We start from the raw sequence: 72,089 nt of genomic DNA on the forward strand, positions 1-72,089 counted from the left end.
CTCCCAAGCCATAAGACTCCTGAACAGTTAACCAAATGGCTACCAGGACTATTTGTATTAACCCCTGTATTATTAATATTTATTCATACATTCACATTCCTTCACATATGCTCCTGCTAGTCTCTGTTTATTATCTATGCATAGTCCCTTTACCCCTACCAAAATGTACATATTACCTTGACTAACCTGTATCCCTGCACATTGACTCGGTACCGGTACCCCTTGTATATAACCTCATTATTGTTATTTTATTGTGTTAGTTTTTTACTTTTAGTTTACTTAGCAAATGTTTTCATAATTACTTTTTTTTTTACAATAAGGGCCTGTAGGTAAGAATTTTACGGTAAGGTCTACACATGTAGTTTTCAGCACATGTGACAAATAAAATTTGATTTGATTTCTTATCAATTCCCCAAAAATGATCTGCTCATACTTATCAGACATTTCCATGACTTTCTGAACAAACTTATCCATTTCACTGAGCTTATTGGTATCCTTGACAATGAGATTATGTCAAGAACTAAGAGATCACCCCTGTCAATGCTGCTTATGAATTTTGAATAAATTAAAAGTATTACAGAGTAAATGTCCCACAATTCACATAGAAGCACTTAACATATTGTGGTACAAAAAGAACAAGTGGATGAATGTAGACTTTATTACTGTCATTTATTTGTCAAGTTCTATTCTCAAGGTTTAAATGCATCTATTGTCTGTTGATAACTTCCAGCTGTTTCCTTGACCAACACGCAATGGATTTCAGTGTGTCAGACTTTGTTGGTTCACTTCGGTGCTGATTCGCTTCACTTTAATGCTGATTAATTTGATGGATTTCCATGGATTCTTTGGCGATGAAGAACATTTCCATAGCAAGAAATAGGCCAGAGAGAACCCCTGACAATGCACCTGCCACTCGCCCAGTTCTAGATGCCTGGGCAGCCCCTTTACCAATTGTTGCAAACCAAATAATACGGACTAGTTCTGATGCAAAATTGGTTGCACATCTTCCTGCTTTAAATGCAGCATCTTTCTGAAATGTGGGTAGAGACTTGAAACTCAAATTGATATTATCTAGGTTTTCCACAGTTGGTTCCATCTTCACCTGGATTTCTTTCACAATTCTGTCAATGGTCAGTCAATCTGTGGACGTACTTGCCATGTCAGTAATGTCAGACACAGCACCAGTGACTCCACCAGCGACAGTCACCCCAACACCCAGTGACGATCAGGGAGGCACCCAGAGTGAAGGGAGCCAGGATGGTATCCACTATAGCGGTGATTCCTCCAACTGCTCCAATAACACTACCAGACAGACTACCTATGGTGGTTTCCCGGTGCATAGCTTCAAAATGATCAGCTATCTCACAAAGCTCAGTCACGTTTGCTTGCAGATCATTTATTCTCTAATCAAGAAGGTGGCGCGATGGGTAACGATGCTTCATGGGTGTCAGTTGTTGATGTGTGCAGAGGGTCCCTGGTTCAAGCCCAGGTTGGGGTGAGGAGAGGGACAGAAGCTATACTGTTACACAGACAGGCTGACAAACATGCAGCCCATAAGAGACACTGGATTCAAAACAGGTTTTCATTGAGAAATTATACTTCTAATCATTATTAGTACAACTTCACTTCCTCAGTATTTGATCTTCAATCACTAATTGTGTTTTCCATGGGGAATTCTCCTCCAATCACTGCAGTCTTAAACTTTCAGGAGGTAGAGAAACCAAATAAGTTCCCAACAGTAAGTGTAGTATTATGTTAAAGTTGCTGTTCTGGCAATTACCTATGAAAAGCCATTGGCCCAGGAGAGAGCCGTCCATAATGCATCCACAAGAATTAGCTTTCCAAACATTACTGTTGTCCCCTTTATTGACCCCAACATATAACGCCCTCTAGTGTACAAACAAGCTAAAATGACCCTTGACAGACAACATATACACAACACATTACATGAAACATAAACCAAAACAGCTCCTACAGTTACAACCTGTTGTATTTACTGTTGATCTCATTAGCTTAGTACAAATCTCTTACCCCATCACACACAACACACACACACACACACACACACACACACACACACACACACACACACACACACACACACACACACACACACACACACACACACACACACACACACACACACACACACACACACACACACACACACACACACACAATAGTTGGTGATTACAGCTAAACCACCCTAGGACACTCTCTACAAAATGTTGATGATTACAGCTAAACCACCCCAGGCCACTCTCTACAAAATGTTGATGATTATAGCTAAACCACCCCAGGCCACTCTCTACAAAATGTTGATGATTACAGCTAAACCACCCCAGGCCACTCTCTACAAAATGTTGATGATTATAGCTAAACCACCCCAGGCCACTCTACAAAATGTTGATGATTATAGCTAAACCACCACAGGCCAGTCTCTACAAAATGTTGATGATTACAGCTAAACCACCCCAGGCCACTCTCTACAAAATGTTGATGATTATAGCTAAACCACCCCAGGCCACTCTACAAAATGTTGATGATTATAGCTAAACCACCCCAGGACACTCTCTACAAAATGTTGATGATTATAGCTAAACCACCCCAGGCCACTCTCTACAAAATGTTGATGATTATAGCTAAACCACCCCAGGCCACTCTCTACAAAATGTTGATGATTACAGCTAAACCACCCCAGGACACTCTCTACAAAATGTTGATGATTAGCTAAACCACCCCAGGCCACTCTCTACAAAATGTTGATGATTAGCTAAACCACCCCAGGCCACTCTCTACAAAATGTTGATGATTATAACTAAACCACCCCAGGCCACTCTCTACAAAATGTTGATGATTACAGCTAAACCACCCCAGGCCACTCTCTACAAAATGTTGATGATTACAGCTAAACCACCCCAGGCCACTCTCTACAAAATGTTGATGATTATAGCTAAACCACCCCAGGCCACTCTCTACAAAATGTTGATGATTATAGCTAAACCACCCCAGGCCACTCTCTACAAAATGTTGATGATTATAGCTAAACCACCCCAGGCCACTCTCTACAAAATGTTGATGATTATAGCTAAACCACCCCAGGCCACTCTCTACAAAATGTTGATGATTATAGCTAAACCACCCCAGGACACTCTCTACAAAATGTTGATGATTATAGCTAAACCACCCCAGGCCACTCTCTACAAAATGTTGATGATTATAGCTAAACCACCCCAGGCCACTCTCTACAAAATGTTGATGATTATAGCTAAACCACCCCAGGCTACTCTCTACAAAATGTTGATGATTACAGCTAAACCACCCCAGGCCACTCTCTACAAAATGTTGATGATTACAGCTAAACCACCCCAGGCCACTCTCTACAAAATGTTGATGATTATAGCTAAACCACCCCAGGCCACTCTCTACAAAATGTTGATGATTACAGCTAAACCACCCCAGGACACTCTCTACAAAATGTTGATGATTATAGCTAAACCACCCCAGGCCACTCTCTACAAAATGTTGATGATTATAGCTAAACCACCCCAGGCCACTCTCTACAAAATGTTGATGATTATAGCTAAACCACCCCAGGCCACTCTCTACAAAATGTTGATGATTACAACTAAACCACCCCAGGCCACACTCTACAAAATGTTGATGATTATAGCTAAACCACCCCAGGCCACTCTCTACAAAATGTTGATGATTACAGCTAAACCACCCCAGGACACTCTCTACAAAATGTTGATGATTACAGCTAAACCACCCCAGGACACTCTCTACAAAATGTTGATGATTATAGCTAAACCACCCCAGGACACTCTACAAAATGTTGATGATTACAGCTAAACCACCCCAGGCCACTCTCTACAAAATGTTGATGATTATAGCTAAACCACCCCAGGCCACTCTCTACAAAATGTTGATGATTAGCTAAACCACCCCAGGACACTCTCTACAAAATGTTGATGATTATAGCTAAACCACCCCAGGCCACTCTCTACAAAATGTTGATGATTATAGCTAAACCACCCCAGGCCACTCTCTACAAAATGTTGATGATTATAGCTAAACCACCCCAGGCCACTCTCTACAAAATGTTGATGATTACAGCTAAACCACCCCAGGCCACTCTCTACAAAATGTTGATGATTAGCTAAACCACCCCAGGCCACTCTCTACAAAATGTTGATGATTATCGCTAAACCACCCCACGCCACTCTCTACAAAATGTTGATGATTATAGCTAAACCACCCCAGGCCACTCTCTACAAAATGTTGATGATTATAGCTAAACCACCCCAAGACACTCTACAAAATGTTGATGATTACAGCTAAACCACCCCAGGCCACTCTCTACAAAATGTTGATGATTAGCTAAACCACCCCAGGCCACTCTCTACAAAATGTTGATGATTATAACTAAACCACCCCAGGCCACTCTACAAAATGTTGATGATTATAGCTAAACCACCCCAGGCCACTCTCTACAAAATGTTGATGATTATAGCTAAACCACCCCAGGCCACTCTACAAAATGTTGATGATTATAGCTAAACCACCCCAGGCCACTCTCTACAAAATGTTGATGATTACAGCTAAACCACCACTCTCTACAAAATGTTGATGATTAGCTAAACCACCCCAGGCCACTCTCTACAAAATGTTGATGATTATAGCTAAACCGCCCCAGGCCACTCTCTACAAAATGTTGATGATTATAGCGAAACCACCCCAGGCCGCTCTCTACAAAATGTTGATGATTATAGCTAAACCACCCCAGGCCACTCTACAAAATGTTGATGATTATAGCTAAACCACCCCAGGCCACTCTCTACAAAATGTTGATGATTATAGCTAAACCACCCCAGGACACTCTCTACAAAATGTTGATGATTATAGCTAAACCACCCCAGGCCACTCTCTACAAAATGTTGATGATTACAGCTAAACCACCCCAGGACACTCTCTACAAAATGTTGATGATTATAGCTAAACCACCCCAGGCCACTCTCTACAAAATGTTGATGATTATAGCTAAACCACCCCAGGCCACTCTCTACAAAATGTTGATGATTATAGCTAAACCACCCCAGGCCACTCTCTACAAAATGTTGATGATTATAGCTAAACCACCCCAGGCCACTCTACAAAATGTTGATGATTATAGCTAAACCACCCCAGGCCACTCTCTACAAAATGTTGATGATTATAGCTAAACCACCCCAGGACACTCTCTACAAAATGTTGATGATTATAGCTAAACCACCCCAGGCCACTCTCTACAAAATGTTGATGATTACAGCTAAACCACCCCAGGACACTCTCTACAAAATGTTGATGATTACAGCTAAACCACCCCAGGCCACTCTCTACAAAATGTTGATGATTATAGCTAAACCACCCCAGGCTACTCTCTACAAAATGTTGATGATTATAGCTAAACCACCCCAGGCCACTCTCTACAAAATGTTGATGATTATAGCTAAACCACCCCAGGCTACTCTCTACAAAATGTTGATGATTATAGCTAAACCACCCCAGGCTACTCTCTACAAAATGTTGATGATTATAGCTAAACCACCCCAGGCCACTCTACAAAATGTTGATGATTATAGCTAAACCACCCCAGGACACTCTCTACAAAATGTTGATGATTATAGCTAAACCACCCCAGGCCACTCTCTACAAAATGTTGATGATTATAGCTAAACCACCCCAGGACACTCTCTACAAAATGTTGATGATTATAGCTAAACCACCCCAGGCCACTCTCTACAAAATGTTGATGATTATAGCTAAACCACCCCAGGCCACTCTACAAAATGTTGATGATTATAGCTAGACCACCCCAGGCCACTCTCTACAAAATGTTGATGATTATAGCTAAACCACCCCAGGACACTCTCTACAAAATGTTGATGATTATAGCTAAACCACCCCAGGCCACTCTCTACAAAATGTTGATGATTACAGCTAAACCACCCCAGGACACTCTCTACAAAATGTTGATGATTACAGCTAAACCACCCCAGGACACTCTCTACAAAATGTTGATGATTATAGCTAAACCACCCCAGGCCACTCTCTACAAAATGTTGATGATTATAGCTAAACCACCCCAGGCCACTCTCTACAAAATGTTGATGATTATAGCTAAACCACCCCAGGCCACTCTCTACAAAATGTTGATGATTATAGCTAAACCACCCCAGGCCACTCTACAAAATGTTGATGATTATAGCTAGACCACCCCAGGCCACTCTCTACAAAATGTTGATGATTAGCTAAACCACCCCAGGCCACTCTCTACAAAATGTTGATGATTATAGCTAAACCACCCCAGGCCACTCTCTACAAAATGTTGATGATTACAGCTAAACCACCCCAGGACACTCTCTACAAAATGTTGATGATTATAACTAAACCACCCCAGGCCACTCTCTACAAAATGTTGATGATTACAGCTAAACCACCCCAGGCCACTCTCTACAAAATGTTGATGATTACAGCTAAACCACCCCAGGCCACTCTCTACAAAATGTTGATGATTATAGCTAAACCACCCCAGGCCACTATCTACAAAATGTTGATGATTATAGCTAAACCACCCCAGGCCACTCTACAAAATGTTGATGATTATAGCTAAACCACCCCAGGCCACTCTCTACAAAATGTTGATGATTATAGCTAAACCACCCCAGGCCACTCTCTACAAAATGTTGATGATTACAGCTAAACCACCCCAGGCCACTCTCTACAAAATGTTGATGATTATAGCTAAACCACCCCAGGCCACTCTCTACAAAATGTTGATGATTACAGCTAAACCACCCCAGGACACTCTCTACAAAATGTTGATGATTATAGCTAAACCACCCCAGGCCACTCTCTACAAAATGTTGATGATTAGCTAAACCACCCCAGGCCACTCTCTACAAAATGTTGATGATTATAGCTAAACCACCCCAGGCCACTCTCTACAAAATGTTGATGATTACAACTAAACCACCCCAGGCCACTCTCTACAAAATGTTGATGATTATAGCTAAACCACCCCAGGCCACTCTCTACAAAATGTTGATGATTATAGCTAAACCACCCCAGGCCACTCTCTACAAAATGTTGATGATTATAACTAAACCACCCCAGGCCACTCTCTACAAAATGTTGATGATTACAACTAAACCACCCCAGGCCACACTCTACAAAATGTTGATGATTATAGCTAAACCACCCCAGGCCACTCTCTACAAAATGTTGATGATTACAGCTAAACCACCCCAGGACACTCTCTACAAAATGTTGATGATTACAGCTAAACCACCCCAGGACACTCTCTACAAAATGTTGATGATTATAGCTAAACCACCCCAGGACACTCTCTACAAAATGTTGATGATTATAGCTAAACCACCCCAGGACACTCTCTCCAAAATGTTGATGATTATAGCTAAACCACCCCAGGCCACTCTCTACAAAATGTTGATGATTACAGCTAAACCACCCCAGGCCACTCTCTACAAAATGTTGATGATTAGCTAAACCACCCCAGGCCACTCTCTACAAAATGTTGATGATTATCGCTAAACCACCCCACGCCACTCTCTACAAAATGTTGATGATTATAGCTAAACCACCCCAGGCCACTCTCTACAAAATGTTGATGATTATAGCTAAACCACCCCAAGACACTCTACAAAATGTTGATGATTACAGCTAAACCACCCCAGGCCACTCTCTACAAAATGTTGATGATTAGCTAAACCACCCCAGGCCACTCTCTACAAAATGTTGATGATTATAACTAAACCACCCCAGGCCACTCTACAAAATGTTGATGATTATAGCTAAACCACCCCAGGCCACTCTCTACAAAATGTTGATGATTATAGCTAAACCACCCCAGGCCACTCTACAAAATGTTGATGATTATAGCTAAACCACCCCAGGCCACTCTCTACAAAATGTTGATGATTACAGCTAAACCACCACTCTCTACAAAATGTTGATGATTAGCTAAACCACCCCAGGCCACTCTCTACAAAATGTTGATGATTATAGCTAAACCGCCCCAGGCCACTCTCTACAAAATGTTGATGATTATAGCGAAACCACCCCAGGCCGCTCTCTACAAAATGTTGATGATTATAGCTAAACCACCCCAGGCCACTCTACAAAATGTTGATGATTATAGCTAAACCACCCCAGGCCACTCTCTACAAAATGTTGATGATTATAGCTAAACCACCCCAGGACACTCTCTACAAAATGTTGATGATTATAGCTAAACCACCCCAGGCCACTCTCTACAAAATGTTGATGATTACAGCTAAACCACCCCAGGACACTCTCTACAAAATGTTGATGATTATAGCTAAACCACCCCAGGCCACTCTCTACAAAATGTTGATGATTATAGCTAAACCACCCCAGGCCACTCTCTACAAAATGTTGATGATTATAGCTAAACCACCCCAGGCCACTCTCTACAAAATGTTGATGATTATAGCTAAACCACCCCAGGCCACTCTACAAAATGTTGATGATTATAGCTAAACCACCCCAGGCCACTCTCTACAAAATGTTGATGATTATAGCTAAACCACCCCAGGACACTCTCTACAAAATGTTGATGATTATAGCTAAACCACCCCAGGCCACTCTCTACAAAATGTTGATGATTACAGCTAAACCACCCCAGGACACTCTCTACAAAATGTTGATGATTACAGCTAAACCACCCCAGGCCACTCTCTACAAAATGTTGATGATTATAGCTAAACCACCCCAGGCTACTCTCTACAAAATGTTGATGATTATAGCTAAACCACCCCAGGCCACTCTCTACAAAATGTTGATGATTATAGCTAAACCACCCCAGGCTACTCTCTACAAAATGTTGATGATTATAGCTAAACCACCCCAGGCTACTCTCTACAAAATGTTGATGATTATAGCTAAACCACCCCAGGCCACTCTACAAAATGTTGATGATTATAGCTAAACCACCCCAGGACACTCTCTACAAAATGTTGATGATTATAGCTAAACCACCCCAGGCCACTCTCTACAAAATGTTGATGATTATAGCTAAACCACCCCAGGACACTCTCTACAAAATGTTGATGATTATAGCTAAACCACCCCAGGCCACTCTCTACAAAATGTTGATGATTATAGCTAAACCACCCCAGGCCACTCTACAAAATGTTGATGATTATAGCTAGACCACCCCAGGCCACTCTCTACAAAATGTTGATGATTATAGCTAAACCACCCCAGGACACTCTCTACAAAATGTTGATGATTATAGCTAAACCACCCCAGGCCACTCTCTACAAAATGTTGATGATTACAGCTAAACCACCCCAGGACACTCTCTACAAAATGTTGATGATTACAGCTAAACCACCCCAGGACACTCTCTACAAAATGTTGATGATTATAGCTAAACCACCCCAGGCCACTCTCTACAAAATGTTGATGATTATAGCTAAACCACCCCAGGCCACTCTACAAAATGTTGATGATTATAGCTAAACCACCCCAGGCCACTCTACAAAATGTTGATGATTATAGCTAAACCACCCCAGGCCACTCTCTACAAAATGTTGATGATTATAGCTAAACCACCCCAGGCCACTCTCTACAAAATGTTGATGATTATAGCTAAACCACCCCAGGCCACTCTACAAAATGTTGATGATTATAGCTAGACCACCCCAGGCCACTCTCTACAAAATGTTGATGATTATAGCTAAACCACCCCAGGACACTCTCTACAAAATGTTGATGATTATAGCTAAACCACCCCAGGCCACTCTCTACAAAATGTTGATGATTACAGCTAAACCACCCCAGGACACTCTCTACAAAATGTTGATGATTATAGCTAAACCACCCCAGGCCACTCTCTACAAAATGTTGATGATTATAGCTAAACCACCCCAGGCCACTCTCTACAAAATGTTGATGATTATAGCTAAACCACCCCAGGACACTCTACAAAATGTTGATGATTACAGCTAAACCACCCCAGGCCACTCTCTACAAAATGTTGATGATTAGCTAAACCACCCCAGGCCACTCTCTACAAAATGTTGATGATTATAGCTAAACCACCCCAGGCCACTCTACAAAATGTTGATGATTATAGCTAAACCACCCCAGGCCACTCTCTACAAAATGTTGATGATTATAGCTAAACCACCCCAGGCCACTCTACAAAATGTTGATGATTATAGCTAAACCACCCCAGGCCACTCTACAAAATGTTGATGATTATAGCTAAACCACCCCAGGCCACTCTCTACAAAATGTTGATGATTACAGCTAAACCACCCCAGGCCACTCTCTACAAAATGTTGATGATTAGCTAAACCACCCCAGGCCACTCTCTACAAAATGTTGATGATTATAGCTAAAGCACCCCAGGCCACTCTCTACAAAATGTTGATGATTAGCTAAACCACCCCAGGCCACTCTCTACAAAATGTTGATGATTATAGCTAAACCACCCCAGGCCACTCTCTACAAAATGTTGATGATTATAGCGAAACCACCCCAGGCCACTCTCTACAAAATGTTGATGATTATAGCTAAACCACCCCAGGCCACTCTACAAAATGTTGATGATTATAGCTAAACCACCCCAGGCCACTCTACAAAATGTTTATGATTACAGCTAAACCACCCCAGGCCACTCTCTACAAAATGTTGATGATTAGCTAAACCACCCCAGGCCACTCTACAAAATGTTGATGATTATAGCTAAACCACCCCAGGCCACTCTCTACAAAATGTTGATGATTATAGCTAAACCACCCCAGGCCACTCTCTACAAAATGTTGATGATTACAGCTAAACCACCCCAGGACACTCTCTACAAAATGTTGATGATTATAGCTAAACCACCCCAGGACACTCTCTACAAAATGTTGATGATTATAGCTAAACCACCCCAGGCCACTCTCTACAAAATGTTGATGATTATAGCTAAACCACCCCAGGCCACTCTCTACAAAATGTTGATGATTACAGCTAAACCACCCCAGGCCACTCTCTACAAAATGTTGATGATTATAGCTAAACCACCCCAGGCCACTCTCTACAAAATGTTGATGATTACAGCTAAACCACCCCAGGCCACTCTCTACAAAATGTTGATGATTATAGCTAAACCACCCCAGGCCACTCTCTACAAAATGTTGATGATTATAGCTAAACCACCCCAGGCCACTCTCTACAAAATGTTGATGATTATAGCTAAACCACCCCAGGCCATCTCTACAAAATGTTGATGATTACAGCTAAACCACCCCAGGCCACTCTCTACAAAATGTTGATGATTATAGCTAAACCACCCCAGGCCACTCTCTACAAAATGTTGATGATTATAGCTAAACCACCCCAGGCCACTCTCTACAAAATGTTGATGATTATAGCTAAACCACCCCAGGCCACTCTCTACAAAATGTTGATGATTATAGCTAAACCACCCCAGGCCACTCTCTACAAAATGTTGATGATTATAACTAAACCACCCCAGGCCACTCTCTACAAAATGTTGATGATTACAGCTAAACCACCCCAGGCCACTCTCTACAAAATGTTGATGATTATAGCTAAACCACCCCAGGCCACTCTCTACAAAATGTTGATGATTATAGCTAAACCACCCCAGGCCACTCTCTACAAAATGTTGATGATTATAGCTAAACCACCCCAGGCCACTCTCTACAAAATGTTGATGATTATAGCTAAACCACCCCAGGCCACTCTCTACAAAATGTTGATGATTATAGCTAAACCACCCCAGGCCACTCTCTACAAAATGTTGATGATTATAGCTAAACCACCCCAGGCCACTCTCTACAAAATGTTGATGATTACAGCTAAACCACCCCAGGCCACTCTCTACAAAATGTTGATGATTATAGCTAAACCACCCCAGGCCACTCTCTACAAAATGTTGATGATTATAGCTAAACCACCCCAGGCCACTCTCTACAAAATGTTGATGATTATAGCTAAACCACCCCAGGCCACTCTACAAAATGTTGATGATTATAGCTAAACCACCCCAGGCCAGTCTCTACAAAATGTTGATGATTATAGCTAAACCACCCCAGGCCACTCTCTACAAAATGTTGATGATTACAGCTAAACCACCCCAGGCCACTCTACAAAATGTTGATGATTATAGCTAAACCACCCCAGGCCACTCTCTACAAAATGTTGATGATTATAGCTAAACCACCCCAGGACACTCTACAAAATGTTGATGATTATAGCTAAACCACCCCAGGCCACTCTCTACAAAATGTTGATGATTACAGCTAAACCACCCCAGGCCACTCTACAAAATGTTGATGATTACAGCTAAACCACCCCAGGCCACTCTCTACAAAATGTTGATGATTATAGCTAAACCACCCCAGGCCACTCTCTACAAAATGTTGATGATTATAACTAAACCACCCCAGGCCACTCTCTACAAAATGTTGATGATTATAACTAAACCACCCCAGGCCACTCTCTACAAAATGTTGATGATTACAGCTAAACCACCCCAGGCCACTCTCTACAAAATGTTGATTACAGGCAACATTAGTGTTAAATATTATAATTACTCAGAAGCCCAGAATGTTATTTTGTATTTGTGTTTATTATGGATCCCCATTAGCTGTTGCCACGGCAGCAGCTACACCTCCCAGGGTCCAGCAAAATAAAGGCAGTTTTTAACATTTTAAAAACATCACAATACATTCAGAGCACATTAAGTGTGTGCCTTCAGGCCTCTGCTCACCACACACAAAATCCATGTGTACGTGTGTGTATGTTATTGTGTGTGTGCATGTGTCTGTGCCTATGTCTCTTCACAGTCCCCGCTATATGTTTTTTAAATCAAATTCTACTGCTTGCATCAGTTACTTGATGTGGAATAGAGTTTAATGTAGTCATGGCTCTATGTAGTACTGCACAATCTCCCATAGGTAGGAATGACTTTTGCTTCCCTCCAGGCCTGAGGGTACACACTTTCTAGTAGGCTTAAATTGAAGCGCATGGCAAAAAGAAGTGGCAAAATTGTCTGCTATTATCCTCAGTAATTATATTGACCACCAAATCCCCTAGTTTCAGACTCCTAATTATCCTTACCCCTCTGAAGACTCCATACCACCTTCCACTCCAGTCAGAACTGAAGTGTTTTATCTCTGAACACTAAAAGTTGGTTTCTCCACGACTGTAGGATAAGGGGAACAGGAGGTGGTGGGTTCATAAATGTTCATATGTTCATGAATACTAGCAGCATTTCCATCAATTTGACTATTAGATCCAATATCAGTCCAAAATCTTATTCAAGTTCATCAAGTAGCGTTTAGAGGAGGAAAACAGCGAGTGGAATTGTATTCATGGTGGTGTTACTGTGCTGTATGATATTGACTAAGCTGTTATTACTTTTTCTTATCTCTCTGTCTGTCTGTCTGTCTGTCTGTCTGTCTGTCTGTCTGTCTGTCTGTCTGTCTGTCTGTCTGTCTGTCTGTCTGTCTGTCTGTCTGTCTGTCTGTCTGTCTGTCTGTCTGTCTGTCTGTCTGTCTGTCTGTCTGTCTGTCTGTCTGTCTGTCTGTCTGTCTGTCTGTCTGTCTGTCTGTCTGTCTGTCTGTCTGTCTGTCTGTCTGTCTGTCTGTCTGTCTGTCTGTCTGTCTGTCTGTCTGTCTCTAGATCACTACCCTGACCTCCTCCCTCACAGAGCAAATCCTGAGTCATCTCTTCAGCCAGGTTTGTGTGTGTGTGTGTATGCGTGTGTCTGTGTGTATGTGTGTGGTAAAAAAGATTGTGTGTGTTATTATAGACTGTAACCTGATGTTTTTTTACTATTGAACTATCTATCTTTATCCTATAAAACACACAATATTTGACATAGTATGGACATAAACTCAGCAAAAAAAGACCCTGTCTTTCAAAGATAATTCATAAAAATCCAAATAACTTCACAGATCTTCATTGAAAAGGGTTTAAACACTGTTTCCCATGCTTGTTCAATGAACCATAAACAATTAATGTACATGCACCTGTGGAACGGTAATGAAGACACAAACAGCTTACAGACAGTAGGCAATTAATGTCACATTTATGAAAACTTAGGACACTAAAGAGGCCTTTCTACTGACTCTGAAAAACACCAAAAGAAAGATGGCCAGGGTCCCTGCTCATCTGCGTGAACGTGCCTTAGGCATGCTGCAAGGAGGCATGAGGACTGCAGATGTGGCCAGGGCAATACATTTCAATGTCCGTACTGTGAGATGCCTAAGACAGCACTACAAGGAGACAGGACGGACAGCTGATCGTCCTCGCAGTGGCAGACCACCTGTAACAACACCTGCACAGGATCGGTACATCCGAACATCACACCTGCGGGACAGGTACAGGATGGCAACAACAACTGCCCGAGTTACACCAGGAACGCACAATCCCTCCATCAGTGCTCAGACTGTCCGCAATAGGCGGAGAGAGGCTGGACTGAGGGCTTGTAGGCCTGTTGTAAGGCAGGTCCTCACCAGACAGCACTGGCACAACGTCGCCTATGGGCAGAAACCCACCGTTGCTGTACCAGACAGGACTGGCAAAATGTGCTCTTCACTGACGAGTCGCGGTTTTGTCTCACCAGGGGTGATGGTCGGATTCGCATTTATCGTCAACGGACTGAGTTTGTTGTCATTTCAGGCATTCTCAACGCTGTGCGTTACAGGGAAGACATCATCCTCCCTCATGTGGTACCCTTCTGTCCAGGCTCATCCTGACATGACCCTCCAGCATGACAATGCCACCAGCCATACTGCTCGTTCTGTGCGTGATTTCCTGCAAGATAGTAATGTCAGTGTTCTGTCATGGCCAGCGAAGAGACCGGATCTCAATCCCATTGAGCACGTCTGGGACCTGTTGGATTGGAGGGTGAGGGCTAGGGCCATTCCCCCCTGAAATGTCTGGGAACTTGCAGGTGCTTTGGTGGAAGAGTGGGGTAACATCTCACAGCAAGAACTGGCAAATCTGGTGCAGTCCATGAGGAGATGCACTGCAGTACTTAATGCAGCTGGTGGCCACACCAGATACTGACTGTTACTTTTGATTTGACCCCCCCTATGTTCAGGGACACATTATTCCATTTCTGTTAGTCACATGTCTATGGAACCTGTTCAGTTTATGTCTCAGTTTTTTAATCTTATTATGTTCATACAAATATTTACACATGTTAAGTTTGCTGATAATAAAGTTTAGTAAGGACAATACTGTTGTGTAATTTGTGTCTTGGTTTATAGGAGGAGATGTCAGCGAATGCAGACCTGGTGAGGTCACACAGAGATCGCATCTCTAAAGCCCCAAACCTCATTAACATCGAGCTGTTCTGGAAAAGCTACAACAGGTACACACATACACAGTCCCATTCAAAATCCTATTTTCCCTAACCCCTAACCCGTGCTCTTTCCCTAACCTCAACCCAAAAACCTAACCTTAACCCTAAAACTAACCCTAGCTTCTAATCCTAACACTAATTCTAACCTTAACCCTAAACCCCCTAGAAATAGCATTTGACCGTGTGGGGACCAACAAAATGTCCCCAGTTGGTCAAATGTTTGTTTATTTACTGTTCTTGTGCACAAGAATACACACACACACAAACACACACACAAACACACACAAAGCTACACTAGTGTAACCTCCCCTTCCTCCTTTCCTCTCTTACAGCCGCAGGGATCTGATCATTGACCGTAACAGCAACTTCAAGTAAGTTTCTCACCTTTCTCTTTAGAGAAAGAGAGAGAGAGAGAGATCTTCACCTAGACAGCGAAGGATAGAGGGAATGGATAAATGAAAATAGGGAATGGAAGAAAGGGAGAATTTAGGAACAAGGGAATATAGAAAAAAGGGTAGCAAGGGAAGGGCATTTTAGGGGCGTAGGCCAGTCCTCTCTCCCTCCCTCTATTGGAAAGTCTGTCAGCCAATAGAGCCCTTTAACCTATGGAGTGGGAGGGGTCTGTGGTGACCTCACCGTAGTGTTAACCAATAGTAATAATTATGATAATGACAAATATGACTATGATATTGATGCTATTAATAATTATACTGACAATTATGTATTATGAAATAGAAGAAAATACTTTAGCAGAAATACTTATAATGAAAATGTCAACTCCTTTAATCAATTTGTTATGATTTTTTGTATTGTTGCTTTTTGTAACTTGCCTCAGTGAAAGGGTGAGGCTTCTCATTGGTAATGTGAACCTTAACCATTGCAACAGCCAATGAAAGTCTACTTCCTCCTCACTTTTGCCGGGTAGATCATGTCTTCCATTAGCCCTGTTCAAGTGACACATTTTTGTTCCCATGAGGGGATTGGGGTGGGCGGGTAAGAGGGGTGTGGTTGTTTGACTGTGTGGATCATCTGCTTGACTGATCTGATTTCAGCCAATGTGAATATAGACAGAATGTTTCCTTTTCTCCTGTATGCAAATATGGGTTTGTTGGGGTGTGTGTGTGTGTGTGTGTGTGTGTGTGTGTGTGTGTGTGTGTGTGTGTGTGTGTGTGTGTGTGTGTGTGTGTGTGTGTGTGTGTGTGTGTGTGTGTGTGTGTGTGTGCACATGTGCACATGTGTGTTTGTTATTAAGCTTTTGGGAAAGATTAGCTGATGACGATGATGAGGATGGATGAAGAAGAGTGACATTGTTAACTCCTACACTAGTAAATCAGTAACAAGTGCTTCCAATGCTGCTGGCAGTCCCAGACTCGACCAGCAGGGGTCACTGAGTTTGTCCAATAGGCTTTACGCTTATTGGACAATTCCCCTCCACGCTTATTGATACGTGATAAGAGAATTATCTAATAAAGGTAAATGAATCAATAATCCATTATTAAATTAGTAGTTATGTAGCATGGATAATGAATAATTAATGTACTGAATGGTTAGTCCCATAAGGTCTAGTGGGAGGCCGGGACAAAATGTGTGTGTGTTTAAACAGGGAGATATCTCCAAGGTTTCTCTAATCTCGGGGGGAAGGAATGGGCAGCGCTGGATAGTGATTAACGGTTGTGAGAAATCCGGGGAGTGAAACATACATCTAATATTTGTGTGTATATATGTGCGTAGGTTATCTACTGTTTGTGTGGAGGAGTGTGTGTAAATGAGGAGCCTGGTATATAATGATGTTTTGTTATTTGGACCTCAGAACGTTCTCTGAATAAAGCTGAATGAACCTTTTGCAAAAAGCTGAGTCTTTGCCTAATTATTAACCCATTGTCTTACAAACCTTGGGGATTAGTCAAAGTTTAATGATTGTTAATTATTATCATTAGGATAGAAAATTATTTTATCAATACGCTTCCCCTCCACCAATCCTAACCTTAACCATTAGTGAAGAAAATGCTAAACTGACCCAAGATCAGCATCTATGGGGCAACTTCCCCCTATTCCAGCCTGCATATACCTCACTACTAACATACTTTAGTCTTCATCAAAGAGATAAGATAGCTAATACCTTGTTGAACAAGCACACTGTACATGTTGTTTGATAGCTAGATGTAGGCATTGCATAGCTCTATAGTGATGCACTGACCATGACTGACAGCTGAGCGAACCAATACCACGTCTGTCTGTTTGACTATCAGCTGAGAGAACCAATAGCATGTCTCTCTGAAGTCAGGAGGTATGTGGAGTGGACAGTACTGGACTAGAGTATTGAGGTATCCATATAGAAAAGGGAGTGTGAAATAAGGCATTATTGTGTGACTCTTTGTGTGTTCCTGGGTGTTTGGGCACGTTTGTGACTGTGTTTATGTGCCGTGCAAGTGTGTGTGCATTTGAAAGCTCTCATACGTTCTAAGCACAATTTAAGAGGTGAGATGAAGATAGGATAGAACCCATCCCCTGTCCCATTGGACCTTCTTATAAATCAACAATGAACCAGCCCCTACACTGCCAACTCCCTAACCCTACACCCTTACACTACACCCTAAACCTAGAGGGTGACTGTCCACACTCATCAAGTCATACTATAGGAACCCTTCTCTGTATGATTGCCAGTTAGAACATTTAGAAGTTTTGTAGACTTGTCATATACTCAAAGTCAAAGCTAAAAACAGTTTTATACGATTGAAGCTTAACACTGCCCTGATCCTAACCAATGGACTGAACACACTGTTATTTGACCCAATTACAGAATACACTTCATTTTTCACTCTCGTTTTTCCTTCAGTCATACACTATTTTCCTATTTTGTTGTTGACCATTTAGTTTTATTAAGTGAAGTGTTAGTTTACCGCCTCAGTGTGCTCTCAAGTTAGACAACAGTGTGTTAGTTCTTGTGTAACTTTTTTAGCAACAGCACTAAACAAATGGGAGAATAATATGAATTATTCACAACATTTTTATAACAGAACACAATCAAATGTACTTGTGTGGCTAATTTGTCTGTGTAATAAAATGAACAACCTAAAACATTACTGAGTAGTAATAAAAGACAAGAAGAAATCTTGACTATGTTCTTTTCTTTATTAGTCCAATTTGTCATATTCAAAATGACATTGGAGTGAGTTTACATCAGAGAGGATATTGGAGTGAGTTTACATCAGAGAGGAGATTGGGAATTGCTTGTACAAACATGTGTATGAATGTATATTGTGTGTAGGCTATGTTTTTGTTTGAGAACGACATCAACCAATCAGGTGTCTTCTGCTGTACTTATCCATATACTTGTTATGTTGCCGTGGTTCCCCTCGTTGCTGACCGACACAAATCCCACCACACGCTGCATTTTACTACAGAGAACAATAGTACTTCCTGGCATAGCAAGAGAAACCCAACTCCTCTCTCTGTATAACCTGTTATCAGTGGCAGTTCTAGCTTGTATGGCTCCCTGGGCCAAAAAGCCCAGGGAGCATTGTGGCCCAGGGAGCATTGTGGCATTGTTTAAAGTGACTAGTGATACATTTATTACATCCAATTATTCATTATTATTAAAGTGGCTAGAGATTTGAGTCAGTATGTTGGCAGCAGCCACTCAATGTTAGTGATGGCTGTTTAACAGTCTGATGGACTTGAGATAGAAGCTGTTTTTCAGTCTCTCGGTCCCAGCTTTGATGCACCTGTACTGACCTCGCCTTCTGGATGATAGTGGGGTGAACAGGCAGTGGCTCGGGTGGCTGTTGTCCTTGATGATCTTTTTGGCCTTCCTGTGACATCGGGTGGTGTAGGTGTCCTGGAGGGCAGGTAGTTTGCCCCCGGTGATGCGTTGTGCAGACCGCACAACCCTCTGGAGAGCCTTACGGTTGTGGGTGGAGCAGTTGCCGTACCAGGCGGTGATACAGCCCGACAGGATGCTCTCGATTGTGCATCTGTAAAAGTTTGTGAGTGTTTTTGGTGACAAGCCAAATTTCTTCTTCACCATGCTGTCTGTGTGGGTGGACCATTTCAGTTTGTCCGCGATGTGTAAACCAAGGAAGTTAAAACTTTCCACCTTCTCCACTACTATCCTGTCGATGTGGATAGGGGGGTGCTCCCTCTGCTGTTTCCTGAAGTCTACGATCATCTCCTTTGTTTTGTTGACGTTGAGTGTGAGGTTATTTTCCTGACACAACACTCCGAGGGCCCTGACCTCATCCCTGTAGGCCGTCTCGTAATTGTTGGTAATCAAGCCTACCACCTTAGTGTCGTCTGCAAACTTGATGATTGAGTTGGAGGCGTGCATGGCCACGCAGTCATAGGTGAACAGGGAGTACAGGAGAGGGCTGAGAACGCACCCTTGTGGGGCCCCAGTGTTGAGGATCAGCGGGGTGGAGATGTTGTTTCCTACCCTCACCACCTGGGGGCGGCCCGTCAGAACGTCCAGGACCCAGTTGCAAAGGGCGGGGTCGAGACCCAGGGTCTCGAGCTTAATGACGAGTTTGGAGGGTACTATGGTGTTAAATGCTGAGCTGTAGTCAATGAACAGCATTCTTACATAAGTATTCCTCTTGTCCAGATGGGATAGGGCAGTGTGCAGTGTGATTGTGTCGTCTGTGGACCTATTGGGGCGGTAAGCAAACTGAAGTGGGTCTAGGGTAACAGGTAGGGTGGAGGTGATATGATCCATGACTAGTCTCTCAAAGCACTTCATGATGACAGAAGTGAATGCTACGGGGTGATAGTCGTTTAGCTCAGTTACCTTAGCTTTCTTGGGGACAGGAACAATGGTTTCCCTCTTGAAGCATGTGGGAAAAGCAGACTGGGATAGGGATTGATTGAATATGTCCGTAAACAGACCAGCCAGCTGGTTTGCGCATGCTCTGAGGATGCGGCTAGGGATGCCGTCTGGCTATTGATATACACGGCTGTGATTATAATCGAAGATAATTAGTTTGGTAGATAATGCGGTCGGGATTTGATTGTAAGGAATTCTAGGTCAGGTGAACAAAAGGACTTGAGTTCCTGTATGTTGTTATGATTACACCACGAGATCGTTAATCATAAGGCATACACCCCCTCCCCCGTTAGTACACATTCTGTACTAACTGTAATTTTTATTCACCCCAAACGACTAAATATATTACAAAAGTTACAAAATATCAGCATAATATAGACATCTTTTAAGTTAAACTACAGCATTGGAAATTCCCCTTACTGAGCTCAGGACCTAGTCAATACAATCACAGAAAACCTTTATGATGTCACCTCAATGAAAGTCAACCAAATCAATAATGTGCTAGTTAGGTTACACATGTTATCATGATGAAACTGTGTGACAAATCATGTAGGAGGTAAGAACCAACAAGTACAACACCTTAAACAGACACATTCAATTATCAATACAGATGTCTTAAAATATCTTTGTGTTTAGTCTTAAACATTGTTGTATGGGGTTAGTGGTTAGAGCGTTGGACTAGTAACTGGAAGATTGCAAGATCGAATCTCCGAGCTGACAAGGTACAAATCTGTCGTTCTGCCCCTGAACAAGGCAGTTAACCCACTGTTCCTAGGCCATCATTGAAAATAAGAATTTGTTCTTAACTGACTTGTCTAGTTAAATAAAGGTACCGGTAAGTAATATCATTTAATTTCCAGGCACTTGACAATGCAGAATATATAGACCTATAATTAACAATACATATCTGTAGATAAGGTTTAAAAACCGGGTGTTACGGTTGTGTAGAGAGACGGACCAAGGCGCAGCGTGCTCTGAGTTCCACATCTTTATTTGTGTGAAACTTTACAAAAAAACAACAGAGGAAACAAACAACTAACCGTAACGACAGAGGTGCTACATGCACTAACTCAAATTAAGATCCCACAAAACACAGTGGGGAAATGTCTGCCTAAATATGATCCCCAATCAGAGACAACGATAAACAGCTGCCTCTGATTGGGAACCATACCAGGCCAACATAGACATACAACAACCTAGATAACCCACCCTAGTCACACCCCGACCTAACCAACATAGAGAATAAAAGGCTCTCTATGGTCAGGGCGTGACAGTACCCCCCCCCCCCCTCCCCCAAAGGTGTGGACTCCGGCCGCAAAACCTGACTCAATAGGGGAGGGTCTGGGTGGGCATCTAACGTCGGTGGCGGCTCTGGTGCGGGACTTTGCCCCCGCCCAGACCACGGGTCCGGCCATGGAGCTGGGTTGAACGCCGCACCCGGACTGGGCACCGGTGCCGAGGAAGGCCTGGCCATGGAGCTGAGTTGGTCGCCGTGCCTGGACTGGGCACCGGCGCAGAGGAAGGCTCCGGCCTTGGAGCGGGACTGGACGCCGTGCCTGGACTGGACATCGGCGCAGAGGAGGGCTCCGGCCTGTGGATTTGCAATAAACTTGCTGTCTATCTCTCCGACATTTGCAACATTGTTTCAATATTAAAATTCAATCTCCAGCTGTCCTATAGTAATGAACATGTCAGGAGTCGGGATAAGACAGGCAGGTAGGCAGTGTTTCTCAGCCAGTCGAAATCATGAATCAGCGTAATTTTGATGGATATATACAAATAACTATCAATAAAAAACAGGTCAAACGAAACGCAGTGCAGCTAGTTTGAAGTCTTTCCAGCTTCAGTTTGAATTGATTGTTTTAGCTGTGTTGTTGTCTAGCTCCTCTGAACAACAGTGTCCTGACGAGAGAGCACATTTTCTATGCCAGGTGGAATTGCGCATCATTAGCTCATTGTTATGGATGTATCCAATTAAACGTCATTAGAAAACAGTTAAACAAATGCAAATTCAGCTACTTCGGTGTCATTCTGGCTGCACTGTTTGACGTGATTGTAAGTTAGCCGTAGTTGGGTAGCAAGCAAGGGATAAAAACGTTGCCAGTCAATATGGCAATGGAACATTTAGGACTGGGTCGCGTCCATAGATACAGAACAAAAATACTGAATGACTGGGTTGCGTCTCTGGCAACCAAACCTATAGAACGAACGACCAGCAGAAAATCTGGCTGAAAATCTCCCCACTGCCAGAATTCTCCCCCCTTCGAGTTCTTCATTGCTGTGACTTGCTTGCTAGTTGAGATTTCTGCTCTTCACTCCGTTGTCAGTATAGCCTACATTTCACTGATCTTAGTAGCAGAAAGCATTTTTTTCTGCAGTTTTCGGTTTGTCTATTTGTTTCAAGTGTATGTGGCGGTTCTAGCTTGTATGGTGCCCTGGGAAACCCCCCCCTTCAGCGTCCTGGGCGAACCCCCCTTGTATGGGTCCCTGGGCGAAGCCCCCTTGTATGGGTCCCTGGGCGAAGCCCCCGGCAAGATGCCGCCCTACTCCCTCCTCTGTTTCTTTTAACACACAGACATGAATTATTAATTTCGGTTGCCTATCCTGACGTGAACTTTGTTCTATAGAAAGTATTTGACGCTGATGTGTGCCACAGAAGTTATTTGACTCCAGCCTCAAAATTAAGGAAATTAGAGGGGGGTGGGGACTTCATCTCGGGCCTCAACTTCGTCTCGGATCTAACAACACCCGTGCCAATATATCCTCCGAACCCTGGCTTCTCGGGCATTATCACTTAAGTTTGTACAGTAGATCCTGTTCAGTAGGTAAATATGAACTTTCTAGATCTACAACCCACCTTTTATTCAAATGGTAACTGTTTACAAGAATATTTTTCACAGCCTATCTCAAGGAGTAGGCACCTACTGTATGCATATAAAATATCAGAGTGGAAACTGTACTATTCCAAATTACGAGTTTCTTTGTTTGTTTTTCAGCATCCCTCCTGTATTCTTTAATTTGCTGTAATTGCAACAAGTCCTTCAAAAGGGCATTTAATGAGACATTTATAAAAATTAGTATTTTTGTCAGCGTTCAGTGTAACTTGGTGTTAGTTTTACTTAAAAACATATTGTAATGTGATGAGGGGCATGGAAAGTGATTTGTGCGGTAGTCACATATTTTGTGTGTGGGTGTGTGGTGTTACTGTCACGGTTGTCGTACTGTAGAGAAGACCAAGGGGCAGCGGGTTGCGTGCTCAACATCATAATTGATAAAATAATGAAAAGACGGAAAAACAAGAAAATAACGAAGGACAAACCGACTGTTCTACAGGCTATATCACAGCAGTGCAAAATCAACTACCCACAAAAACCCAGGTGAAAACAAGCTCCTAATATATGACTCTCAATCAGGAACAACGAAGTACAGCTGTTCCTGATCGAGAGCCACACAGACAACAAAGAAATACACAAACCAGAAAACCCTAGAAAACCAAAACATACACCCAAACCCCGGAACACATAAATATAACACCCCTCTACACTACACATAACCCCCGGACCACATAAAACAAATACCCTCTGCCACGTCCTGACCAAACTACAATACAAATAATCCCTAATACTGGTCAGGACGTGACATTACCCCCCCCCCCCAAAGGTGCGGACACCGTATGCACCTTAAAAAAAAAAAAAATAACCCCTAACTAAAGGGAGGGAAGGGAGGGTGGCTGTGCTACACCCCCCCTCCCCAACCCACCTATACTGGAGGTGGCTCAGGTTCTAGTCTACAGCCACCCCCTGACCAGTCCACCCCTGCAGAATGTTCAGGGCTGTAGAATGTCTCCGGACTGTGGGCCGACTCCAGAAGATCCAGACTGTAGGCAGACTCACTCTGTTTCGGACCGTAAGCAGACTCCTTCGGTTCCGAGCTGTAGGCAGACTCCTTCGGCTCCGGACTGTAGGCAGACTCGCTCGGTTCCGGACCGTAGGCAGACTCATCCGGTTCCGAGCTGTAGGCAGACTCACTCTGTTCCGGACCGTAGGCCCTCTCGTTAGGTTCCGGACTGTAGGCCGTCTTGCTCGGTTCCGGACTGTAGACCCATTCACACCTCTCCGAACTGTGGACCGTCTCACTCGGTTCTGCACAGTGGGCCGTCTCCCTTGGTTCCGGGCTTGACACTCTTACCGGATACTCAGGACGGGGTACTGTTGTCAGATACTCTGGACGGGGGATTGTTGCCGAATACTCTGGACGGGGCACTGTTGTCGGATACTCTGGACGGGGCACTGTCTCCGGACCCTCTGGACGGGGCACTGTTGCCGGACACTCTGGACGAAGCACTGTCGTCGGAAGCTCGAGGCTGGGCTGACGCACTGAAAGCCTGATGCGTGGGGCTGGTAGTGAAGGTACCAGCCTGGGGACACGCACCTCAGGGCTAATGCGGGGAGCAGGAACCAGCCGAGTAGGACTGGGTTTACGCACTAGAAGCCTGATGCGTGGTGCTGGTACTGGAAGTGCCAGTTTGGGGACACGCACCTCAGGGCTAGTGCGAGGAGCGGGAACAGGCTGAGTAGGACTGGGCGGACTCCCTGGAAGCTTGATGCGTGGTGCTGGTACTGGACGTGCCAGACTAGGGGTTCGCACCTCAGGGTCAGCACGAGAAGCAGGAACTGGAAACACCGGGCCATGGAGGTGCACAGGCTGTCTTGATCGCACCTCCGGCACAACCTGTCCTGGCTGGATGGAACTAGTAGCCCTGTATGAGCGGAGTGCTGGTACAGGGCGAACTGGGCTGTGAAGGGGCCGGATGGTTGCCGTGCGTAGAGCGGGCGTAGGGTAGCCTGGTCCTAGGAGGCGCACCGGTGACCAGATGCGCTGCGCAGGCATCCTCCTACCAGGCTGGATGCCCACTCTAGCACGGCATTTGCGAGGGGCTGGGATAACTCGCACTGGACTGTGCGTGCGTATGGGCGAGATCGTGGTCACTTCTGCAAAACTCGGCGCCCTCCACTCCATACGATCCTCCATATAAGCATGGGGAGCTGGCTTAGGGCTCACCCTTGGCCCAGCCAATTTACCCGTGTGACCCCCCCCAAAACATTTCTTGGGGGTGCCTCTCGTGCTTCTCCCTCAGCGCGTACAAGGCCTCGTACTGACGCCTCTCCGCCTTGGCTGCCTCTATTTCCTCACGTGGGTGACGGTATTCCCCAGCCTGGTGCCAAGGTCCAGCCCCGTCCAGAATTTCTTCCCATGTCCATTTCTCTCGACATTCCATATAATATTCCCCTTGCAGGATATCATGTGAATCTCCAAGAATCTCAATTTACTCTGACTGTTGGGGGATCGCTGATATTTTCAGAGAACATTATGTTTTCCTAAACCTACATGTACATAGTGTACATTTACATGTGGAGTGTTAAATCGAATCAACCAGTCTTGCTAACACCAGCCTTTATGTGTAGTCATGTGGAACGTACTTCAGTCAGGCTAGTCTTGATCTAGGTCCTGTGGTGCTATTGGAACAAGCCATAGTACATTCCAGCAAAGAAATCCTACAGCTATGCCCTAATATCCCAAACCTTACCCTAATAAGGCTACAATGTTACACATATTTCAAAGAGTGATGGAAATGTAAAATTGAAAGCAGGTATTTGTTAAACAAATATGTATTTATTTTATTTTTCTTTAGTTCAAGTTGACTGTACATATATTTTCTCAAAATAAATTCATTTAAAAGTTCACTTGAAGTTCACTTGTCACTCAAGCGTCATGTGTATTTTACAAAAGTTAGTTCAAGCTAACTGTACATTTTCATACACTTCAATACATTTAACAACAATGTAAAATTAAATGTTACCTTGCAATGTGTTACTCATATAACATCACGCACAGTACATTTTACAAAATAGATTTTTTTAAACATTAATATGCTGAATTATTTACACTATCCTTAGGGTAACATAATACACTGTATGATGGAGGGGAGATAAGCTGAGTAAACAAAATCTAAACCCAATTTCAGAATATTCTTCTATTTCTAACATTATTTTTCTCTTGTCGTTGTTCCAAAGTCATCTATAGTTTTCTGACTGAGCCTAGCTGAATCTCTATTCTCCCAGGGATCTCTCTTTCAATATCATTGTTTTCAGCGATCTGGATGATGCCCAAGATCATGCCAGGTAATGATAATGATTTATTGCAACTAATTGGTTTATTTTAACTAATTATTCATTTGTACTTTGTTCCTCATGAATCAGACATGTTTTCAAGTTCTTCTCTCATCTTTTCACATTTGCTTATAGTCTCCTGACACAATTCAGATGATTTCTTGATACTTGTCATAAACTCTGAACCAATATCACGGCCACTGCCGATCTCTCTGACATCACCAAAGATAACACTAACAATACCTGAGAAGACAGATAACTCCCTTTTCAAGTCTACTGCTTCACTAAGAATTCTAGCACTCAGTTCAGATGCACTCTTAAACTGATGTGGCTCATCTCCAGCTGGGGACATGGAGGACATTCTAACAAATTCTTTAATATCTTCATCGATACAATACAGATGATCCACAATTGGTCCACTCTTGGCCAAGAACTTTTTCTCATAATCCGCCAAGGTCTCTTGGTTTGTGACGTCACTAATAATTCTTCTAAAGTATAAAATAACAGCAGCCAAAATAGACAACGTGATGCCCACCCCTGCACCGGCAACAGAGAAAAACCCTGTGAAGGGGGCAAGCAAGCATCCCACTCCTGCGCACACTCCCCCAGCCGTATATACTGCAATAGCCTCCTTGCTCTTGTAAGGAGACCCTCTTTTATTTTTCTCCAATTTGATCTTTTCAGCTATCATTGTAAATTCATCTGCCAATGTTTTCAGATCATTTTTAGTCTCATCAAGGAGTCTGTTGTATGAGCTGATGTTTTGATGGAGTGACCCGAGGTTTTGATTCGGAGGATCAGATGAAGACACTGAAAAACAAAAAGACATACATTCATTCACTGTCACTGTTGGCTTTAGCACAAATGACGTAAGTCAAGGGCAGTGCGCTTCTCTAAAACCTTGTATTAAATCCCAGCCATAGTCAGACAGTTATTCATAGAAAGAACACACTCACCCAGATCAAGAAAAAATCTAAAAGAGTAACTTATCTGTCAAACCTGATTAAATATACCAGACATGCAATGGTAGCCCAGTGTTACACTGATACGTATCCACAAAGAAATCCCACCACAGTAATAGCCAGATTTCTTGTACTAATCTGTCCAATCTAATTAACCATTGCTTAACTTCATATGTTACACCACTGTAAAGATTACAGTAGATAGTGTTGGAAAATGTGTTCATCCCTGCTCCGGCAAAACAAGCTTTAAAACTGGATCACACCTATATTTTATTGTTTTTTTTTATGAGGCTGAAGCATTATAAAGGAATATTTCTAATAATTTCAACTAAAACAAAACTATTATATTTCTTGATTTAAAGTGAAATTCATTCTTGGCGTAAGCGTAGGACTACACTTCATCTGTGTCTAATCGTTGCGACTTTAATGTGGATTTTAGGTAAAGATGAGTTGAACAATGTGTTCATTATGAATTAAACCTGGCCATTGGCCTTGCCATTGTAAAGGTTTTAGTATTGCATGCACATAATACTGGATTACACTTAATCATTTCCCATTATTTTATTTTAGTGTTCTTTTAATTCAGTTTAAGCATAGTCCAATAATATTTTTAAGAGATGTCCACAGAATTGTGATACTATAAAATTCTATTGCTGTGGGCTTAAGCGTCCTTGAAGCTATTTTATTTATTTTTTATTCCATACAATCTTACTCACTAAAAGGTGGTGAATCCATACTGTCATCACTTGAATCCTTATCATGACTGTCTGACTGAGTTCTCGTTTCCATGCTTGGAGTTGGGGTTTTCAGAGCAGAGGAAGACTTCAATCCCACTGGAGGATGTAGGTAGACAGTGATTCATAAAGAGAAACAAAAACTGTGTTAAAGTATTAATCTATTCTCTCAGTCTCATTTGAAGTGTTTTAGAATATGTAGATAGTTGAGGAAATATGACAGACACCTACAATTCACTTGTACAATTAACACATTAAATACATTTAATCAATGTTCATAATTTTCATATAATCACAGTATCTTCGATTGGTCTTACCTTCAAAGAAGCCAAAATGATGAGACTATGGGAGAACATTCTGATTAATTAAATGGAAATACTTGTTACATTATTACTTAAGGGATAATTCAAACCTTTACTTTTGGTATTATTATACATTTTGTATATGCTTTTCAATTGTAATATACAATCCTGTAACAAGTTTATAAATGTCTGAACACAATGTTATACATATTGTTAAAGCACCAATCAGCACATTATGCATTTATAAGTTATATTCTTCAAAAATCAATGGGTACATATCATTAATTTATATGTCCAAAAATGTATGTAGCAACTGCAGATGGCCCCTTTAAGTGACACTCGAGTCTCCTTTTCACCTCATTTATCACCAGATTTACTTAACAAAAGGCCCAATAGGTGGTCCGGGTAAGTCATGACATGGCACAAGTGGGGGTCTTTCCTCTTTTGTTGTCTACGCTCTTAGAAAAAAGGGTTCCAAAAGGGTTCTGGAGCACCCTTTTTGGTTCCATGTAGAACCCTCTGTGGAAAGGCTTTTATATGGAACCCAAAAGGGTTCTACCTGGAACCAAAAGGGTTCTACCTGGAACCAAAAGGGTTCTACCTGGAACCAAAAGGGTTCTACCTGGAACCAAAAGGGTTCTACCTGGAACCAAAAGGGTTTATTCAAAGGCTTCTCCTATGGGGAGAGCCGAGGAACCCTTTTTGGTTCTAGATAGCACCTTTTTTTCTAAGAGTGTAGTGCTCCTCTATTGTTCCTCATGCACAGGGGAGGCCAATGACATCACAGATTCCCATCAGATCAACTCCTCTAATGAAGTTTGTGTCAAAACACATATTTTTTTACTCTTTAGTGTGTGTACTTTACTGTATCACTTTTCAACAGTAAACATTCCAAAATAGCTGGAGGACGTCTTTAAGTGTTCGCAAAGTAATTACAATAAATATTGCAAATACAGTAGAAAAAATACAATATAATTGCTCAGAAGGTGTGATGACTCCCAATGCCAGATAGATAGAGATGGGTTTTGTAGTCATTTTTTACTTTTTCTATCTGTATCAGGATCAAATGTCAGACAATTTTACTACTATATTAAATAATTTGAAGAGGTAAATTACAGACTGATTTGTTGGTGTAAACACACAGTCAAGTAGTCACGCAGTACATATTATATCATATGTATGTATGTATGTATGCATCATCGTGCATATTTGATGTCAAGTATGAAAAAAGTATGCAAATGTATGCTCTCACTGCTGTAAGATACTCTGGATAAGAGCATCTGCTAAATGACTAAAATGTCAACCTCATTGATTCTTGAAGACTATAAATTGATTCATGAGCTGAACTCAACATGATATATAATAATACATCTCACATCAAATTCGCTGTAAATATAAACATTTTCTACAGACATGTTGATGAAAGAGGCCATAGCTGTCCACCAAGTAGCACAGTAACAGGTGTGGCCTGGCACAGTATGACATATACACTCTTACATACACACACATTTTCATGAATAGTTCTATATTAATGCAACATTAGAACAGAACAGTTTACATTTCCTACAACTACACCAGTGGAAATCATTTCATACTCACAGTGTTTAGTTAGGTGCAGTGGAGGTACAATGGGTTATCCAGAGGAGTAACAACTTGACTGTGTTGGAGATTCTGGATTCTGAAAATAAAAACAACAGTTGTGTCCAATCACAAATCAAGGTTCATCATTGATAAGGAGTTATTTTATGACTTAATGATGACTGAGTGTATCAATGTTCACTTATTAAGACTTTGTCAATGCAGGTACCAGGAAACACCAGGAAACACCTGCCACTGTAGTAACCCCATAACACCACAGAGGTACAGTACCACCAAATACTGTAGTACCCATCACACGAGGTACAGTCACAAGTACTGTGATACACGGGTAAGTCCACCACATACTGTAGTGCCCCATAAGACCACAGAGGGACAGTACCACAGAGGGACAGTACCACCAAATACTGTAGTACCCATAACACCACAGAGGGACAGTACCACCAAATACTGTAGTACCCATAACACCACAGAGGTACAGTACCACCAAATACTGTAGTGCCCCATAAGACCACAGAGGGACAGTACCACAGAGGGACAGTACCACCAAACACTGTAGTACCCATAACACCACAGAGGTACAGTAACACCAAATACTGTAGTACCCCATAACACCACAGAGGGACAGTACCACCAAATACTGTAGTACCCCATAACACCACCGAGGGACAGTACCACCAAATACTGTAGTACCCCATAATACCACAGAGGGACAGTACCACCAAAATACTGTACTACCCCATAAAACCATAGAGGGACAGTACTACCAAATGCTGTAGTACAGTGCATTCGGAAAGTATTCAGACCCCCATTTTGTGGAATTAGCAACTTTTGAACGACTTAATACTTTTTATCTACTTTGCACTGAACAAAAATATAAATGCAACATGCAACAATTTCAATGATTTTACTGAGATCCAGTTCATATAAGGAAATCAGTCAATTGAAATGAATTCATGGATTTTAGATGACTGGGCAGGGGCGCAGCCATGGGTGGGCCTGGGAGGGCATATGCCCACACACTTGGGAGCCATTCAATTCTCTGGCAACAGCTCTGGTGGAAATTCCTTGAGACATCTGTGGCATTGTGTTGTGTGACAAAACGGCACATTTTTGAGTGGCCTTTTATTGTCCCCAGCACAAGGGGCACCTGTGTAATCATCATGCTGTTTAATCCGTTTCTTGAAATGCCACACCTATCAGGTGGATGGATTATCTTGGCAAAGGAGAAATGCTCACTAACAGGGATGTAAACACATTTCTGCAGAAAGTTTGAGATAAATAACCTTTTTGTGTGTATGGAACAATTCTGGGATGTTTTATTTCAGCTCATGAAACGTGGGACCAACACTTTAGGATGTTAGCTAACCCTTCCCCTTTAACCAAACTCCTAAATGTAACCCTAGCCAACTACCTAACGTTAGCCACTTAACTACCTAGCCAGAATTCATAAAAACAAATCATACATTTTGCAAATTCGTAACATATCATACACATTTTTCTTTGTAACATATCATACGAAATGGGGGATTGACATCAACAAATTAATACATACCCTACGAAACGTGACATATCATACTAAATGGAATGTCTCGGATTTGCGTAAAGAATAATACAAAGTGCTCTGAGACCAGGTTGGAATTGGAGGATGCATTTTATGCATATTCTAACAGGGCTCTCCCACCTTGAACTTGGAGAGCTACCTAGCCTGAACAGGGTTGGAAAGCCATGTAATGAAATTCAATAGTTTACATCTGTCGTTCTTTTTGAACTCACTCACCTCAATAATAACACTACATCAACGGTTATTAGCTTACTGTTTTTGTTATCATGGAGGACTGATTGGGCTCATTGCCTCTAGTTGAAAATAAATGCTGCTCTAGGAAATGTAACTAAGTGTAAATGTAAAACTGTCTAAAGCAAGGTTCCATGGAGAAACCGTGATGAGGCCCTGTCCTTCCACCAGATTTAACACATTCCATAACCATTTAAACATTTTCTAACCTTGATTAAAACATTTCTTACTTTAATGTAAACCTTTTCTCACCTTAGTTGTTTAAAAGTGATGAAAAATGGATTTGGAAATTGTTACCACGTTTTCGACTCAGTTGGTGTTTGTTTTCTGTGCAATTGTACTTTATCTTTCACTTTCACTCTCCTTCCCTTCCTTCTCCCCAACACTGCAGTACAACATAACACCACAGAGTGATGCAACTATATCAGTGAATTAAGTGTTTTCTCTGTCTGGTTTTAAGTGTGTGTGTGTGTGTGTGTGTGTGTGTGTGTGTGTGTGTGTGTGTGTGTGTGTGTGTGTGTGTGTGTGTGTGTGTGTAAGAAAAATAAATGTTTTTGACATCTGGAGAAGAGTTGGAGATCTTTGGACAGGTAATAAGAGGATGACTATAAACATTTTAAAAGGACAGAATATTTAGATGTTATAGAAAGATTGTACTGTTCTGTGGAAACTAGTTGAAGACCAGGCAATAACCCCCAATACAACATTTAGTCTTCAAAAATATATACATGATATATACTATTACATTACTCGTGAGGGATCCCGGAATTTTTCAGATAATATTTTGTTTACAGCTGATCACTTCACCGTGTAAAGTCAAATCAAATCAAATGTCTCTTTCTCTCTCTCTCCTCTGTGGTGCTATTGGAACAAACCATAGTACATTGTGGACTTGTGATCACCTGTGCATTGTTGCACAGGATGACCATTATTTGTCTAATAAAGGGGGACTTCAATGTGTTTTGTAAATTGTACAACAGCTGATGAAACTAACACCGCAAAAGAGTGAACATTTTTTTTAAAGTAATTTTTTACAATTTTACTGAAAATATATTACAGTAAGGTACTTAATTGTTACAGAGAAATTATTTCATACTGATATAGAAACGTCTGCATAGGGCCGGTGTCGGGGCCTCAAGGAACCAGGAAGAGTAGCTCCACCAGCTGCCCCTATGAATTGACCCTGAAACGAGCAAGATCACCAGCTATGTTTTTAGTCATCTGCTATTTTTTGTAAATATTTATTTTCTCCAAAGAGTTTATTGAATGGGTTGATGTTGTCTTTGAGCTTTCGTAGTTCAGTAGACTCTGGGGGAAAAAAACATTGTCAGACAGTGTTATGCAGAGGAAAGACACAAACCCACAAACCACTTTGATGACTAAATTAACATTTGTAATTTAATATCTAATTGAACTAACTAGCTAACTATCTCAGTATAAATTCCAATGCAGCTGTTTTTATCTCAATATCAAATCATTTCTGGGTAAAAATGAAATACCTTACTGTGATTGCTTTCAATTAAAATGGTCAAAAATATACAAAAATGGCTTCTTAGCAAAGAGCAATTTCTCAAGCAAATATTTTGGTAGGACTCTCTGGGAGTGGTCTGAGTGGGGAGGTGAAAAGTGAAAACTAGCTGTTATTGGCAGAGTTTTTCTTATTGTTCTAACTAATTTACCACCTGGCGATATCATCAGGCAGGCCAAAACTCCATCCCACCAAAACAGGCAAAAGTTCCAGGTGGTCTTATAGTGTGGAAATATCATGAAAACACAGGTAAATCATGTTTTTGACTGCACTGGACCTTTAAAGAGGCTCTGAACATGTAGATTGGCACATGTGTTTTTATGTTGCTCATTAGAAAAACGAAATTTCAGGCTTGGAGGTATGTTTCCTAACCGATTCGGCATTTGAGTAATGAGCCTATTTCACTTCCTCAAAATCCCCAGAAGGAATCTAAGATAACTCAAGAATGTTTTAGTTGTGCAATTTTAAATCGAGTTAAGGTGTTTGGTGCTGTGTTTCTAAAGTAAAAAAAATGTGTGACGTGTTGTCTTATGTAAACAGTCAGAGCTGCTGAGCAGGCCTGTCACACTGTCTATGCTATTGGTAGAGAGCAATCACTGCAGTAATCAAAACCCAACCTTAATTTACCCGTTGTGACTCATGGATGTTCCAAACTCCGTTTTAGACCAGACTGACTTTATCTACAAAATTATCCTATTTACACTTTGTAGTCAATTTTATGACACTCAAATAACTTTTTCAGAATCATATCGATGCCACATAGTCTGTTTTCAAAGGGATTTGTTGTTTTTTAAAGGCAGTCATCTTTAAAGGACAACTCCACTTTTCAACCTCATTTCTATTATCTCCAGCACAATACCAGTGTCAACATATTTGAAAGGTGCATTTCTACATTTTTCCCCCGCAGTTTTTAGTTCAAAAGTGAAAACATTTTAAAAGCAGCGATTTTCAAACACTATGAGATTCATAGGGACGTGGGGATCAATAAAATACCCTCCATTGTGCAAGAAACTCATGACAGGTTTTGGAAATCACCGTTTTTAACTTTTAATCCTACCCTGTGTTGTCACAGAGAAGCATTTTTTATGACCTTTCTTCTCATCTTTTTATCCACTGATCATATGTGTTGTTTTCACATATGTAGACACTGGTTAGGTGCTAGAGATGATGAAATGAACATTAAATTCTCTGGCAAAGACTCTGATGGACATTCCTGCAGTCAGCATGCCAATTACACGCTCCCTCAAAACTTGAGACATCTGTGGCATTGTGTTGTGTTACAAACCTGCACATTTTAGTGCCCTTTTATTGTCCGCAGCACAAGGTGCACCTGTGTAATGATCTTGCTATTTAATCAGCTTCTGATATGCCACACCTGTCAGGTGGATGGATTATTTTAGCAAAGGAGAAATGCTCAATAACAGCGATTTAAACAAATGTGTGCACAAAATTTGAGAGAAATACACTTGGAACATTTCTGCAATCATGAAACATATTTTTGTTTAGAGTAGATTTGTAACAAGCACGTTCAGAGGAAAATAGCATTTTCGTTTAGTGCATTAAAATACCTTACTGGATTGGATATCAAGACAACAACCATATTAAGATCAAAACTAATTTCACTGTTTGCATGCCAGGTGATGACATTAAATTATTAACGACGTGTGTTTGTGTCAAATAACAAATCGTTAAACTGTTGAATAATTCTAAATCCCTCTCTTGAAAACATGGTTTCAGTTGAATACGAGAAGAACGTCAACTTTTATAACAAGAAGATCAAACTTCATTGGCTTGTGTTTAGACTTTTACTTCTTTCTCTGTCAGGATACAGAGGAGATTTTTAACATTTTATTTTTATTGAACCTTTATTTAACTAGTCAAGTTAGTTAAAAACTAATTCTTATTTACAATGACGGCCTACCAAAAGGCAAAAGGCCTCCTGCGGGGACGGGGCCTGGGATTAAAACAATAATAATAATACAATATAAATATAGGACAAAACACACATCACAACAAGAGAGACACAACACTACATGAGGAGAGACCTAAGACAACAACATAGCAAGGCTGCAACACATGACAACACATGGCGAGGGACCGGGCAGTGTGAGGCCGTGTAGGGGTTTTTGGTGGAGAGAAGATTGGTGAGTAAAGCTGGACGGGTTGGTCATTCTATACCTCTGTTCAACCCCTCTCACCTGGTGCCCTAAAATAAAATGTTATGACTATTTCAAACCTTGAAGTTATTGTATGAAGCGTGTTGTCAGGTAGTTTCCCACAAAGTACAGTAGTACAGTTTATATAGAGGTTTATTTCAGCTGTAGCTCAGGAACTGTGTTGGCAAGGCATTGTTGTCTGTTGACATTTTTTCAGAGCTATTAACTTTATGTTCCTAGTTTTAGTGTAGGTGATTGGGGCATTACAGTGTCTTCAGAAAGTCTTTACACCCCTTGACTTTTTCCACATTTTGTTGTTACTGCCTGCATTTAAAATTGATTTAATTTAGATTTTGTCACTGGCCTACACACAATACCCTATAATGTCAAAGCTTTTAGACATTTTTACAAATTAATAAAAATGAAAATCTGAATTGTCTTGAGTCAATACGTATTGACTTCTCAGGGTCTGGTTTTGAGAACACTGCTGAGCTCTTCAACGCATCGCTCTCGAACACAAAGGATTCCAGCCTTGCAACCCCCTCTGATAAAACAGTATAACATGTTCCTGAAGACCCCTCACAGAACCAAACGGGATGTTCTTCAACCTACACCTACTGCCCTGGAACATGGTACGCTCAAAGCCACATCCCTGTCCCCCACACAGACTTCCAATGGTTCGCCCCAGTTACAGTAATTTACAGGTCTCCTTTCTTACATCTTCAGACTCTTGTTGATTTCTAATGTGAACTTTCTTTTGCTGCAAATAATGACTTGCTGTTGTGAACTCAGGTGAAGACCCCCAATGGCCCTCCCAAACCGTCTCCTTCGAAAAGATAACCCAAGCTATCAAGTCATGTAAGGACGCCACCACTGTCATCAGAAATAATATCACCATTTTATTTGGCCCTCTCTCACCGCTGAATGGTCAACATGGACAGAAATATTGGTGAACTTTTATCTTTGACTGTCTTATTGCTGTGTGTACTGAAGAAATAAATAAATATGTTTTGTCACATACACCAGATAGGTGCAGTGAAATGTGTTGTTTTACAGGGTCAGCTATAGAAGTACGGCTCCCCTGGAGCAAATTAAGGTCAAGTGCCTTCCTCAAGGACACAACAGATTTTTTGCATTGTCAGATAGGGTATTCGAAACCAGCGACCTTTCTGTTACTTGCCCAACACTAACCACTAGGCTACCTTCCACCCTGGAGTAACTGAACTGGGGTAACTTTGTGAAACCCGAAACAGGAGCGGTGTGTGGAGGATTGGCCTGAAGACTGTCCTGAGCTCAATTATGACTGGAAACCTGTATAAAACATACTTATTTAATGGCATGTTCATTGTTTGCATTAAATGATCAACTCTTTGCTACATTCCTACCCATGCTACTAGTATTTATTCAACAAACTTATTTTTCATTGATTAGTCTTAAACTATATTAATAACTGGTTGATTGATTATCTGTTTCCTCTCATCAGTCTGGCTAGCTGAGGCTTTTTATTTTTATGAAATGTTATTTAACCAGGCAAGTCAGTTAAGAAAACATTCTTATTTACAATGACGGCCTACCAAAAGGCCTCCTGCGGGGACAGGGGGCTGGGATTAAAAATAAAAATATGACAAAACACACATCACTAGAAGAGACAACACTACATAAAGAGAGACCTAAGACAACATAGCATTGCAGCAACATGGTAGCAACGCAACATGGCAGCAGCACAACACGGTAGCAGCACAAAACAGGGTACAAATATTATTGGGCACAGACAACAGCACAAAGGACAAGAAGGTAGAGACAACAGTAAATCGTGCAAAGCAGCCACAACTGTCAGTAAGACTGCCCATGATTGAGTCTTTGAATGAAGAGATTGAGATATGGATTGTGCATGAATGAAATGTTTTTGTGTCAAATCGCCAATTGGCAACCCATCCCTTATGGGATTAACTGTCACAAACAAACATTACAATAATTCACTATGGTAATTGCGATGATAATTCCGGCGTTCTCTGCATTGTGCATCACATAAAGAGTGAAAAAAATTAAAGATTCAAATATAAAAGATAAAAATCAATACGTAAAGTAAAATTAGATTGAAATAAGATTATCCAAACAATAATTACATCCCTAGAGCAGTAAAATAATACACATACATTCACACTACATATATACACATACATACTGTCATGGTTGTCATAGGGAGAAGAGGACCAAAGTGCAGCGTGTGTGTCGTTCCACATTTTATTTACTCTGTGAAACTAAGCAATACATAAATAAACTGAATAAACAAAACAACAAACCATGACGCAGAGGAGAAACAAACACTACTCAAAAATAATCACCCACAAAACCCAGGTAGAAAAACCCCTACTTAAGTATGATCTCCAATTAGAGACAACGAGGACCAGCTGCCTCTAATTGGAGATCATCCCAAACAAACCAACATAGAAATACAAAAACTAGAACCTAACAACATAGAAATAGAACACATAGAATAAACCCCCCTGACCTACTCTACCATAGAAAATAACAGCTTACCATGGTCAGGACGTGACACATACATTCACACTGCATATATACATACATACATACATTCACACTGCATACATACATACATACATACATACATACACACACACACACACACACACACACACACACACACACACACACACACACACACACACACACACACACACACACACACACACACACATACATACATACATACATACATACATACATACATACATACATACATACATACAGATTCATATGGTAGACAAGCCTATACACCATCTATATACACACACCATTAACCACACAGAAGATTCATTTGGTAGACAAGCCTATACACCATCTATATACACACACCATTAACCACACAGAAGATTCATATGGTAGACAAGCCTATACACAATCTACATACACACACCATTAACCACATAGAAGATTCATATGGTAGACAAGCCTATACACCATCTATATACACACACCATTAACCACATAGAAGATTCATATGGTAGACAAGCCTATACACCATCTATATACACACACCATTAACCACATAGAAGATTCATATGGTAGACAAGCCTAAACACCATCTATATACACACACCATTAACCACATAGAAGATTCATATGGTAGACAAGCCTATACACCATCTATATACACACACCATTAACCACACAGAAGATTCATATGGTAGACAAGCCTATACACCATCTATATACACACACCATTAACCACACAGAAGATTAATATGGTAGACAAGCCTAAACACCATCTATATACACACACCATTAACCACACAGAAGATAAATATTTGTACAATTTAATTGTAGGTAGCCATTTTTCTTTTATTCCATGCTTTATGTAAATATCCCGCAAATGGAAATTCATAATGGACAGAAACCATTTCAGTTTTTCCTCATCACTCAGCCACATAATGTCAGGGCATATCTGGTGGTCTTTCTCCTCATCACTCAGCCACATAATGTCAGGGCATATCTGGTGGTCTTTCTCCTCATCACTCAGCCACATAATGCCAGGGCATATCTGGTGGTCTTTCTCCTCATCACTCAGCCACATAATGCCAGGGCATATCTGGTGGTCTTTCTCCTCATCACTCAGCCACATAATGCCAGGGTGTGTCTGGTGGTCTTTCTCCTCATCACTCAGCCAAATAATGCCAGGGCATATCTGGTGGTCTTTCTCCTCATCACGCAGCCACATAATGCCAGGGTAGAGAGAATAAAGTAGACGGCATCGGTCAAAATCGTGATTTATGACCCTATGTCCGGCTGGGGCGTACATGCCCAAATAAGGGCATCCGGTCTGGACATCCTGGCGGGAAGGTGTCACGTGGTTAGGGTCATATAGTTTTATCCTGTTCTGTCACGTGTTAGAGTGTGTGTTATATCTATATTGCATCTCTTTGAAGTTGTCATGATGATTGATGTGTAGGGCCCTCATTGAACTGGGGGGGTTGTGTTTGAACATTTCAAAGAGGATGACCCCACACCCACCCCCCTATTTTATTGCTCTTAGGGTTGTTGTCTATGAATTAGGAATGTCCGGGGGGTTATGTGTTGGAGGCAGACGTCTTATAAATACGCCCCAGACACACATGCGGCCCCAGAACACTAAAAAAGATTTTAAAAATAAAACCCTGAACATTAAAACAGAAAATTATGTCTCCTAGGTCAATTCTCGGGGTACTATGCACCTCTTGTCGCGAACCCTATGATAAAAGCATCGAGGATCTTTGGGGTGAGGCTTTAGAATGTTTTAAAGCGTTTTTGGATACTAGTGATGGCCATATGACTTATATGTTCAAACCTGAGGATTCAACGGTGAAGATTTTCACAGACAGCGGCCCCAGACCCCTTTACCATGCAAAACCCGGGAGTTTTCTCCTGCACTGCGTATGAGAGAATGGCTTAAGATACGCCTAGCGCTCTGTCAAATTGAACAGGCCCTTAGCGCTACAGAATTACCAGGCTATGCATTGGAAGAGATGGTGGGGGGTCGCCATGATTTACAAGCCATCAGGATCTCTTCAATGGCTTATAGCCCCGACTCCAAAGTGACAATTTTAGCATGTGAACAATTTGATAGTACAAATGCGACGAAGTCTGTCAGTTCATATTTATTTTCCAAAGCCTGCAAGGATGTGAATTATTTTATGCCTGTGTTTAGCTTTTTAATTCATAACCCTGATGAATAAGCTGGACAGTCTTTTCCAAAATTGTGAACAATTACGTCGACGACCGCTTCTATCCTTAAGACACACGGGCGAGAGTCTACAGGCCAGAAGTAGGATCTATCCCTGGAGTGAAAACTTACCGAGTCTTGACGCTGGGGAGTTGGACACAGCCCGTTATCCGTAAGAAAGGAACAGTAAAAAAATAAAAAAATGTGTGTATTAATTATTCAAAGGTCTGTACTAAAATATTGCGAATTAAATAAATGTTTTCAAAGCTACCCCTTAACCAACGGGAATCTGTCATTTCTTCAAACGTTGTTTATCCTGTTATGGCTAGGGGGCAGTATTTTCACGGCTGGATAAAAAACGTACCCGATTTAATCTGGTTACTACTCCTGCCCAGTAACTAGAATATGCATATAATTATTGGCTTTGGATAGAAAACACTCCAAAGTTTCTAAAACTGTTTGAATGGTGTCTGTGAGTATAACATAACTCAAATGGCAGGTCAAAACCTGAGAGATTCCTTTACAGGAAGTGGCCTGTCTGACCATTTCTTGAACTTCTTTGCCATCTCTATCTTTTACAAAGGATCTCTGCTCTAACGTGACACTTCCTACGTCTTCCATGGGCGCTCAGAGCCCGGGAAAAACCTGAATGTCGTCATCCCAGCCCCAGGCTGAAACACATTATCGCCTTTCTCAAGTGGCCGATCAAGGGACTGTGGGCTTAGGCGCGTGCTCTGGCCGCCCCCGTCTTTGTGATTTTTCCTCTGTTTGCCGAAAAGGAGATTCCCGGTCGGAATATTATCGCTTTTTTACGAGATAAATTGCATAAAAATTGATTTTAAACAGCGGTTGACATGCTTCGAAGTACGGTAATGGAATATTTAGAATTTTTTAGTCACGAATTGCGCCATGCGCACGACCCTGATTTACCATTTCGGATAGTGTCTGGGACGTCGCTATTCGGATATAACGATGGATTATTTTGGACCAAACCAACATTTGTTATTGAAGTAGCAGTCCTGGGAGTGCATTCTGACTAAGACAACAAAAGGTAATCAAACTTTTATAATAGTAAATCTGATATTGGTGAGTTCTAAACTTGCCGGGTGTCTAAATAGCTAGCCCGTGATGGCTGGGCTATGTACTTAGAATATTGCAAAATGTGCTTTCACCAAAAAGCTATTTTAAAATCGGACATATCGAGTGCATAGAGGAGTTCTGTATCTATAATTCTTAAAATAATTGTTATGCTTTTTGTGAACGTTTATCGTGAGTAATTTAGTAAATTGTTAGCAAATTCCCCGGAAGTTTGCGGGGGGTATGCTAGTTCTGGACGTCACATGCTAATGTAAAAAGCTGTTTTTTGATATAAATATGAACTTGATTGAACAAAACATGCATGTATTGTATAACATAATGTCCTAGGTGTGTCATCTGATGAAGATCATCAAAGGTTAGTGCTGCATTTAGCTGTCTTCTCGGTTTTTGTGACATTATATGCTAGCTTGAAAAATGGGTGTCTGATTATTTCTGGCTTGGTACTCTGCTGACTTAATCTAATGTTTTGCTTTCGCTGTAAAGCCTTTTTGAAATCGGACAGTGTGGTTAGATAAAGGAGAGTCTTGTCTTTAAAATGCTGTGAAATAGTCATATGTTTGAAAAATTGAAGTTTTTGTATTTTTGAGGAATTTGTAATTCGCGCCACGCCTATCATTGGATATTGGAGCAGGTGTTCCGCTAGCGGAACGTCTAGATGTAAGAGGTTTTTAAACATCAAAAACATTAATGCATGTTACAATATTGTACACGCTGTTTTTAAAAAGGTCTGTACTAAATATTATGAATTAAATAAAATGGTTTTAAAGCTGTATCTCACCTTTAACGGAGGGACTATGCATTTTTCGAGCCATCCACAGGCATGGCTTGAGAAAAAAGAATTCCGGAACGACATGTGCGTGCGCTGGGGGTGTGTGCGTGTGAGGGAGGGTAATTGTGTGTGTGTGTTTCAAAACAAAAAGGGGGGTGTGTCTCTGCATGGATGGCTTTTGAAACCAGAAAAAGTGTGTGTAAGTTTGTTTAGGATTGGGTGCGTCTCTTCAATTGGGCTAGGCACTTTCAATTTTATTACCACACGAGCCTTTCAAATACGTATTTATATCACCCCTCAAGCATTTGGGGGCTAAAAAGTGAAAAAGCCCAGGCATAAGATATCGGGTCTAGACGGCCTCCTATGGGTTTAAAACATATGTTATTTTCTAATCAGCGCCCCCCAAAGCTGTGCTATGAAGCATAAACGCAATATCTGCAGACCGAATATGTCGAGACACCCGCCTGTGGTTTTTGGGTCTCTAGACATTCGGGGGTACTTTATATGACCCTTTTAGGCATACAGGATGTCGACCGAAAAAACGGCACCCCCAGCTCTGTAAACTCATTGCAGAATCGTGAAACTAGCCAGTCGGTACGACAGCCTAAAGCGCAACTCAAGACTCGCGGCCAACAGACAGAAGAGTTATCAGGCTAACAGATAATCGCGGAATCGGTCCTAATGGAGCTTTCTGAAGGTGAGTTAGTGAAAATAATATATTAGATATGTAGGTTAGATTTTTTCAGGGAATTGTATGGATATTAAACATTTGATATCGCTATTCTAAAACGGATGGACAATGATTTTGGGGTAATATGTCAAATGCACGTATTCTCATATTTAAAAAATGTATATATTTCGTATAAATACCTGTTAATATTATGATATTCTGTATGATACCCAGAGGCTACCTGGGCATAATTGCTTGCAAGTGCATTGCGCAGAATCCCCATGGCCGAAAAGGTACTTCTTCAAGAAACGGCCCTACACGGACAAGGTATGAAGCCATTATATATGTTATTAGTAATACATAGTTTATTATAATTTATACATTTTTTATGATTGAATATGTTAAAACAATGACAAATAATGTTTTTTCAGACTCCAACGAGAAAGTCTAAAGCCCCCGGTTTCCGCGATTCGTCAGAACAGCCCACGTCAAAAAATCCGAGGTAATTTAATTATGTATTGTTAATATATAGTATTATATCTGAAATGTATTTGACATTTTAACCTAATATATTACATGTTTAACAATCTATTTCATGTACATATTATTTTCTTTCAGACTCCTCCCCGGCGTATAATGGCACAGAAGAACATACACACCGAGAACACGCGGCGGATTTCGGCGTGCCGGACATTCACAATAACGAAACCGGATGATTTCAACGTTTTAAATGACATTTCACAGGTAGACGACTGGATAAGCAACAAACCGTTTAAAAAACGCAAATACCGGCTCTAAAAAACAGTTACCGAAATGGACGTGTCAATAATTGAGACAGTTGAAAGCCTTTTGGCGAAAATACCCACCGATCTACAAGCTTTAATTGAACGGATGAACGAGGGTGGGGTATCAGACATCATTCCGATAGACGAAAATCTATTTTCCCAAATTCCCGCCGACCTAATTGAAATAATTAAACATATGAACGAGTCAGGAACAACTGATGAAAACCAATTATCGCAAATCCCGCCCGCCCTAGTTTTTTTTAATAAACCAGATGAACGAGAGCCTGAGATCTTCTACACCGGAACCCGCACACACCCCGCCATTAACTCCCATGTCAGAAGAGTCTGTAACGCAATATGATGTTTTTGAGGAATTGGAAAATTGTCTAATAAATCAGGAGGGAGATGGTCTTGATAGAAGTGTCAGGGTTGTGTACAGAAATAAATTCAGCAATACAGAGATTAGACAGTTTTTCAATTTCACATGGATGAATCAAAATCTCGATTATGCGTTTTTTTACATGATGATTTTGGATACTCTGAACGAACTGTTAGAAAGGGCAAGAGATTATGGCGAACCTCGTGATGTCTTACAGTTGGAAATTTGTGGAGATAGCATGCAAAACACTGTATCTCTTATTTTACCCAATGGTGAAGCAGATCTTGAACAATTTATAGCCCTGCTGGAACGACTTGTTCAATCAAATTTATCCGTCATAGCCGATAGGTCGCTAGAGCTTATAGTGCAAATAATACGGCAACCCCTGGGTGGTGGGGGTCAGAGAAGGAAACTTGATAGCCTAATGCAATCAGAAATCATAAACAATAAAAGGGCATGCCTCATAAACGTTCACAATCCTGGTAATAAGCTATGCTTTGCAATAGGCCTAGCACATTTACTTAACCCTGGATGTACGGATCTAGAGGCGTTACAAAAGGCTAGAGAGCTTCAAAATGCTGTCGGTCTGGGCATACAGGATGCAGTGGCATTCTCTGACATAGTCAAATTTGAAAACTTTCTGAACATCAAGATTGTGGTTTTGTACCATAGTAGAGCTAATGCTTCTCTCTTGAAATTCCAAAACAACTCCCAACCTCATCCTCAGATTGTGTACTTTTATGTGCAAAACGACCATTACTATGCAGTTACCAACATCGGAGCGTTTCTAGGCGCACCGTATGTGTGTCCAGCCTGTCATACCGGCTACACCCGAAAGGGGGGGCACTCGTGCCGTTATAACTGTTCCGTATGTCTGGATGAAAATTGTCCGATGCAGCCCTTAAACCTGACACCCTGTGCCGATTGTCACAGGACATGCCGTTCGGCCTACTGTTACGAAAAACACAAAATTGAAACATGGCACCCCAAGGCCTGTAAATCTGTAAGCAGTTGTGATATTAACAGGAAATGCCCAAAATGTCAATGCAATTACAACCTTAAAATAGACAGCCCTAAACCTCATGTGTGTGGAATCATACATTGCCCATTCTGTAAAGGGCCTTTGAAAAGCAGAGACTCTGAAGTGGTTCAAGAAGTGCCACACGAGTGTTATATTCAACCCTTGGCTGAAGATGAACATTCAGAGAAATACGTTTTTTAGGATTTTTGTATCTTCCATGATGTTCAAGGGGGATAAGCGGTCAGCCGAGGGACCCAATTGTGCACTCCTCTTTATAAAACACTTCAGAAAACCCCAGTACAGAAACTTCACGTTTATAGCGCACAATTCTAGAGCATATGATTCGTACCTTCTTTTGAACCCTCTGATACAGCAAGGCGTTGCACCCAGTGTCATAGCTCAGGGGTAGTAAAATCTTGTGTTTTGTAGACCCCGCTTTCAACCAGAGATACATTGACAGTTTAAGCTTCTTACCCATGAGATTGGCTCAAATGCCTGAGGCCTTGGGTTTTGAGAACTCTGTGAAAGGTTGGTTTCCCCATTTTTTTACATCTGAGGAGAATCTACACTATATAGGATCTTATCCGAGACCCGAAATGTACGGTTGTGATCAAATGTCTCCCAAAGAGCGAGAGAGATTCATGACATGGTAGGAGACGGTATGTCACAGCACTTTTGATTTCCACAAAGAGATGGAGTCATACTGTGACAACGACGTGGTTATCCTTCGCGAGGGGTGCCTCAGATTCAGAGCAGAGGTCATCAAAGATGCAGGCATTGACCCCTGGAGTTGTACAACTATTGCATCGGCATGCATGAAAACCTATCGTACACACTTTCTATCTACAGCATCTATAGCTATCCCCTCGCCTGACAACTACCGACGCCAATTCAAGTCATACTCTAGTGGCTCCATTCAGTGGTTGGAGTACTTTGCCCAGGATAAAGACATTTTTATTCAACATGCTTTGAATAGGGGTGAGAAGGCGTTTGGGCCTTATCATGTAGATGGATACACACAGATTGACGGTGTTGAGACCGTGTTTGAGTACAACAGTTGTTTCTTCCACGGGTGTAAATCTTGCTTTGAGCCACAGGCCTTGTGTGTCCTAACCCAAAATACTTTTGGTGAAATGTACCTAGAGTTTCAAGACAAATTGGAATCTTTACAGGCTACTTATGGTTTGAAAGTGAATGTTATGTGGGAGCATGAGTGGACCGCACTCAAAAAGTCTGATCCTCATGTTCGAGCTTTCCTTTCCAGCTTTGACACACCCGAACCCTTGGAGCCACGACAGGCCCTGTATGGAGGCCGTACCAATGCTTTGACCTTACGGTATGTAGCGCAACCAGACGACACTATAGGTTATGTAGATTTTACATCTCTTTATCCTCATGTAATGAGTTCCTCATGCTATCCTATGGGGCATCTTGAAATTATTCACCGCGACATTGACTTACCCCAAAACTATTTTGGTCTGATCAAAGCAACTGTCTACCCACCTAGGGGTTTGTTTATACCAGTGTTGCCTTACAAGGGACCTCAAGGAAAACTTTTCTTTCCCCTATGTCGCACCTGCAGTGAAAACAACAACCAGGAAAAGCCTTGTGATCACTCAGATCAGGAAAGAGCCCTTACAGCTGTCTGGGTTCCACCTGAATTCACAAAGGCTCTAGAGAAGGGGTATCGTGTGGCCAAAATCTTTGAAGTGTGGAACTTTTCCAGGAAATCAGACACTCTTTTTAAAGAGTACATCAAGACCTTGTTGAGATGCAAGCAAATGGCTTCAGGCTATCCTGCATCGGTCACAGATCAAGAGAGCAAAGACAAGTACATTCAAGACTATCATGACAGAGAAGGCATACTTCTTGACCCCAACCGAATAGAGGTCAACAAGACCAAACGAAATGTGTCAAAATTTTACTTAAACTCGCTTTGGGGAAGCTTTCGCAGAGATGCAATATGCTAACAACATCGATCATTAAAGACCCCGAAGAATTTTTGGAATTTGTTTTTTCGGACCAATACGAAATTTCACATTTTTCATTCTTGAGTCAAGACATTGCCCTGGTGCAATGGAGACGTAACAAGAAGTGGGTTCTACCCCTGGGTAATGTAAATGTGTTTCTTGCAGCATTTACCACGGCCTATGGCCGACTTGAACTGTACTCCCTCATGGAGCAGCTTCAGAGGAGGGTTCTTTACCATGACACAGACTCTGTGGTCTATGTAAGCAAACAGGGTGACTGGACCCCCCCACTTAGCAACTATCTGGGTGGTTTAACGAGTGAACTCAAAGATGGCGACCATATCACAGAAGGGACTTCCTGTGGGCCCAAAAGCTATGCTTTTAGGACTAAAGACAATCACGTGGTGTTGAAAGCCAAAGGCGTGACTCAAAACTACGAAAATGCCCCGCGTGTAAACTTGGAATCAATCACACGCTTGGTCGAGGGGTTCATAAACGATCGGAATAGTGACTTGGAGATTTTGAGCTCCTACAAAAAAATTGTTAGGGATAAAAAGGGCTTCCATCTCAGGAATGCCCCACTTACTAAAAGATTCAGGGTAGTCTATGACAAGAGACTGCTTTTACCTAATGGGACCACACTGCCCTTTGGCTACTGACTTATGCTACAAGCCCCAGTGTGTCTTAAAGCTTAAGATATAATGGCTGCTGTAGAAGGTTTTGACCCCAGGTTGCAACTCACATTTTCGGCCTTAATCGCAGGCCCCTCCAACAGTGGTAAAACATGTTTTGTAAAAAGTATTTTAGACAATTCTGAACATGTGTTATCTCAGAAGCCTGACAATATTGTGTGGTGTTATTCATGTTATCAACCTATGTATGATGAATTGTTGAAGAAAATAAAAATCAAGTTTGTTGAAGGAATACCTGAATCCCTGTCTGATGATGAACTTTTACCTCCTCATAAAAACAATCTGCTGGTTTTGGACGATATGCTATTTGCAGGTAGCGAACATCCTGAAATTGCACGAGCTTTTACCCAATATACTCATCATAGAAACCTGTCCGTGCTTTACTTGGTGCAGAATGTGTTTCACCAAGGTAAAAACCGCCGTACCATTAGTTTGAACGCCAATTACATGGTTTTGTTAAAAAACCCTAGAGACAAACTACAAATTAACACTCTAGCTCAGCAGATGTACCAGGGAAGGAAATTCTACTTTATGGATAGCTATGAGGACGCTACCAAAGCGCCATTTTCTTATTTAATCGTGGATTTAAAAGCAAATACTCCAGAACACCTGAGGCTCCGAACAGGCCTGTTCCCGTGGGAGTGGCCGGCTGCGTACATTCCTAAAAAGTAACCGCTATGTCTCTGCGTTTAAAAAGAAACCTGCCCCTCTTGAGAAGCCTAGTTGGGGCTACAGCTAAAGAACGGAAGGCCATCTTGGATCACGGTTCTTCAGATCTCATATTATCCCTATGTGAGATTGCTTTGAATCTTCTCAAAGGGCGCATTCCACTCACCCTGACCCAATTAAAAACATTAAAGAGACAAAAGACCGCGATCAAACTCTTTGCCAATAAAAGAGCCAGTCTTCGAAAGAAAAGACATAGCCTACAACAGTCTGGGGGTTTCCTTCTGCCGTTGCTAACTATAGCCGTGCCCTTCATCACCAGCCTTATTGCTGCTAGACGTGGGGGTTGAACACAGAGTGTGATGGCAAATAAAATGTACTTGGTGCCTCAACAAGAGCTGGATAGACTTAAAAAACAAATGCAGGGTCCTGAAAATATCAGACAAACAGTGGAAAATTATTTGGATACGGCCATGAAGGATATTTTGAACCGAAAAGGATTGAACCCCTATGATAAGGTTAAAAAATACACAAACCTCTTGCAAAGGTATTTGACCTTGGTAAAACAAGGTGAGAGAGATACCAACCATTTAACGCTTTCCCTACCTGAACCTTTTAAAGATGACGTGCCTAGAGAGAGCCATGCCCCTGTAATGCCTGTACCTGCGATCTTACCGGCTGAAGATCAAATGCACGTTGAAGATAATGTTATGCATGACATGTTGACACATGTTCCGGCACGTAACAGGAAAAATGCTAGATACATTATGAACAAGCTAAAAGACTCAAAGGGGACCGCTACTTGGAATGACAAAGGAGAGTTTATCCTTCAGGGCGCTGTTGTCAAGGGTTCCCATATGCTTGACTTGCTTAAAAGTACCACGGCAGCCCACAAGGTTGCTGATGACAGAAGACCACCAGGGTGGCGTCAGTTTCTTAAGGCCCTGGCAATCCTCAACATTCCCCTCTCGGGGGTACCTAACCATAAGCTTCGTCAACAGATTCAAGCTTTAAAACAAAACCCTTCACCGAGCTACAGCACCCCTAAAGATGCCCCAACAAACCCTCCCCCCTATGAAGGGGATGATGATGACTAATTTAGCCCCATGAACGCCTCCGGACCTTTTCCTAATCCCGATCTCTCGGGGTGGTTAGACTTTTGAATGAATTTTGAATTACTTTTGATTGACTTTTGAATGACTTTTGAACGACTATGATTAAATTCAATAAAGTTTATTAGAAAAATTAAGCAATTTAACATTTGTGGCATTCTTGAAACATTTGTCGTGAGCATATGCCTTGATTACACGGTCTTAAAGGACACATATTTGAACACTTTTCATATTTTCTAACAAAACAATCTACAACGGCGTCATTACTTCTTAAATCATCATTATAAAGAGACATAACATCTTCAAAAGAAACTCCACGGGCTTTTGACACGGGTAGAATACACAGTGTTGACCACATGTAGTGGAAAGTTTATCTTGCACTTGTTTGATGCTGTAGTAGATCTTTGATCCGTTTTTGGTCAAAAAATCTTTAATAGATTTGGGAAAATGTGAAAAACCGGGGGGAAAGCCGTAGGAATCAAAAAAAGTTTCGATTTTTCTTCATCCTTCATCTTCTAGTGTCACAGCTAGCCAGTGTTCACCCGGCATGTGTTTAGGATGGGTATTGACAATAAACATGGCCGGCCGCTCAGGCCATTTCTCAATAGGTAGTTCATCACAAGCCCACACTCCATAAAATTGTTTTCCAATCAAGCGGGTCATGAGCCCCTCCAACTCTTGGGTATTCATGTCTTTGCTCAACGATCCTTAATAATAATCCACTAAGACCTGTCTTCGGGCATTCACTTCCAAGATTGAATCAGAGCACGCATAAACAATCATGCTAACTGTACAGGCTAAAGGTGTACGGAAACGCATTTCCAGCCTGAGCTTACCTTGGGACACCACAGACAGATTTCCTGAGGTGTCATCATCAGGGAATAAATTGAAAGCATACAATGTGTAACCCGCTGCAAAATCATTTCTGTCAATAGGTAAAGACAGATCTTTTAGATGCCTCCCGGTAGCCAGGAATAGATTGTAAAATTCTCGCACAGATACGTTGTTATTAAATTGCGGTTGGAAAGCCTTAGCAGGGACCTGACGTCCGTCCTCTGCATTGAAGTGTTGAAAATTAAATGTTTTTTTATGTAAGCTGCCCGTATTAGAGGCGTGATCAACCAAACCTATAACCACGTAGCGGGGTAAAGGGCCTAGAAAAAGGTTTTCTTGACTGCAGATTCTACTGCCCACAGGTATGCTAAAGGTTTTCATGGTAATTCTTTGGAGAGGGTAAAGGGCATTTCCTTTCATCAAAGCCTGTGTGTGACCCAGACGAACTGCCGGAGATACAGACACTTTTTTAATAAAAAGCGTTGCCCCCAACACTTTTAAACTAAAGTCACATCAGACAAAACTCATCCTTGGCCCTGGTTAATTTGAGTCTTAAATCAACCGAATTTAAGAGTAAACATTCTTGAAAGAAAATGTCAGAGTGTATAGGTCCTAGCAGATGAAACTCTCGAGATTCGGCATAGTAGCGAGCGCGTGCCTCCAGTCCTTTGTTTGCACCGGTGGAAGGGTCTATCGATTCCATAGAGACTCCTGCAGTATCCTTGCTAAACAGCCCGGTGCTGAATTATGTCTTGAGAGTGTCTTCGGAGTAGTTGAGTAAACACTCCATGATGGCCCTATAGGGGTATGTGGCACTGCTTTGACTGATTAGGCGTTCACCCAAAGTCACATCCACTTGGGAGAAGATGGTGGCCAAGGGGTAATTAATGAGACTCACTTTGGCATCGTTTGCAATATTAGTACCATCTCTTTTGGTCACTTTTAGACGTAAATGCACCAAGGTGTTGTTGAGGTCCAGATAGTTGTCACCGTGGCCTGGTATGAAAAATTCTATAGGCCCGTTGTCGGTAATGGCTGAGAGTGGGGCTATCTCCACATAACTGGACCTGTCTATTGAATGTTGGGTTAAGGGGGCCGTGAAAAGATCGAGCTCTGTCTTTATAGCTTCAGAGGACATGCGGTGTAAAAGAGCCATGTTTCTTGGTTCTTTTAGAAAATACTTCCGAGTATTCTTTTTGGCGTTTTAGGTCCAAACCTCCTCACTTTACCACGTCTTTGACTTACTGAGTTTCTTTTAACGGTTATCCTCTGCTTTTTAGGGGCTGGCCTGCGTCTTATACCCGGAGGTCTCTTTTTTGGTCTTCGAGACAACATCATAAGCCCCGAGCCTTCTTGATGCTCGGCATCTGGTGACGCCCTTCGGTTCATAGCATTGGCTACAACCTCACTTACTATATTTTTAGCCGCTGATTTTAAATGCTGTTTGGCTATGCTGAGGCCTCTCTTCATAAACGGTAAAACCATCCTAAAGAGGTTACGAAATATACCGCCTATCCCCGAACCGTACATGGTCGGGGATCCATGATAGCCGGGTAATCCATTACCCACTTGATCAACATAGTATGAGACGTAGCGGTTAGGGTCGAGATGGTGGTTGTGTTCCATAACCATTTTAATTTATTTGTATTATGTTTATAAAAAATAAAATAAAATAAAATAAAAATAATAATATATATAATACTAATAATATATTATATATGTAGAGAGGTTTTGGAGGGCCTAAAGTGGAGTTTTACAATCGTTTTACCATAAGTAAATTCGATGTTTTCGTTCTGATCCGTTTTAACCTCTATGGGCTAGGCGGGACGAATTCGTCCCACCTACGTAACAGCCAGTTGAAGCCTGTGGCGCGATTTTCAAATACCTTAAAAATCCTATTACTTCAATTTCTCAAACATATGACTATTTTACAGCTATTTAAAGACAAGACTCTCGTTAATCTAACCACACTGTCCGATTTCAAAAAGGCTTTACAACGAAAGCAAAACATTAGATTATGTCAGCAGAGTACCAAGCCAGAAATAATCAGACACCCATTTTTCAAGCTAGCATATAATGTCACAAAAACCCAGAAGACAGCTAAATGCAGCACTAACCTTTGATGATCTTCATCAGATGACACACCTAGGACATTATGTTATACAATACATGCATGTTTTGTTCAATCAAGTTCATATTTATATCAAAAAACAGCTTTTTACATTAGCATGTGACGTTCAGAACTAGCATACCCCCCGCAAACTTCCGGCGAATTTACTAACAATTTACTAAATTACTCACGATAAACGTTCACAAAAAGCATAACAATTATTTTAAGAATTATAGATACATTACTCCTCTATGCACTCGATATGTCCGATTTTAAAATAGCTTTTCGGTGAAAGCACATTTTGCAATATTCTAAGTACATAGCCCGGCATCACAGGGCTAGCTATTTAGACACCCAGCAGGTTTAGCACTCACCAATATCAGATTTACTATTAGAAAAATAGTCTTACCTTTCCTGTTCTTCGTCAGAATGCACTCCCAGGACTTCTACTTCAATAACAAATGTAGGTTTGGTCCAAAATAATCCATAGTTATGTTCCAACAGCGACGTTTTGTTCGTGCGTCCCAGACACTATCCCAATGGTAAATAACGGTCGTGCGCACGGCGCATTTCGTGACAAAAGATTTCTAAATATTTCATTACCGTACTTCGAAGCATGTCAACCGCTGTTTAAAATAAATTTTTATGCCATTTTTCTCGTAAAAAAGCGATAATATTCCGACCGGGAATCTGCAATTAGATAAACAGCCGCAGGAAAATATATCACTGGGTCGAATCGGGCACGCGCCTAATTCCATTGTCCTCTGATGGGCCACTTGGCAAAGGCGATTATGTGTTTCAGCCTGAGGCTGCCTCGTCATCGTTCAGGTTTTTCCCGGGCTCTGAGAGCCTATTGGAGCCCTAGGAAATGTCACATTACAGCTAAGATCCTGACTCTTCAATAAACAGAAGCAAGAACAACAACACCTTGTCAGACAGGCCACTTCCTGCATGAAACCTTCTCAGGTTTTTGCCTGCCAAATGAGTTCTGTTATACTCACAGACACCATTCAAACAGTTTTAGAAACTTTAGGGTGTTTTCTATCCATATGTAATACTGGGTAGGAGTGGTAACCAGATTAAATCGGGTACGTTTTTTATCCGGACGTGAAAATACTGCCCCCTATCCCAAACAGGTTAAGCTCAACCAGAATGTTCTCAATATATTTCTTGCTTACAGGTACGTAGTGTGGCTTGTCGTAAATGACAGTGACTATCCCGCCATCCTTTCCCTCTATATGAACTGTTCTCAGGAGGGGCACACAACTGTCTCCTACCCTCTGATATGATATGATGTCGGTATACACAAATATGTTGTAAAACCCTGCATGTATATCCGCAGGGAGTGGGGCTAATTTATCTTTCACATACGTCCATTTATTGGGAACCAGCCCTAACATGTAGGCTAAATTACCGGTGGTCTTTATACCCCTATCCGCAGTCCCTGAGATTTGTACACGTTTATGAATAGGGTTGTAGTTCAAGAGTATTTCCGTGTTGTTCTGGGTTAGGAGTTCATTCAACTCTGAGACGATCCTGTCGACGGTTCTATAGAACCCTTTTTTAATCTTTATAAGTTTCGCAGGTTCCGCAGGTTGCAATAAAAATCCCGGTCCTTCTCTTTGATATTATACCAGCTGTGGGGGTATGTCATCTCACTGAGACATACTTCCCAGGCCTCAGATAACTCTATAGGCTTTGGAAAATTGGTTGTATAATTCGAACTTTGGTTCTTACGATATATGTGTGCAGACGCATTACTGGGGAGGGTCAGGTAGAAGCCGCTGTGTTCCATGATGCACTCCTGTGTACACGCAAATGACGGTGTATTTATCATGCCTGAGGGTTTAAGTTAACCCCCGATGCCTCCACCACATCTTGCTCTAAAACCCAACTGTTAAACTTTTGGGGCCAGTTTTTCCAATGGACCAACACCCATTTTTTACCCCTTTCTCTCTTATGATCTAGAATCTCCTCCACGTGAAAGACTTTGTCTTTAACCATCTGTACCTTCTGTAGTTCCTTCTCATAAAACGATCCCTCTATAAGCTCCCCATCATAATCTTTTATTTTGTAGACAGGGGGTATGCGAGGTAGACATTCGGTAACGGTGAACACTTTGTCATTATAACCTTGCTCATATTTCTTGTCGAAAACACCCCTCAACTTTGATATACGTACCATGTCCCCCACTATGAATTTAAATCATTTTTTTTCTTACGGCGAAGGGGGAACAAACCATACAGATTTTTAAAGACTTGAAAAGTGTTTTCAGAAGAGACCTCTGCGGGCTTCATCCTTATACTCTTATGGTAGCTGTAGTTGTAACCCTTTACTAAATCTTGAACTCTTTCGATATATCTATGCGTGTTGTGAGCTGTAAAATAACTCCACATCCGCTCCTTCAGAGTTCTGTTAAAGCGTTCGACAACTGAAGCTTTCAAATCCGAGCCTGTGGCAAAATGTACTATATTGTGTTTCTTCGTGAGTTTCTGAAAAGTATTATAAAAAAATTATTTTCCGCCATTAGTCTGCACTTTCTTGGGGACTCGTCCTTCCTTCAAGATAGCGCCAAAGGCCCTGGACACCTCTGCCCCACTCTTATTTTTTAAGACCCTTACTAATGCTATTTTAGAGAAAATATCTATAACCGTTAGCATGTATCGATTTCCATCATTTTTATCTGCATGGGCCTGCATGTCACATAGATCCGCCTGAAACTGGGACAAGGGATGAGTAGAAAAAACTATATTTCTTGGAAATTGTTTTCGTACAGGTTTATGCAGAGTATAAGCATCCTGCGTGGCTAACCAATCATCCACTTGAGCAACGCCTAACCGGCTACCTGTTCCTTCGGCTATAGCTCTCTGTAAACGCTTCTTACCCCCTTAAGACCCAGGGTTAGTGTCACGTCCTGACCAGCAGAGGGCGTAATTGTGTTAGTTTTGGTCAGGATGTGGCAGGGTTTTTGTGTGTGTTAAGTGTTGTGTTGGTGATTGGACTCCCAATTGAAGGCAGGTGTGTTGAGTTGCCTTTGATTGGGAGTCCTATATAGTAGTGCTGTGTTGAACTTTGGGGTTGTGGGTAGTTGTTTTTGCACTGCGTTAGATAGCCTTCAAAACTGTTCTTGGCGTGAGTATCATTTATTGTTTTTTCACTGTGGATGCTCTGCGTGTTGTTTCATTAAAATAATATGAGTATCCACATACCCGCTGCGCCTTGGTCTTCTCTCCATGATGACACATGTTACAGTTAGAGGGGGTGTAATACACATTTTTCAACATCTGCTCCGCCATCCTTCCTGCCTCTCTGAGGTACAATAACGTTAATGAGCCACTTTCAAATAACGACAACATTTCAGTTTCATTTTTGTATTTTTATTTTTGAAAAAATCATGTATTACATATACAGACAATTCAGGATACTTGTCCCCGTTTTCTCAACGATCCCAGCATGCAACACCCAGTATACTTGGTTTAGATTTACAGGCTTGTGTCGCTGAATTTTTAAAACACACACATCATCTATATAAGTATATAAACAACAAATATGATACATGTTACAATTAAATGGTGTTTCAAACAAATAAAGTAAAATCTTAGACAAGTTTGTTTCTAGTTCTTCAGAATCATCCACAAGACGGGAGACCAGTTGTGTCCATTGCATACTCTCGCCCGAATGTCGTACATGATTCATGATTTGCTCCATTTTTAGCATACGCTCTACATTAGCCCATGTATTATGGGTTGTGTAGAACGATACATTGTTCACTTTATTTTCAATAATTTGATGCATCACATTTGTAAGTTTTCTCAAAAGAAAAAACATATTTATTCTCTGTCGTGGACGAATCAGAATTAGTTGGGTAACATAGATAATTAAGATGTTTTATTGGTATAATATACTTATTTGAGGTACTTGTCATTAGAAAGTGTCCATTGGACTCTGGTGTCTTTTCCGTTGCACGTCTACCTTAGTTGGGGCTCAGACACTTGGGGCCCAGAGAGGGGAGAGGTCAGACTTATCGTCATAGGAATGTGTTCTTAAACCATGTGAAGGGATGGCTGATTAATGGGGAACCAATGACTTGTCTCCACAATGTCTGTGAGCAAGTCACTCCCTCCTTTTCTTTATTGTGGGGAGGATTATGGCAGTAAATAGACCCTTGTATGTCCTCTCTTAGATCTCGCACTTATCCTGTGATAATATATGGCCTAGAGGCTCACTCCCCAGTGAGCCTGTCCAGGAGTAGGGTCAAGAGGGGGTTTGCTTGAGATGGGAGTATCTAGAGTTGACAATTGATATATGCCATTGGATGAAATAGTTCTGTTCAATACCGTACCAGGGAGGGACGGTTCTAAGGAGACCAGATACTGGGCTATACCATTAATTCTGTTGACATAGCAGTTACTGTCTGATGTGTTTTATTGATATCTGTCATACAAAACTTAACCTTTGTGAACTGTTACTAAGTATCTGTGGTTTGTCAATGTACGTTGAAGGGGGTGTATCGTTGCTATAAAAGATCCCTGTAGCCATTCTGTAATCACCTTCCTGGTTCATTCGAGAGAGTGCATTATTGAAGGTCAAGAACTTTTGCAAAAGTATCTTAAGTATTAAAGATGTAGTTTAACTCGGACTGGTGTGTTTGTAACTCTTCTCATTTGGTAATGCAGAAATTAGCCACCACATTTGGCGACGAGGATGGGATGTGAATCTTCACTTGGTGATCGCTCCTAATGACCTAGGTAAATCGTGCACGAGGGATCCCTCAAACTTGGGATCTCAGGGAAACCACACTTTGGGAACGAAGCAGATGGACCCACCTTTGATCTGAGAGGCAGCGAGCCGAGTGTATACCACATTTCGAACTTAGTTTTTAAAGAAAGAGGTGAGCAAAACACACTTGAAGTCCAGTTTTTAGAAAAGCCTCTGTTACGTGAGCTCTGAGTGTGTATTCCTTTGTGAGGGGGGCACCTTGGAGGCGTAAACAGCGCCGAGTCAGAGGAGAGCAATCTGAGAGTTTGCGGACTCAATGATACTCTGCCACTGGTCGGTTGCGGGCGACCTAGAGCCGTCCTGACACTGAATTGATCACAGTGGGGATTGATGCGGTCTGTGGGGGTGAGGGGCCAGGGTGACTGTGTGTTCTGTGTGAAACATGGTACTTGGTGAAGCTCTGTTGGAATAAGGACCTAGTTCTGAGAATGTCTGTGTGACTGTCTAAGTGACCCTCAGAGGTGGTGAATTCCAATTATTTTAAATGTGCTAGCCAGGTATGCCCTGGGTTACTCTGTGTGAGTATTTTGTTAAAGTTACCACTAGGTAATCTTTGTAGGAGCGTTCTGTGCAGGGGCGGGGGACACACGGGGGGCACACGACCCCCCCATCCTGGGAAAAATATGATTTGTCCCCCCCAATATATCACTGAAACACAACTATGTAATTTAAATAATATTAATAATACGCAATGAAAGCAATTGTGCTGATTATAGACACTTAACTTCTTGGGGCTATGTGGGACGCTAGCGTGCCACCCGTGGTGCACCCTATCAACAGCAGGTGCATTTCAAGAGCGGCAAATTTGAAACCAAATAAATGTCAAAATTCAAATCTCCTTAATCTAACCACGTTGTCCGATTTAAAAAAGGTTTTACGGCGAAAGCATAAAGTTAGATTATGTTAGGAGAGTACATTGACAATAGCTGTGTGTAATGTTTTGTCAATTCAAAGACAGGCGTCACCAAAACCATAAAACCAGCTAAAATGATGCACTAACCTTTAACAATCTCCATCAGATGACACTCCTAGGACATTATGTTAGACAATACATGCATTTTTAGTTCTATCAAGTTCATATTTATATCCAAAAACAGCGGTTTACTATGGCGTTGATGTTCAGGAAATCGTTTCCCTCCAATAACCGGCAGTCAAGTCAGCACCACAAATTAAAGAATTAAAATTAGAAAACATTGGTAAAATATTATATTGTCATTTAAAGAATTATAGATTTACATCTCTTGAACGCAATCAACTTGCCAGATTTAAAAATAACCTTACTGGGAAATCACACTTTGCAATAATCTGAGCACTGCGCCCAGAAAAATACGCTTTGCTATACAGACAAACGGCCATGTTGGAGAGATCTAAAATCGAAAATACTATGTAAATAATCCATTACCTTTGATTCTCTTCATCAGATGTCACTTCCAGGAATCCCAGGTCCATAACGAATGTAGTTTTGTTCAAAAAAGCTCATCATTTATGTCCAAAAAGCTCCGTGTTGTTAGCACATGATCTAAGCCAGCCGGACATCTCGTCATGAACGAGGGGAAAAAATATATTTACGTTCGTTCAAACATGTCAAACATTGTATAGCATAAATCATTAGTGCCTTTTTTAACCAGAACATGAATAATATTCAAGGTGGACGAATGCATTCTCTTTTATAACGTATTGGAACGAGGGTACCCAACATGAACTCGCGCGCCAGAGTCTAATCGGCCATCACCGTTCCAAGTCTCTTGTTCAGTCAGATCTCACAGTAAAAGACTCAAAACACTTTGTAAAGGCTGGTGACATCTAGTGGAAGCAATAGGAAGTGCCAAAACATTAATCAACCCCTGTGTGTTTCAATGGCATAGGCTTAAAGGTAATTCAACACATCAGGTATCCACTTCCTGTCAGAAAATGTCTCAGGGTTTTGCCTGCAAAATGAGTTCTGTTATACTCACAGACACCATTCAAACAGTTTTAGAAACTTTAGGGTGTTTTCTATCCATATATAATAAGTATATGCATATTCTAGTTACTGGGTAGGATTAGTAACCAGATTAAATCGGGTACGTTTTTTTTATCCAGCCGTAGCCCCAACAGGTTAATAGCTCGTTTTTAAGTTTCAAAAGATTGCGACCCCCCCCCACCCTTTGCCTCACAATGGTTTGATCCACTGCCAGTTCCTTAGCTTGCGAGGTAACGTAGAGGTCGTATCTACTGTCTGAAAGGCACTCAATGCACGTAACTGACGTGAGGTTAATCCAGTCAATCGCGCACACACACTAGCTGAATATGCAGAGCTAGCGCGCAAATATTAACTATTAAGCTAGCTAGTACCTATTCCATTTATGTGGCGTCGTCAAAGATGGAATCTTTGCTATCGTCAATTTATTCCAAGATCAGCATGCATGTAAGTTAATGCTTCAAAGTCCCTGTGATAAGGTTAGCGATAAACTGAACAGAACTACACTCTCTTCTACCATTGTTTTAAATATATTTAATGGTCTCGTTGCAAAAGCTAAATTGTCGCAAGGGAACTTTTATTTATATATTTTATTTCATCTTTATTTAACCCGGGTAGCAAAGATTATAGCAAACACCACTGAATTGGTGCTCGCTAGCTTTGCAAATTCAGCTATTATTAGAAGCCAGCCAATATGAAACAAACGATTAAAATTACAAAAGGTTGCAGCATATGTTGTGTAAATGGTGAACTCATACTGCTGTCAACTCTTGTCACTGCAATCCGTTTCACATTTGCTAGCTACCTTTTAGATCGAAGCCCATATAGAATGATAGAAGATAAGATGATAGAAGCCCATCTCCTACTGTAAATAACCTACATACTGTGTGTGTGTAGCCAACCAGGTAGAAAAATGGCAGAAAAAAGACGGACATCAGAGTATTTTTCAGTACACCAAAACGCAAAGTAAGAACCCTAGTAGCCTAATATCTCAAAGACTAGTTGATAAAATGTTCATAAGAAAGAAATGTAATTCTAATGGAAATGTTTCACAATGATGTCATTAGGCAGAGCAGGCAACAGATGGCACACAGACAGCAGAGTTGGGGACAGATATGCAGGGACAGACTGGCAGAGACAGGGAGTCTCAGGTAAGTTTGTTGAGTCTTTGTTTGGCAACATTATGAAAGGTTCTCCATTTTTTGTACTTGTAAAATAGGAACATAATTGGAAAATGCCATGGATACCCCCACTCTCAACTTAAACTGGTGACTGAACTAAGATTTGTTAAAGGCAATGGTATTGCTGTTGTGATTAGTTGTGTAGTTTTGGGTACCGGTACTTAGGAGTACGGCAAACACCTTATTTCTTTGGTTCCTCAATATACATTTACCATATTAAACGTAGGCTATGTGTTACAGCACTACTTTTGGTGTCCCCCTCAGGAATTGCTCTTGAGAAAATGTAATGTAATTGTCCCCTCCAAAGTTGATATCAGATTTTCGCCCCTGGTTCTGTGTGAGCGTGAGTAGGTTTACTCTGTGTGAGTAACCTTTCAATTATGTTCTGATGTTCTGTGTGAGTATCGGGCCAATCCTGTGTGGGTGATCCTTAAAGTTCTGTGTGAGTACCTAAAAGTTTCTAACATTTTATATGGATTCTGTGAAAATATGATAAATTGTATGTGTGTGTATAATCGATTACTAGAGATTTGATAAAGTAATGCTGAGAATATAATTAGATACAATTTAAACCATCCATTCGTAGACTTACGTAGGTTTTGAGTTGGTATCTTTAATGGATAATTTGATAAAGATGAGGTTTTAAGCGTTATTAAACTGTCTACAATGTTTGGGAAATTGTGCTCTAGAAACTGATTGGAGTGTGTCCACTTTTGGTTATCTTACCCTAACCATGTAACTATAAATGCTTATTGTATTATCCCCGTCTGGGTACAACAGTTGAAATAAAAATGCCCTTAAGGTCTGAAACTATTTTATTTTCCCTCCCAGTATGAGAGGAGTTGCTGGATTTATTGAATAAACCGTTTTCCATAAAGTTAGAGCGAATTAAGATGGAATCTCGACGTAATTTATAAAGTCGGACAAAGCCTTGGGTATCCATCAAACTAATTATCATTGGCTGATTTTAATATGATGAAGTAAAGTAATTGAAATGCGTTGAGAAAACATCATCTACTTTTATTAAAAGGCGCAAGATCTGTTTCCTAGTCTATGAATGTTGATTTTACTCTTTGACTGCTAATCTATTCATTTGGCATGTGAGAATCATCGCCGGAGTAACGCTTGGATTTTGAAATTAGGGCTATGTTCTGGGAATTGTCTCGGTAATACGTGCCTGATTTTACAACTACAGACAATTGTGAATGGGTTTATTTGCTGGGAGTCTGGTTCAGTTAAGTAGCATTGGTGGTACAGGGGTAGAATTGTCGCCTGCCACGTAGCAGGTCAGGGTTCGTATCCAAGGGGACTAAATGATAATTCTACTATTGATATGTTTTGCCTGGAGAGATACGGTTGCTAGCGTTTGTTTAAGATATAAATGTAACGTTTTGATAGCTTGATTAGTTTAAATTGAAAGGCTAATTCATTAGAAAATAATTGCGAGGGAATTTTGATATGATACGTTGTCTGTTGCTGGAAATGGCATACAGAGAAAGAGTTGAATGATGTTATTTTTTATAAGTATGGCGATTTACAAGTTATTTTTAAAGTCTTGGATATTTCATAAGTGTGAAGCTGAAAGAGAAGAGGAAGTTGTAAAGTTTGGTTTTAATCTTACTATAGAGGTAAGGCAGAACGTTGGTTGAGTAGTGGGTTATATTTTTGCTTACGGGTAAAACAAAAGATGAGAAAAGAATTGTTTATGTGCGCTGAGCTATGCTTGGGCAATGTTTGGCTGGAAGGAAGGATTTGGTGATGTGAAGCTGGTTATTGATTCTTGGTTTGAATGTTTAGGTAACACCAGTGAATTAGAGAAGGAAGTTTATGTATTTAAACATTATACTCTGTTTCCATTACGTGGAACAATGTCAGGACAGTACAGTGAATTGCAGGTTGAGTTAATTTTATTTTACAGGGACAGTGCAAATTCATCACAGTTGTGCGTGTGCTTGGCCGGCGTGCGCGTTCCTGTAAGACATAGTCGCAAGATAGCGCGAGGACGAGCTTTGTAAGGGAGGTGAGTGTAACCGAGATGGTGCGCGCTAATAGCGTTTCAATCGGTGACGTTACTCGTTCTGAGACCTTGAAGCATAGTTTTGTTACTTAAGTAGTAAAACAATTTCATATGTTTTGGAAATTAGCTAGGTTGCATTTGGTTATTTGAATTACCTTTTTCATTTGCTTTTAAAAGAGAGGTTGGTATCAAGTATGATGCCGTGGAACTTAAAATCAGATATCAAGTGGAACTTTTTCCCTGATAAATAGACATCTGACTCAGGGGCATCAGTTGTTTTCTTTGTGTTTATGTTTATTTTTTATTTTATTGAGATGCAAACATGAGTCTCTGAGCAACTTTGTCATCTCAACCATTACAGTAGTGAGTTCTTGCATAGGTTGTTTGTTAATTGCATGCATTTATCACTGTATCATCTGCATACATTGGAACTTCAGACTCTGTACAGACAGAAGGAAGATCATTCATGTAGGAGCTGAACAGTATTGACCTTTGGGGAATTAAAACATTGTATATTATGAGTGGGAAAAAGTTAGTTTTGATTCTTACGCTGATGAGACAGCACACATTTTTTGAAAGGTTTTAGATTTGTTAAACAAGGATTGTTTTTACTAAATTTATGCAACAGGTTGAAATGATTTGATTGCTGGAAAGAGGTTATGGGTTTGTTTATTGTTTACTGTTTATTGTTTATTTTTGGTGTTGTTTTCACTTAATGAAACATTGTATTATCTGATGTGTTTGAGTAGGATTCTTTCCTCCAGGACGGATGAAAGTCAACTAAAGTATGTATGTTAAAGGCGACATGGGAGAACACGTCTCAAACTACATTTTATTAAATGCCTGGGATTAAATATTGCTGAACAATCCAAAGGTGAAAAAGCTATCACATATTTGTTGGACATTGGTCTAGTAATGATACCAGGATAATTGTATCTAAGCGTAACGCATGTTCAATTAAGCATACATATACATTGATGTAGATTTAAAAAAAAAAATATTAATGATTTGAGGGAGTACAGTGGAATTATCATTAGGTTTTGTTTGTAGTTAACTTTTGGGTTTCTGAATCGGTGTAGTATAATGAATGCTAACGAAGTGTTTTGTGTTTGTCTTTGGGAAAATGGGGATTTCATTGTCTATGTTTCCTGGGGCTATAATCTTGGGTGAGTGAGATTGAGGCTGTAAACTACCAAAATGGAAAAGGCCTGGAAATGTTTTGTTTGTTTTTACTTTAGGGTTTGATAATACCCACACACAACACATTTGTTATTGCTATTTGTTTGTGTTGTTAACATAGTATGTTTGATTTGTTTTTCTATTTCCTGTGGGATTGGTGTGTTTTCCATTTGACTTAGTGCTAAGATATCTTAAAGGGGTATACACATGGAAGTTTTTTTCCTGAGTTTTAATTAAAGATGTGGATTCTTTTGTTAATGAAATGTCCTGGGTAACCTGTGATACAACATGTAGAAAATGTTTGAGGTTTACATTTTTTTTGGTCTAAAATAGTAATGAAACATTTCTGTGAAGGGGTGGTTTGACTTATGACCTTTGTCTGGGTTTTCCTGTGTGGTCTGATCAGCCTCATGGGAAAGCCATTTGGATAATACATTTTAGGTCATTTGTTATACTGATTTCAAGGTAATTCGTGAAATGTATAATTATGATGGAATTTAAAGTTCTTAGAATTTGGACCTATGTGATATAGGGCATTGCCTTTCACTAAGGGTAGGCTGCTTGAAGTCTGTTTTCCTATGACCATATGGGTAATTTATTTTTTCTTTGTGGAGGTTTTCAGAGTTGTGATTTTCATTTGATTATGTTATTTCACATTTTGTTTTATCTTTTGATTTGTAGTAGTGTTTTTTTGAATACATTACTCTCATGGAGAGGTATGTGTTAAAAATGGGGGAGGATACAGTCCTTTGAGGGTTTGGATTCAGTTCTTTGAAATTTGCATTGAAGTTTACACACCTTGAGTGATATGTGAAGGAGTGTATTGTTGTGTTGTTTGTTCTGTTCTATTCCTGATGGGTTATAGGTCTAACTTCCTGATTCTGTGGCTCTGCGATGGAGTTGAAATTGTGATGGGAAGTATTAGCCAATTTGAAAGAATAGTTTCAATAGAATGTGTTGTTATTTTCTTTGAATAATGTTTAGACATTTGTATTAAGAATAATTGGTAAAAGTAATAATTTATCATGTAGTGAATGAACTGAACTAAACTGTTGTTCTGATCTGTTCTTTCGAGGTTATCATGAAAAGTGACATCAGACGGTATCTTAATGCATGGAAGAGATAATTGGACCGAAAAGTGTGTGTACCTCAAACCCCCTCTAATTGGCTGAAGAAGGAGTGACGAAGGCATTGAATATGGCCCTGTCCGAACCATTTCTACTGAGAGGAATGGCCGAGCCAGCAACCGGTGTACAGTATCCGATCTAAGCTATCAACTGCTTTTCTCTCATGTTTCTCTCAGGAGTGTGAGAGGAGTCCACGTGGAGTGAGCATGGGGAAAGGTGCTGTTCTAAACTTTTCTTATGTTGCTGATATATTGGTTGACGAATGGACAAGACATAATGGGCATCTAAGGTGAAACATTGACATTGGGACATTATAATGGGTCATTCACTTTGAACTTTAAAGCAATCTGAGAAGAACGAAGAGGACGCCAGAAGAATCAGTGCCTGGAGAGAGGGGTTTGGTCAACTGTGCCCATAACTGTTTAGACTTTTGGGGTATCAGGTTGATTGTAGAGGTTTACACCACGTAAAATTATAGTAATTTAGATTAAGAATGCATTGAGATACTGATCTGTAGAATAATCGTGATAAAATTGTTAATAGTAGAAATTATGGGATAATTATACTGGATGTTAAAATGAATGTACATTCTGCTAATATTGATGTGTGTTTAAATTGAGTTTTTTACTTTGAGTGATAAGACCAATTTGAATCACTGAGCAATGTCATTTTGAGCCATGGTCTTCCCTGTGGCTCAGTTGGTATAGCATGGTGTTTGCAACACCAGGGTTGTGGGTTCGATTCCCACCGGGGGCCAGTACGGAGGGAAAAAAATGTATGAAATGAAATGTATGCATTCACTACTGTAAGTCGCTCTGGATAAGAGCGTCTGCTAAAATGACTCAAAAATGAAATTTTGGTTGGATAATTAACTGAGTTCTAATTATGATTTTATTTGGAAATTGAATGAATTTTAAAACTGAAGGATTGATTTTGAGTTGAATATGTTAATATCTAAATGGATGAAGAAATTAATGTATTAGAGATAGATTGTTTTGATTGTTGTTATGAACTAAGGATGTTGAGGTTATTATAAGCATGCCATGGTGAATGACATGGGTGAACTCTGATCTGGAGAGTGAAAATGATCCTAATCTATTTGGATCTATAGGCATTGCCTTATAAATAGTGGAATCATGATGTTTGTCTTGGGTCATGTTCATTAGGCACCAAGGAGATACATTTTATTTTAACTAGGAGTCACTACCTGGATTTGTACAACAAGATATGCTAATTGTAGTTTCTGGGATGGAAATAGTCATTTCCAACATACTGTGCTGATCCATTGGAGTGTGATAGATAACTAAAGATTATTTTATTAAACTCCATTGGTGCATGCACTGCATTATGCATTAATTATGTGCTTTTTACTGTCTATGGAAAATATAGCTTTGAATCTCATAAACTATATGCATTTTTTGTTTTTCTTCATGGATTCGTGCAGGTGACTGTGTATCATAGCCTTCCCAGACAAATTGCTAGAGTGTTTAGTAAATGTTGGGGGATGGTAATAAGAGACAGTGCTGAGTTTCTTGGGATGTTATGTGCAGGAACCCCATGAAATGAGTTATTGTTTTGTGATTTTTGGTTTATGTAGAATTTATGTATGTTCTATGTGAATGAATGTTCTTAAATCTTGTGATTTTCTTTTAAGTTGAGAGGGGACACAGAGGGATGACTGTCTTTTCTGTTGTGATGTAGTCTGTGTTTAGACACTGGTTCCGCTGTAACGTTACTGTTCTGATTCTCTAGAAGGGACGGAGTCCCTTGAGAGGGGAATGTCGTGGACGAATCAGAATTATTTGGTGTCGTGTCTTTGGGTACCATTAAACAGAAGACATGTTTATCAATTAACTCCCTGTAATTATTATCACGCGATTAAACTGATTAATCGTTTAATTGTAATTAACTAGGAGATCGGGGCACCAAGGAGAATATTCAGATTACAAAGTTATAATTTTCCTAACATAACTTTCCTATATTATTATATAGGCCGATTATCTTCTGGTTTAAATGGTGTATTTTACCTCTAGTCCAGTCTCATTCCAAACGTCGTAAATTGTTGTATCTGCACGAACCCAGTCTTTACTAAAATCATCCATACATCAATTGTCTTAAAATCATTTATTTACTACACTAAGTAATTAACAGAAAAACATACAAACAGTCATTATCGTCACAAAGGATTGGTAGAGGAATGTGCCCTTGTGGGCTAAACAGGCAGGTCGGCCTGTTGAACAATGGGTCATAAACGGTCAGCTGAGAAGTTACACAGAGTTCATTAATATTAACAATTGACAATTGAAGGCTCACTCATTCAGGAACAATTGCAATCAATATATATTTACGCTCAGTGTGTCGTCGTTCTTTGTTGGAGAGTTCGGTTCTGTTGGAGAGTCTCTCTCTCGGTTAGAATGGATCTTTCAAAGCGACATTCATTAATGTCGTCATAGAATGGTTGTTTCGTTGGTCTTCGCGTTCGATGATATAATTTACTTAGCTGCAGACTAATAATTAATATCAAAGACTTGTTCTTATTCTGTCGGTATCAATAGTCTAAAAGTTAACCACGTGGTATGGTTCACTTTCAGTAGAGGAATTGGAAGGTAAAACCTATTAGCCATGAGTGGAGGCCTGGTCTGAAGAAATGTAAATCAGGGGGTGTTTTATAGTGCCCATAGAACAGGCTTGTCAAATGACGCCTGGTCCTGTATGGGTCCCTGGGGGCGTGCCTATGACTGAGTTAGATTTGGTTACAGAAATACAATTCTATCACATTACATCAGTACATAGCATCTCAATGTCTTACAAAAGCTTTATCCTTATTAATACATTCTATACAACCATTATGATGCTATTATATAAACAGTTTTATGGTAATATGGCTATATTGTCTCTTCTGATTATCACAAAATTGTACCAAGCGGATCAGTTCGTAGCTGGATTCTTCACCAATCTTCCATACCTTCTCCAGAACACAAAATGTCGCTTGGCTCTCCAATTCTATGAGTTGGAAGAATTTCCTGTGTCTCTCTATGGGCCATGTGGCCAGAGACTCTCCTGGAATTTTAGAGTTTTTACAACCCTTTACACACAGGGTGGATTGGGGGGGGGGGGGTGGTAGGTTGGGTGGTGGTGCAAAAGGGAGGGGTCAACTGTCCTCCCTGTACCAAAAGAGGCCAACGTCATGACATTGGGTAGCATAGATAATTAAGATGTTTTATTAGTATAATATGCTTATTTGAGGTACTTGTCATTAGAAAGTGTCCATTGGACTCTGGTGTCTTTTCCGTTGCACGTCTCCCTTAGCTGGGGCTCAGACACTTGGGGCCCAGAGAGGGGAGAGGTCAGACTTGTCGTCATAGGAATGTGTTCTTAAACCATGTGAAGGGATGGCTGATTAATGGGGAACCAATGACTTGTCTCCACAATGTCTGTGAGCAAGTCACTCCCTCCTTTTCTTTATTGTGGGAAGGATTATGGCAGTAAATAGACCCTTGTATGTCCTCTCTTAGATCTCGCACTTATCCTGTGATAATATATGGCCTAGAGGCTCACTCCCCCCAGTGAGCCTGTCCAGGAGTGGGGTCAAGAGGGGGTTTGCTTGAGATGGGAGTATCTAGAGTTGACAATTGATATATGCCATTGGATGAAATAGTTCTGTTCAATACCGTACCAGGGAGGGACTGTTCTAAGGAGACCAGATACTGGGCTATACCATTAATCCTGTTGACATAGCAGTTACTGTCTGATGTGTTTTATTGATATCTGTCATACAAAACTTAACCTTTGTGAACTGTTACTAAGTATCTGTGGTTTTTCAATGTACGTTGAAGGGGGTGTATCGTTGCTATAAAAGATCCCTGTAGCCATTCTGTAATCACCTTCCTGGTTCATTCGAGAGAGTGCATTATTGAAGGTCAAGAACTTTTGCAAAAGTATCTTAAGTATTAAAGATGTAGTTTAACTCGGACTGGTGTGTTTGTAACTCTTCTCATTTGGTAATGCTGAAAATAGCCACCACATCTGTCTAACAACGTATGTATATAGTTCCCCATTGCTTTACATCTAAATAACAAAAAGGTATTGTCACTCGGTCTCTGGGGTTTTGTTGAGCCAGAAAGTCATCACGTCCTCTACCACAGCTTCCTGGTATTTGTTGTCGTCCACCAGGATGTGTCGGATTTCTTTGAGTTTCTCGTGGATGTAGATCGCCTCCTTCAGTTCATGTAGGAAAGCCTCGGTTACCCCGTAAACTCTGGGAATAGACGGCACAAGACCCATAGACTCCAGGGCTCTGACCAGCGCAGGTATAAACCTGCAGGACCACAGTCTTTTCACCAGCTCCTCAAAATGGTTGAAGAAGTAGTATTTTGGGGGCTCGTATAAATACGGATGCCGGCGCTGGCTGGGGTGATTGATCTCACAACCGATGCATTTTTAATGTATATACTCTCCAATCACCACGTTTAAAAGTGTGGCTACAGATGCCTTGATGGTGTCCACAAAAATAGTACTGACCACCCCATCAAACACATCCTCAGGCTGTGGACATGTAGGGGGTGTCGGCTGGGGGGAGTAGAATGGTTGGCTGCGCGGCATACAGTCCTTAGGGTCTGGACCCCATGACATATCAGAGTCCAGGTATGTTGTAGGAATATCCATGGTGTATGATGAAATGAAGAAGTGGAGGCTTTAAGGGACCTCCTTTTATTGTAGAACCAGGCCTTTGGGGGGTCAGGGCGTGGTTAACGCAGCAGCGTACTTAGTTTTCTTCGGGGGCTGACCCTTCTGAGGATGACCCTTCTTGGGATTCCTTTGAATCATAATCCTCAGGATTTGTATATATTATGCACTTCCTTAGCCGAACAATGCTCTGCCACTGTTGGCTCTGTGCAAAAAGAACGTCCAACAACTCTAACATGCTCAATTCCATTAGATCCCAACTTTTAAAAGGAATAAGCATGCGCAACCTGAAATCCCCAGTCAGGCCACCATCACGAATGTTTTGGTTGCGGGTTTCCTCGTTGCTGATATAGAACTCCACGCAGCCACATGGAAGTCCATTCTTTCTCTGTATTTTCACCCTGTGAAATACTCTTCCTGAGGAGTCTGGGGTATCTTCCCAACGGGTCTCGTAGCCCGTGAACAAGCTATACCCCTTGGTGATAACTCTCAGTTCGGGACACAAAACCTTGCGAAAAACCACCCAGTCTTCAGCCCCATAGTCCACTCCTAAAGTCTGGTCTGTATATTCTCCATCTTCGGCTACAGTATAGAGTTTCACTCTACAGGCCGGGTAATAAAACTGATACCCCCAGTGCTGTCCATTAGACATCATCACTTGATCTTTCAGTGCAGTTGCTTTCGGTATTTGGGTTCTACACACACACATAGAAACCGCTTTTTTGGTGCGTCGTATATTGTTGCTTTACACTGGGTCTTTTCTCTATGTTTCAACAGCGGTCCTGCTTCCGTTGTTACGGTCATCACTGCTTTACCAAAATCCATGTTTATTTTTAAAATCTTGTTTAGTGTTTTGGGGCCGCATGTGTGTCTGGGGCGTATTTATAAGACGTCTGCCTCCAACACATAACCCCCCGGACATTCCTAATTCATAGACAACAACCCTAAGAGCAATAAAATAGGGGGGTGTGGGTGCCATCCTCTTTGAAATGTTCAAACACAACCCCCCCAGTTCAAGGAGGGCCCTACACATCAATCATCATGACAACTTCAAAGAGATGCAATATAGATTTAACACACACTCTAACACGTGACAGAATAGGATAAAACTATATGACCCTAACCACGTGACACCTTCCCGCCAGGATGTCCAGACCGGATGCCCTTATTTGGGCATGTACGCCCCAGCCGGACATAGGGTCATAAATCACGATTTTGACCGATGCCGTCTACTTTATTCTCTCTGAGGGGAAAGGGCATATGCACATTTGGCATTAGAATATGAATACTGTGTATACAAAAAAATTATATAGTAAGCACTACATGATAGAGGGATAGTGCAGAGTGTAGTATAGTATACTACAGTTTACTACAGAATTCTATAGAATTCTATAGTAAGTATTATTTTTTATATAGGTTGCTCTGGGTGACACCACTTCATAAAGTGAATAATATTACTCACTATCACGTCCAATTTCCTTGCTACGTCTGTTTCCAGCAGTTGTCATATCTGACTTTGTTAATTGTCTTCCTCTTAGACGGTTCACCAGAAGCTGCAGATCTTAGTTGTGTGCTGGAGAGGGAGAGGCTGTAGAAACAGAACACAAGTATGAATCAATAGACAAGATGATGGTAGTGGACCTAAGTGTTATCAAAATGTAGCTATTTATAGTGTATTTGTAGGTCTATATGTGCTGCATATTTATACTGAACAAAAATATAAACGTAACACGTAAAGTGTTGGTCCCATGTTTCAATGTTGTGCACAAATTTGTTTACATCCCTATTGGTGAGCATTTCTCCTTTGCCAAGATAATCCATCCACCTGACAGGCATATCAAGAAGCTGATTAAACAGCATGACCATTACACAGATGCACCTTGTGCTGGTGATAGTAAAAGGCCACTCTAAAATATGCAGTTTTGTCACACAAGACAATGCCACAGATGTCTCAAGTTTTGAGGGAGCGTGCAATTGGCATGCTGACTGCAGGAATGTCCACCAGAGCTGTTGCCAGATAATTAAATGTTAATTTCTCTACCATAAGCTGCCTCCAACGTTGTTTTAGAGAATTTGGCAGTACGTCCAACTAGCCTCACAACAGCAGACCACGTGTAACCACGCCAGCCCAGGACCTCCACATTCGGCTTCTCCACCTACAGGGTCGTCTGAGACAGCTGATGAAACTGAGGAGTATTTCTGTAATAAAGCCTTTTTGTGGGGAAAAACTAATTCTGATTGGCTGGGCCTGGCTCCCCAGTGGGTGGCCCTATGCTCTCCCAGGCCCACCCATGGTTGTGCCCCTGCTCAGTCATTTGAAATCCACCTTATATATATATATATATATATATATATATATATATATACTGCTCAAAATAATAAAGGGAACACTTAAACAACACATCCTAGATCTGAATGAAATAAATAATCTTATTAAATACTTTTTTCTTTACATAGTTGAATGTGCTGACAACAAAATCACACAAAAATAATCAATGGAAATCCAATTTATCAACCCATGGAGGTCTGGATTTGGAGTCACACTCAAAATTAAAGTGGAAAACCACACTACAGGCTGATCCAACTTTGATGTAATGTCCTTAAAGCAAGTCAAAATGAGGCTCAGTAGTGTGTGTGGCCTCCACGTGCCTGTATGACCTCCCTACAACGCCTGGGCATGCTCCTGATGAGGTGGCGGATGGTCTCCTGAGGGATCTCCTCCCAGACCTGGACTAAAGCATCTGCCAAGTCCTGGACAGTCTGTGGTGCAACGTGGTGTTGGTGTATGGAGCGAGACATGATGTCCCAGATGTGCTCAATTGGATTCAGGTCTGGGGAACGGGCGGCCAGT

At 41.1% G+C, this 72,089-nt stretch overlaps 2 long non-coding RNA genes across 2 annotated transcripts; one reads left to right on the top strand and one right to left on the bottom strand.

Moving 5' to 3' along the window:
- Positions 1-26,766: 26,766 nt before the first annotated feature.
- Positions 26,767-32,199, bottom strand: LOC106578005 (uncharacterized). The gene is made up of 5 exons (XR_001322257.3): positions 32,052-32,199; positions 30,008-30,086; positions 28,424-28,448; positions 28,089-28,205; positions 26,767-27,220 (listed from the first exon to the last, which is right to left on the bottom strand). It is a non-coding gene; the product is annotated as an uncharacterized LOC106578005 (long non-coding RNA).
- A 9,824-nt stretch (positions 32,200-42,023) lies between these two features.
- Positions 42,024-47,819, top strand: LOC106591393 (uncharacterized). The gene is made up of 4 exons (XR_014381434.1): positions 42,024-42,767; positions 42,975-43,067; positions 43,172-43,242; positions 43,359-47,819. It is a non-coding gene; the product is annotated as an uncharacterized LOC106591393 (long non-coding RNA).
- The last annotated feature ends 24,270 nt before the right edge of the window (positions 47,820-72,089 follow it).

This window comes from Salmo salar, chromosome 18 (genome assembly GCF_965601325.2).
Source record: "Salmo salar chromosome 18, fSalSal1, whole genome shotgun sequence".
NCBI lineage: Eukaryota > Metazoa > Chordata > Actinopteri > Salmoniformes > Salmonidae > Salmo > Salmo salar.